Genomic DNA, 72,089 nt, shown 5'->3' on the forward strand with positions numbered 1-72,089 from the left:
AAGTTAGGATTGGAACATGCAGCTTGAGCCTGTTTGTCTAACAGGCTCAATAATAGAATATAATAATAATATAGTATTAATAATGAGAATATACCCTCAAGGCATAACAATATTCACCTGCCATACAGCGACTGCTTTAAGTTTTGCATTCATCAGACCAGGCCAACTTTTCAGTTGTGATGCTCACATGTTCGTCGGTGGGCAGTGGACACGGGCCGGCGTGGACATCCTGACCGGGACGGCGACGCGGTGCATATTCTGACATCTGTCCTTCAAAGCCAGCGTTAAATACTTTGGCAACCTGAGGTACAGAAGCTCATCGGTTTATCTGGACCACGGGGGCAAGCTCATGACCCTCTAAGACCGTTGGCGCTATTGGAAAACCATTTCTCCTGCTTCTTCATCAACTTTGAGGTCACAAATGGACCTAATATACCCGCCCCCCCCAACAGGTACCATGACAAAAAGATAATCTGGGTCATAATTGTATGGCTGATCTCATGCCTGATTGGTGTATATATTTTTGTAGAGATGTTATAAGCCGGTGAAGCTTAACACCTGAATGGGACTTCTAATCCAGTTTGTTTAAAGTAGTTAAACAGTTTTTTTAAAAAAAAGTTAATATACACATTTCATTCTGATGTTATTTGTCTATATTTTTATTGCCGTGTTTTTCGGTTGGGGCCAACTCCCCCCCTCCTGGAGGACCCTTGTAGTCACTTTGCCCTCATGTTGGGACCCAGATTTGTGCACTTCTTGTTTCTTTCCCCTGGCCATGTGCTTCCGGGGTGGTTCACTACAGCATTTAACCCCCCCTCCATCACTTTTATAACACTTCAGTTGGTGAGAAACTTTCTCCTTCACCCTCCGAAAAAAAAAAATGTGTCTAAACTGTCAGCTGCCCTCCAACCCAGATGCCATATTTAGGATACAAATGTGAAGAGATGACAGCGTTGTAAAATGGAGCCCGTGCTGAGATTATAATTAACATTTCCAACCTACATCACTCTCCCTCCCACTTCTCCTTTGCTCTCCTCTCCCCTATTCACTCACTCCTGTACGATAAATTGGGGGGGGGTGAATAGAAGAAGAAAGGAGAGAAGGCGAGAAAGAAAAGAAAGGGAGGAGGAGGAGAGAGTGAGAGAGAGCAGAGGGTGACCAAACGGAGGGAGGGAGGGGGAAACGGCGTATGCTTGTATACAACCCTGATTTCCATTTTTTTCCCAACTCGTAATGTATTTAATTCAAGTGAAACGTAATCATGACGTGTCGTGTCATTAATCTCCTCGCCGCCTCTCCCGTAAGTACACTGAGTCTTTACTTTCAACCTATATCCTATATCTTCATTTATCTATTTTAGTTTTTCCCCACTACTGTGTTTACATAGCCCGTGCGTACACTTTTACACTCGGTGGCATGACACAGCGGGGATGAAACGTTTCCAAAAATGGAGAATTTAACTGCGACTCTTGTTGCCTTTTTTTCCCCCCTCTCTCTCTCTCTCGCGAGCGGGATAATGGTAGTTGTTGATGTGTTTTGTATCTCTCCGCTTCTTTCGTGCAGTTAGCTCGCGCGCGCACACAGGGGAGCGAAGAGCGCGCGCGCGCGTGTGTGTGTGTGTGTGTGTGCGGTAGCATGTGGAGCGATTGGCATTGAAGCACGTATGTATGGTATGTATGTAGGCGCGCGCTCGCTCGCTCCGGACACACTTTCCTCGGGTCATGTATGTGAAAAAGCCCGGTGTGATTTCGGCGCGCGCCCGGACGACCTGCGTTTTTAGCCTCGTCTCGTGTCCGTGACCGAAAAAACAGAAGGGAGAGAAAACCGCTGTTTTCACCGAAAAAAAAAATAAAATCCTCGGCGTAACAGTTTGAACAAGTCGACTCGGCAGGTCGGGGCGATTTTTAACGCCACTTGAACAGGGGGTCGCAAGTGCTCCGAAAGTCGCCCCGACTGTTAAAAGAGGAATCCGCTTTAAATTTGAGCAACTTAAAAGGAAGTTGGGAGCTCCTGACAGGAGGATATAGCAGGAGTGGATTTTGGCAGCTCAAGAGATAAAACAATGCGACGTTTTGAGTTTGAAAGTAAAGTAGAGTGGATACAAAATGACGATGTCAAAGCACGGCGTATTTGAAAAGTGTTTTTTTTTTTTAATGTATATTCAATTGGTAGTAAACGCGACTGGCTCGACTAATTGTCTTTGTTGGACGCACATTTAAAGACATTGTGTGGCTCGTTTGCAAGATAAGCGTCACTTTCGTTTGATCTTTGTGCAACAACAATTACAAAAAAAAAAAAAAAAAAACCGTCTCGACCGACGTTATTTCTTTTACCTTTTTTTCCCCACTACGGTGTTTACTATCAGGCGTTTAGCTGTCCTAACATCACCTCAGAAAGTAGCCTGTGAAAGTGTGGCAAGCAGGTTCGGGTCCTGCGAAGACTTTTAAGTTTGACGTTTAAAAATAAACTGGTTATCTTTTTCGGACGCCTAATTTGGCTTTTTTTTTTTTTTTTTTTTTTTTTGGTGGGGACGGATGTCGCTTGGAGATTGGCACGGGGTTAAAAATGAAATCCATGATGGCACTTTATTTTTTTATTTGTTCCTCCCCTCCTCCTTTCCATTCGCTGCTCGCTCACTCGCCTTTTTCTCCCCTCCCTTAATCTTTTGTATAGAAAATTTAGGAACAAAATGGAGCAGGGGAGAGAGCGATAGATAGGCTGACATGACACTCACACACGCCACCCCTCCGACTTGTTCTCCAAACTACCACCCCTCTCCCCTCCGCTGATGGCGTTGGATCGCATTCTTTTATTATTTTTTTTCTTCTTCTTCTTCTCTGGGATAGCTACAATCTGCAGGGCAGGGTTAATCTCGTTTTTTTTTTAGTCGGGCTGTTTATTAGTGCATTGTTTGTTGATGGTTATTTATTTCATTAATGTGCCTCTAATTGAGATGGCCGCGAGAGGAGGAGGAGGATAGAGAGAGAGAGAGAGAGGGGGAAAAAAAGAGCGTGCTGAAAATGGTTGCACGTTATTGACGCACATCACAGGGGCGAGGAGGAAATTCCTCTAGAGATAAGGCGCAGACGTGTCATCTGGCCTGACCAAAAGACACTCCCGTCGCCCTTTTTCTATATCCAAGGGAATATGTTTAGGGATCCTGAAATGGCCTATTTTTACATCCACCCAAAATGTCACACTCTTCAGAGCTCTGTGTGTGTGTGTGTGTGTGTGTCCACAGTGGAAGTAGGTTGACATTGCTGGCTTGTCCTATACTCGGATGTTTTTTTTTTCTAAGGATCTTTAAACTCTTTTTTTATACTAAGTTTCTTCCCCCGTTTTCTTAATTTCTCCTTGTCTGGTGTGAATCAGGTGAGAAAATCTAGAAGCAGGTTTCTACCCCACAGTTTATCTGATGACATCAACTAAGTTTGTCGGAATGCGTTTTTTTTTTATGCTCGTTTTCCTCATCATTTTTGATCAAATTCCTCTCTGAAGTGCGTCCCGCTCATATTCTCTTTGGCGGCAGCAAAAATGTCTTAGGGCCTGGATGTTGCTGCGCGGCCTGGATCTCAGGAAAGCCGGGGCCAACAATAAAATACATGGAATCAGTTTATGGAGACAAGCAGGGCAGGCTGGAGTGGCCAAATCAAGTTGTCATAAAAAAAACATATGGTCATTAAATTCCATTAAAATGATTTTCAAGTCCCAATTATTCTCCTGCAGACTTGATAAACCACCTACTATTTGTGCCAGGGTGTATCTCCAGGCAGACCAATGAGCTCATGGCAGGTCATACAAGTCACATGTTTTTTTCCAAAGATGCAAGGTCAAACCACTCGCAACTCCGATGTTTCAGAATCCTTATCGACATTTTTTTGTTTGCCTTGGATTTTTTTTTTATTTGCTATCTGATTTGGCTGATTCCTGTGCCTCATACGATGTCATCAACCCTTAATGCACACAAAGTGGAATTAGCGACTTTTGTGTGCCTTTTTAAATATCTGCTTTGTGAAATCCTGTGGTTGAGAGCTCTATTTTTCTTTACCCAGCTGTGGTTTTACTGTCGGTGTACATTTGTTAGTCATTGCACAGTGTCTTTTAAAATGAAACAACTTTGGAAAAAGTTGCCACAAAAATGAAAGCTGAAAAAGGACAAAAAAAAAAAGTACAAGAGATAAACAAAGCAGGAATTTGTTGCAGATTCCCGACCTTGAGATTTTGTAAAGTTTTAACCTGTGGGTACAGACCTTGGCCACAAAAGATCATACATGAATACACTTTTACTGCTAAGTTTAACCAATTGAAAATAACTGTCTATACACCATATTAGAAAGTTGGCCAATTAGCATGGCGGGCATTTCTGAAAACAGCGGCCTCTGTGTGTGTTCCCGCAGACTGGATTCATACTTTCCCTCTGGGATTTCGTAAGGTCTGCAAACATTTCCAAATCTAGCTTACATCACTAAAATATATATATGATATTAACTACCAATGTTTATTTCCATCTAGTTGCCTTTGGTGCCTGTGTTTTAGGAGGGGTAGGGGGTTGGTCATGTGATTTTTGTTCAGTCATGTGATTGTGACGCATCGCATTCCGGATTGTGGGATTGTTGATAAAAAGCAGTTAGTCTAGACTATGTGTATACAAACACACACAGGTAAATGTTATCGGACATAACAGCAATATTAATATCGGATATCAATATTGGCCCAAATTTTAATATCTGTGCATCCCTACTTATGAAAGTGTTCTATTAATTAGCTCTCTTATACTGTATACCTGTTCTTCCATTGACTTCATCATGATACACCGCACTGATTCTAATACAGGTAAAGAATAAACTTTTATCTTCTTCATTCTGTAACGGCGTCCACACTGAAGAGTGTCGCAAGGGAACAACTATATATATGCTAGGTTCAATAATCGGAACGGGATCGGATTTTTAGGTGTCTCTAAAAAGTAGAGAAAACTGTCTAGATGTGGCACATCTCTAAAAAGTATCATATGAAAAAAGCGCTTTTAGTCAGGATTTGAGTTCTTTACCAACATTATAATAATAATAAAAAAAAGCTAAAAAACCAGAAGCATTAAAAATGTTTTTCTTCAAGCTGATAATCGGCTTGCTCAGGTCAACAGCTAATTTATTAGGACATCTCTTGAAAAGCACAGATTGAAAAAAAAAACCTTGGATTTTTCTCAACAAAAACCCAAAACAGCGGCGTTGGAAGTTTTTCTTCTAATAAAACACAAAGAGTTCAAGTCGTTCCCTTCACCCCCACAGGTTGTCTGCTTTTTTTTTTTTTTGGTAACAGGAAGATGATTTCTTGTGAGACCCTTCGCAGGTACTCATCAGGATCCAGCTGCACTAATGAACATTAAACACTGGCCCAACATTAAAAAGGGTCTAATGGGTTTTGCTCATTCCGACCCCTATCTGCTTTTTGTGTTCAAGTAGTGTCCTCCTGCTCCTCCGCCACCATCAATGCCGCCTACTTACTATCTTTGTGCGTATAGTACCGCGCTGCACTTGAAGGGGCCACACACACACACACACATACACACGCGGTTCCACACACCATCCAATCCAGGTGGCTCCTGGGAACAAGATTGTATGCGAAGGAGAAAGAGATGGAGTAAAAGGGAAAGGAGTGTAGCACCAATCAAGCCTTCTGATTGATATAATTGGGTCATTAGTGCGCCGCGGGAGAGGCACCTGCTTGCCCTCAGTTAGGGAGAATCTACTGCATTGTGACATTTGAGACTGTTGAGAGTTCTGCCTGCTGCTCGGGATTACTGTGAATTTAGAGCATTAGGGCTTTACTTATATAGCGTGACACTTTGGCCGCTCGCGCTGAGTTTGACGATTACTTTCCAAACGTTCTAGCAGCCGAAGTAGATAGTTCACGCTCCCTCCTGTGTATGAATGGGTATTGGAAGTCGTAATTTTGGAAAACACAGCAAACGGAAAAGCTCAGGAGACGCCTGCTGTGATTTCAAACGGGGGGGTGAGGGGGGAGTCAGACGGCAGAAGCCTGGTGTTCTAATGAAACCGACACTCAACTTTTAATAGTCATTGATCAGCTGTCTGGTTGGAGACTACAGGAACTTTTTAGCTCATTACTAAAAATGTATCCTGCCAAAATTCATTTTCACCATAATGAATAACACTGTTGAGTTTTTGTGTTAAAGGGTATTTTACTCAACTGCTCAGCGTCTTCTACCATAAGCTGTGCTTTCCAATTCACAAGCATGTCCAGGCTGCCTCTGGGAGTATCTTGGGGTTCAGTTTCTTGCTTGAGGGCTCGCATTAGTGGACATTTACCCTCTGAGCCACATAATTACTTCAGGTTCATAGGAAATCTTGTCTTTAACATCACTGGCACAACTGATTTCCAACTTTTATGTAAACTGTTAAAGAAACACCATTGAGAAATTTCATAGTGGCTGAATTCACTTCCTTCCTTTTCTAGAAAATTTAGACTAAAATGTGGAAGACGTTTCCCTGATTTGACGCACATCACTGTTGACACGGTGGTCCGACCTAGGATCCGAACTTGATTTTAGTTTTCTTTTCTCCACGCTAGGACAATGACAAGACCTGTACCAAAGTTAGGCTTTTTTACACTGAACCTTTGAAAGTTTACAGGAATGTCTGACCCATTCATTTGACCCATTCCTTTTGCGTGGTGGAATGATTATAAAACATTCAGTGATTTTCGAAAGCTAGACTTAAATGCACAAGCCTGGATTTGTTGTAGACTTTCTTCTATCCTCAATCGGTCCAAATTATGTGCACTGGCTCAAATATATACATACACCAGAGCTGCTCGATTATTGCAAAAAAAATGAGATCTCAAGTATTTAACAAGATTTTTCATCCACTTTAATAACACGTGTTTATTGAATATAAACAATGGTTGTTAAACAATGTTTTCCTTAGGATTTCAAACAGGACAAATAAAGATGTTGGTGGCTCCCGGGAGTGACCAACAACAGTGACTAATGGTTTTCTTCCCCACAACTCACGGGATGCGACAGAAGCATCTCAAATTGCGCTCGTTTCCCAAAAATTCTATTGTAGGGCTTTTGGTATTTTCAGAACAGTCTGTGACCTTCAAGGATTAAGAGTCAGAAGATTTTGCTGGATTTTGTTGAAATCTTGCTTTTATGTCTTCTCTACAGAAGAAAAACACCCCTGGGTTCATCCTATATAAGAGACAAGGAATCAGCATAGAGAATACCATCTTTTTAAGGGCGCACCTCACAGTTGATCCAGGTAAATGGGTGAAGTGCCATGTGACGGCGACAAAGGTTGAGCATGGTTCAATGTTCTTGTGTCGCGTCGCAAGTCCATGTGCACGTCAACGTGTACGAGCTTGAAATTTCACGCGCACAAATTTTTTCCGTTCCCTTGGCTGTAGGAGGGCAGGCGACTGTCGCCTCATGGCGTAAGTTTCATAGGAAATGAACGGCGATACAGCGACGTTGCTCCCCGTGTGTGGAGCCCACTCTGCGCTGCAGCTAGCATAGCATAGCATGGTTTGCACACTATTGCTACTTGTTTGACGTCTGCTTCTGTGTATCCATAGTGTTTCCACAGCACTGAAGTCATTTTATCCCTCTTTTCTACCAACGGCTCTTTTTTCTGGCCATTATCCTGATGTCTTTAGCCTTCCTCAACTTTTCAGTCTCAGTCCTGAAGAGTTTTTAACTCGCACTGAAGGAAATGAAACCGGTTGGGGCCGTTGGAGGGTCTGCAGAATAGTGGCAAGCAGGCAGCAGTGCTGGATTCACAACACATAACAGCACGAGAGTCAAGATCAATGTCCAATTAATCGCCCAGCCCTAACATACACCCCCAATGATATTTGATTAGGTGACCCATAAAAAACTAGATCATTACCACAATATTTTATAGCCATCAACAAGGCCCTGACCTAATTTTGCGTGGATATTTTATAGGGCTGTGTTAAAAAAAAAAAATTTCCAATTATGAATCAATTCTCATGTTAATTCCTAAAAAAACGATTCATATAACCAAAGATCAATTTTGGAAAAATTAATGTTTCACTGTGAACTTAAATGTGTGAGCCGGCATTACTTGCACAGACATGAGTGCGTGGAGTCCGCACTGAGAGGCATGCACAGAGCTCAATTTTTACGACTGCGTACACGGTCTCAAGCTATAAGCTGTTTGGCGGCAAGACGTCTTCACATTGAATTGTTTTAAATGTGACACTGAGCTTGATACAGTGAGCTGCTCCAACCAGGTGGCCTCCAGGACACGCGCCATCATAGTCTCTGTGCGCACTGACCGATGTGCGGTGGGTGCCTGCTGGAAAAGAAACAGCTCTACATGCTCAACTAGCTAAGCTAATCAAACATTTAACTCTCCCTTCCCCCACTTCGTCCCGCTGGGAAAAAGTGTGGGAATTGTACTTTGTCACAAGAAATGTAGACAATGGGTACGCTTGACTATGGAGGTAAAATATTCGGTGGAGAGTCCACGTGGCTCACAGTATGCGCACAGCACACCCAAGTATGTGGAAGATATAGTATTGTGTTTTTATCAGTGAAGCGCACCGAGAGCCGACTTTAGTTTAACAACTGTTTTAGTCTTTTTATTAGTTCTTCTTCTTCTCTGAGACGTCAGCAGGACAAAAACAAAACAAAGCGCCAAGCTCCACCTAGTGGTCGGAAGCTTGGACGTAACATACATCGCAGGAGCCTTCACACTCCAATCCATAGGTGAATGTCATATTCTTAATAAAATTCAGGTAACAGCTGTTTTTAATACCAGCAATCCAATTTGAGATTGGATTGAATCCAATCAAATTGAATTGAAAAATAATCGAATCCAAATCTTGAGAATTGGAATCAAATCAATTGTTGAAATTTTAATCGATACCCAGCCCTAATATTTTAACACAGTTTTTTGGGGGGCAAAATTGGTAATTTGAACTCCACACTTAAACTCAATCCATAATTTAAGAGTTTAGATCAGGGCCATTCCTGAAGCATGCTTAGTCTGCTTTATCCACTCCTTAATAATTTTTTCCTTGTTGAAGCACCCAACTGTGTTCACGTTTCAAGAATCTACCTGATGGGGTAAGGGGAAGTTGGAAGAATGTGCAGGTGTTACTCTTTCAGTATTCCATATTGAGCAGTGCATCTGTACCATGGATAGTCAAAACCCCCCCCCCCCCCCCCCCACGCATGATGCTGCTGCCACCAGGCTTAACAGGAAGTACAATGCTCTGAGGTTTGAAAGCCTCACCTTCATTTCTTCATCCATGCATCGTAAATGTGGCCACATAGTTCAGCCTTTGTCTTGCCTGACCTTAAAAGATTTCTCGTGAATGCATTTGGCTTGTCCATGTGGGAAAACGCCACAAATTTCAGTTATGTCCATGTCGTAGCAGAGACATATTTAATGGTCTGCATCCTCATTCCACTGCAAAGTGGAATGAGAGGAAGTAGAACCGGTTTCACTCTGAAGACTGAATTTCCATAGCCTTTTTCAGGTTCATTATAGATTTGAGCCTTGGTGGTTCCTGGGTTGTTCTGGAATGTCCTAAGCTGTATCCACTGATATTAGGGAGACTGTTCGGGTTGTATGATTAAAACTAGGGTTGCACAACACATTGACATTGAGATTGGTTCTTGACACATTGTCGGTCTGATAAGTAAAAATGGAGCGATATTACTAACCAATGTTTATTTGCATCTTATTGCTGTTTGTGCATGTATTTCAGGAGGGGGAGGGGGCTGGCCATGTGGTATTTGTTTGCTCATGTGACAGAATAGTGGTGCGGTGCAGGATTGTGAGTGTTAAACTGAACCAGACAAGGAATGTCAGCGGTGTGGTTGTTTTTTCATGGCGTTGAAGGGGTAGGCATATAAATATAATATTGGTAAAATCTAATTGCAGATATTGATATCAGAACTAATTTTTACATTGATTTTCGAATTGGGTGTTCCAATATGAAAGTGATCCCAAACACATCTCCAAACTAGTTTTGGAATGGAAAATCAGTCTTTGGGAAAGGTCCTTCCCAAAACCCTAACCTCAAGTCCATTGGGTTTAAAAACCCTCTGTGGGCATGTTGGGCATTTGTTTTTGTGGGAATTGTTCAATACACGAAAGCTCCTTTGCTAACTCAACTGTTGATGCAGAGATCTAATGCAAAATCTTTGTTTAAACTTTTGAAACATTGTGTGAAACACAGTTGGATGGATGGATGGATGGATGAACACATTTTTCCACACCACTGTTCACATAAATCCCATTAAACAGCTGACATTAAATATCTACACAAACAAATCCACAGTGATCTATTTATCATTTAAGTTTTTTTGTTCTTTTTTTAGATGCATCAATCTGGGTTTTACTGGCTGATACCAATTTTCTGTTCTTCTTTGAGTCTGACGTGCCGATTATGTACTGCATACTAAAACATACTTTGTTTTAGTTAACAGATAAATGTAACAGACTTTATAAGAAGAAGAAAAATCTTCAGGGTAAGCGATATGTGGCTGGTGTCGCTCTGGCATTTTGGAAAGCTTTGACCTGTCTATACATTTTAGACAGTTCCAAAAATGTCATTAAAATTTTAGTAACAGCCTTCTAAACATCCCTCTAGCCTTACTGCTGAGTGTGGTAGTTAATTGTTTTAAATTAAAACAACAGGCGACGTCACAGTGTGTGCGAGAGAGAGATTAGTCATGATAAAATGATAAAAATAAAATTATTTGGAATTGTTTAAAGCTTTTTTTTTAGCATCTTGCATTAGCCTCAAGCACATAAACATGCCAAAGGTAGTTAGCATTACTAATTACCAATCACAGTCTCTATTCTAAAGAGATTGTGGATCCTTACATGAACTCAATTTTCCAAAAAGCTGCCAACATTTTCAAATCCAGCAAAGTTCCATGTCGACAAAGGTTGAAAGTGCACCAGCAACTATTCTTGAGTACAGCATAGATCACCCTTCCTGGTACCTTCTGGACCTGGCTCTGGGTCAGTTCGTCTCTTAGCCAGTTTGACTGAACTAAATGGGTATAAATTGATGTCCTCTGGCTGATAGCCTCCTTCTGTACCTGGAAAAGTCAGGTCTAACTGACTCACGGTTAGGCTAAATTAGCAGCACCGTCCGTAGTTTATCAGTTGTAGTAGCCCCCTCGGACAGTTGATATGACTCCGTAGACAGTAACCTTCCATTTTAAATGGCTCCCTACATCTTCCTCTTACACTTTGTTCTTGCAGTAAGAACTTCCACATAGAACCATAGAACTTACAGGTCCAATTACAGCTAACTTACTATAAATGCATAACATCTATCTATCTATCTATCTATCTATCTATCTATCTATCTATCTATCTATCTATCTATCTATCTATCTATCTATCTATCTATCTATCTATCTATCTATCTATCTATCTGTGTGTGTGTGTGTATATATATATATATACCCATTCAGAGTGAATTGCAGCAAAAATATGCAATTTAAGGATGCATAAATAATTTTTATTTGGGGGGGAGGGTATTTTTCAGTTGTGAAGCAAGCATCGTGTTTTACCCGCCAATCACTGGTCAGAGCCAACCTGAGGAACCAGGCTCAGTTGTCAATCACCACCCATTAGATTGATCGGTGTCTCACTAAAATGTTCAGCAGAAGATGAAAAAACAAATTCTGGCCTGCCAACATCAGCTTATCTTTGTTTGGAGTGGAGACATTCTCATCAAAGACCTTGTTCTTGGTAAAAAAAAAAAAAAAAAGAATAATTGTAGTTTAAAAATAAACGTATTACATAACTGTTTCTGTCAAAGGATCTAAAACATATATATAGCATAATGTAGTGCGCTTCAAGCAAAGTGTCACTTAGAAAGAGAACACAGCCTTAGTAAATTTCCCCAGAGTGAATGGAGAATCAACTCATTATTACTCTCCAGTTACTATTTTTTTTCTGTTGTAAGGATCCCTGTTCGCGTTCACATTTCTGGTGGTGGTACACATACTCCACAAGGAGGTCACGGTGTAGGGTCGGCATGCTCGGGGCTGTCGTTGCTCAAGAGCTCTGAAGACGAGGAAGGGAAGTATTGGGGAGTGCCTCAGAATGTTCTCGGGCTGATTGACAGTTCTCAGAATCAACTTGGATATGCAATTAGGGAGGACGGCTCATCAGGTAGTTGTTGGTTTTATCTGCAAAGGTTGCCGTGCCCTCTTTCGCTTTACTTCTCTTCTGTCGAGCCCAGCAGGTGATCTTCATCGCAAGGACCTTCAGTGAAAACACACCACCAGTTATTTCCTTGAATTCTCCGTTCTGCAAAAGGCTTCGGTCTTAAAATGCCAAATCAGGCGAGGCGAGTCAGTCAGCACTTCCCACTCAGCGGTTCAGACGCAGCGTGGCCCTGTGTGACTCGGAGCCACGGTCTTGTTTTTTTTTCTGCTGAGGCGCTGTGATGTTTTCAACATTCAGATATGCTTGCTCAGATCTGGCACTGTCGTGATGCTCCCAGAACGGGGCACCGAAGCTGCGAGTGAGTGTCAGCTCGTGTTCCCCGCCGGAGGAGGAATTCATTGAGAAACAAGAGGAAGCAAAGGCTTGCGAGGATGTAAAGAGGTGGGGAACGCGGAATGAAGTTGTAAGGGTAAAAACGAGGAATCAAACCAGGACAAGAGAGGCTTACTCTGTGTTTCCGTCAGACTTTGGCTATGTTGCTGACCTTAGCATGAAGAAAGATGAGCCTAGAACAGACAGAACGTTTTACCGTGTTCTAACAGATCTCCAAAAGGCGATCACCTGTTCCAGTCTTCGGTAATTTACAAAAAAGACTGAACAAATTTCTTCCGTTCTTACACCAAGATGGTTCAAAGAACATTTTCTGTGCAAGAAAGCTTCCTGGCACATCTTTAAAAAGTTAGCGTTGGAGACACTTTGGGATACTCTCATCCTTATCTCTGTTGAAGGATGGGGGGGGAGGGGGGAGGGCGCGAGCCCGGCTAAGTTGAAGCGAAGCGCCAGGGGTTCAGGGAAAGGTGAAATAAAGGAAATGAATACCGTCTGCGGGGAAGTTTGCCACGTGACTGCACAAGACAGAAACAGGGCCAGATTGTACGGTACCTCACAGAGAACAGACGGCCTTCACTTCCTTTCTCCGTCCCTGTTCGTTTTCCTTTTGTACTCTTTCTTTGTGTGTGTGTGTGTGTGTGTGTGGTCCTTCTCTCACACCAGGAGTTATCCCCAGAGAATGCCTTACCTGATACACTCGTCCTCTCCGGAGATGATATCAAACAATGCAGCTGGAACAAAGGACTTGGAGGGATGAACCTAGAAGAAAATACAGGGCTGTGAACAAGCACTTTCCCCCCATGCAGATTTCTCTCCAGCCCGAGGAAACACAAAAAAAGGAGGCGTTAACTGACGAGTTCTCTTATTAGGGGAAACCTACTGTCCAAACCAACAGGCAACAATGTGAAAAATTGCCGCCTAATCTAATAACCTGTTTTGCCACCTTTAGCGGCAACAGTTGCCGTTCAGGTGTTTGCGAAAGCTTGGCAGAGTCTTTCACACCGCTGTGGAGGAATCTTGGCTCACTCTGAACAGGCAAAACAGTTTTTATTCAACGACATTGGAGGGTTTCCCAGCATAAGCAGCCTCTTTAAAGTCATACCAGAGCATCTCAATAGGATTTCATTGAACGTTGTGTTGCTGTTTGAGACCTTTAGCCTACTTCATGCTGTCATACAGGTTCTGTTTAAGTGAAAGGTATTAGGCCTTGGTGTGGCCCGTGGAATTAATCTTGGTTTTCGGAACAAAAGTGTTAAAAACCCAGGTAATTCACGATTTAATGGAGGCAATAACTTTTTTTGAGCATATGGACGGATTAGCATTTTTTTCTTTAATGAATGCAGCCTTTGACAGCGGTGTGTGTAATCTCTGTGCTCGGTCCTGTTTCTCCCTCTTTTTTTTTTTAAATGGCGCTTTGCATTAAAGCAGCAGGTCACAAACACAATTGCATAAACTGTTATTTCTCCATAAACGACAGATCAAATTTACCCAAACCCTCTCAATGTGACACACGTTCACAGTCATTAAAGGATAGCTGAGCTGATTTTGCACTACTGCCCACACACGTTGTCAAAAAAGCCCGAAGTGAAAGGCTCTATAACACCCTGATATTTACATTTACAGCGGCGCATCTGGCCGACATGCACCAACCCGCACGCGCTGGCTTCACTATAAACTGTTGGTATTTAGACAGTGTCATCAAAACCTCCCAAAAATAAACTTGCCTGAACATATTGCACTCGCGCTCTGCTTGGCAACTATTAACCAGCGATGTAACGGATGACTCAGCAACCTCCTCTCCTCTACACACAACTTTAAGTCAGGAGGGGTTATCAGTATATAAGCCATGCAAATGTGCTTTGATTTTTCAAACAAGGAAGGGGGGGCTGGAGTGGTGGTGGGCCATCAGTTACCTCATTGCCCACAAAGTTATGCTGCAATTACTGTAATGACAACGTCTCTGCGATGCTTAAACCAGCATCACCGGCGTTTTTAGGCTGTCATTACCTTGTGTCATTACACTCCCACATGAATGCTGGGAATTCCTCAGTGGAGAGAACGATCTGCAATGAGTGCAAGTGAATCTAGGGATTCATATCCAGTATAGTACCCTTCAAAAGTATCCCCACCCTCTGCACCTTTTCACCTATTGCCACCTTATAAGCGCAAACCTCGGTGTGTTTCTTTGGGGTTTTATGCGACGGGCCAAGCAAAAAGTGGCTCATAATGGGGAAGGCAAAGGAGAATAGAGCAAACAAAATAAAAGATCTGAGTGTGGTGTACACATGCATTCGGCCTGCTCCATTCCGATAGCCCTAAATTACGTTCAGTTGAACGAGTTGCATCCGCAGGGTTCTCGCCAGCACATTTCAGCGCAACTACGCTACGCTGAATGTTGTCAAAATTAGGCTGAAATTAGATCACTATGCTCAGGAGCGTAACAGTGCTACATGCTATGCTAACAGTACTGCACGGATGTTTGAGAGCAACGTAGGAAGGTCAGTAAAGCTTCCCGGAAAACATACTAACATACTGTAGCGCTAGGACGAGTGTTATTAGCTTGACGGACAGCCCAGTGCCAGGGTTTTGTCTGGGCTCCCCCTTTGAGCTAGCCTCGTGAGACCATCCTGATCTCGCGAGGTTTCAAGGTTTCACTCGCAGATCAGTCTGGATACTCTCCGTTAAAGAAAATTTGGAGCCGTTCACCAAACGAACGTCCAATCAGCGTTGGCTTTGAGGCGGGTTGAGGTGTGACGCAACGGGAAGCGCGTCAGTTCAGTCTAAACAACATGGCGGTTTCAGCCGATAAAACTAGCGTTAGCGTGGCTATCGAGCAAGTTTATCGGAATTACAGAGTATTTATTTGCTGAGCTAACGAGCCTTTACCTGCAGCAGCAAGAGTAGCTTGGCTTGTGGTTGTGTTTTCGTCGTCGCTCGTAACAGAGCGACGACGAATCTGATTGGTTCATTTGGCCCGTCTATCACCAACATAGGCCAATCAGCTAACCAGTATTTTCGCCCCTTCCCAAAATTACTTCAACGGAAGGTTTCCAGATGGATATGCGGAGCAAATCTATCTGGCGGAGTCAGGTAACCTTTGAGCTGCCACCACCCACCCAGTGGCCGGTGTCCCCCATTACGTTGGGGGGAAAAATGGTGGTTAGGACCATGAACTAACCATCAACATAGCCATTAAAGGCCAAAGGGCATGCGTTGGAAACAGTGAACATGATGAAGAGGGCATGTGCAAAGGCGCACCATACAAACAAAGATTTTTATTTGTGAAAAAACAAATATGGTCGTCTCGCTAGAAGTTACACCTCAGTCTCAAGTCTTTTCCAGCATCTCATGGCATAATGCTGCCACCACCATGATTTCTATAGATTGATATTCTGTGTTCATTTTTCCCCCATGCATTTTGCAGGACAAACTTTTTTTTTGGGGGGGGGGGGGTGTATCTGTTTAAATGGCGCTAAATATGAATACATGCTATACTTTTTTGATTTGTATATGATAAGAAAAAATATGAGCGGGTGCACACGGGGGTAGAATTGTTTCTATGCAGCAAGAAGGTTCTAGGTTCAAGTCCTATCCTTGCCTTGAGTCTTTGTGCATGGAGTTTGCATGTTCTCCCTGTGCATGCGTGGGTTCTCTCTGGGTACTCGGGCTTCCTCCCACAGTCTTAAAACATGACTGTTGGGTTAATTGGTCTCTCTAAATTGTCCTTAGGTGTGAGTGTGTGCGTGAATGGTTGTTTGTCTCTGTGTTGCCCTGCGATGGACTGGCGACCTGTCCAGGGTGTACCCCGCCTCTCTCCCATTGACAGCTGGAGATAGGCACCAGCAACCCCTCGCGACCCCAATAGGGATAGGCGTGTTAGAAAATGGATGGATGGAAGAAAAAAAATGGTTAGTGTTTTCCTTCAACTAACAATGTATGCGCCACTTTAAAAGAAAAGAATGAAATTAAAGTTTGTTGTTGAAAGCAGAAAATAAAAAGTCCATTTATGTGAAGACTTTAATCACCATATCAACACAAAAGGGCATTAGTGACACTGCTGCCTTGCACCAAAAATGTCCTGGCACGGAATTAGCGTGTTCTCCTCGTGCATGCGCGGCTTCTCTCATGGTACTCCGGCCTAAAAACTGTTAAGTTAATCGGTCTCTCTGCATTGGACTTAAAAATGTGTGTGCGTGCATGGTTGCCCTGTGATGGATGGATGGATGGTTGCCCTGTGATGGATGGATGGATGGATGGATGGATGGATGGATGGATGGATGGATGGATGGATGGATGGGTCAACACATCCTGCCACCCCACTGTTCACACAAAGCCCATTAATTTGCTGACATAAAACATGCAGCACGCTGCTTAAATCTGATTAGCCCTGGATCCCTCTGTGTTCCCTTACAACTACCTGGGCTTTCAGAGCGCAGCCTCCAGGTTGAGAGTGTATTACATATACTGATTATTTGAACAAATGTGCCTCTTGACCATGTCTTGAGGGGTTATAGTCCCCCGGTTCCTTCCGTGCATTCCGTGGTTCATTTGCACCTTTGTTGTTTCCGTCTCTGCTCCACCCGATTCCAATCTGATTTCTGCCCCTCTGCCGGCCCTCCCCTCCCCATTCCCTCCCCTTCCCGTCCCCCCTCCCCTTCCCCTGAATCCTTTGCTGCACCTTATCGCCCTCTCTCCATCTATCCAAATTTTCTTCATTGGCATGACAGGGACCGGTGGCTGGCGACAGCCGCCGTCACGGTGGAACAATGCGAGTGCGAGGCTGATCCTCACATGATAATAGCGGCCGACTTAAAACCGCGGAGACATCCGCACATCCAGGCTTATTTCGCTTTCCGTCATCCTTCTGCCCGTTTATTTTTTTACCCGTGCGATTGCCGTGTTTATTTTTCAAAAGACTGTAGCACCTCTTCGTATTATTGTGCCACTTTCTGCTAACCTCTGTTCCAACACGCCTGTCTTTTTTAAGCACCCCACCCCCCCCTGACACCATGTTGACAATCAAATTAAATCATTTCCATTCCCATGGCCTCTGACAACGTTGTTCTGAAGCTGCCCTGTTTGTGACAGCGCTGTATATTTCTCTCCGTCTGCCTCTTCTCTTTCTCTGTGTCTGCCTCCTTTCTCATTTTTTTTCTCTTCTCCCCCCCCCTTGCTCTTCGCCATGTTGGCAGGGCCCAATCTACCAGCTGATATCAGCATTCCCTGGCACTCTGCCAACTGGCAACACTGCAGGAGAGAGAAAAAAAGAAATAGGGAGAGAGGGAGCGAATGAAAGAAAATTAGTGAATAATAGACGGCGGGAGGGTGCGAGAGGATGAGAGGGGGATGGGAGAAGTATGAATCAGGGAGAGAAAGAAAAGACAGACAAGAGGTGGGGGGGGGAAAGGAAGACGGGGAGAGAAAGAACAATAATGGTGGATTAAGAAAGGGCTGTGTGTGAGTGTTCATGTGATTGATACGGGGTGATATCCCTGTGAGTCATAGCTGAGCTAAAATGTCAACTGGCTACATGAGAATCTCTTTGTCATCCAGCCCGGGCGACACACACACACACACACACAGGGAAAACACACGCTCATCGTCCCGCAAACACATACATGATCCCGCCGCCACGCGAACGCCAACAGATCTGCCACACCTGCGAGCACAGATGTTCCATTGTTTTGCCACATTGATTTATGACCTTTTGTTTTGTTGCAATCGCCGCTCCTCAACTCAACGGCGAAAACGATGGTGGGGGTGGGTGGGGGGGAGAGAAAAACGCAGCCTGAACGTGCATAAATAAGTCAAACTGCTGTGCACTCCAAAATATTTTTGGCCTGTGTGTGTGTGTGTGTGTGAGTGAGTGAGCCAAAAAAAAAGAAAAAAGGCTCAATATGCTGTACATCACACTTGACGTTTTAGCTGATGGTGTTAAGTCGGGTGACAGTCGCAGTGCAGTCGACACACTGGTAAAAACGCTTACATCTGTAAAACACCTGAACAAGTCGCCATGACTAAGCAAAGCGCGGGTGAGTGCAGCCCCCGTCCGAGCGAAGGGAGTTAAGAAATAGCGTATTGTTGCGTCGCAATGCGTGTACGCTCTGTGTCCCCCCGATTTAAGCGCAAACGGCTGCTACTGTATGTGTGTACAGGAAGGGTGTGTGGGGAAGTCAAAACACTGCGCGCCCATCCTGTTTGGGACAGTCCATGTCCTGCGGTGGTGGCCTTAACTCCTACACACACACACACATCACTCGCACACCGGTGCGCAGCCACACTTCCGGCTAATCGTCCCATATGTGCTGACAGTATGCGAGAGAGTCCCGCGAACACATGTAGGAGGAAGAACAGGTGCACACCTGTTAAACACTGAAAAGTGCACGCGCGTGCCCACGCAGCCTGAGGAGTAAATGAAGATCAAGTGACGAGCTCCTTTTTATGTGCATACGTCGAAACGCGTTTAAACCAGCGAGAACGCGTGTCGTTCGTTTTGTCGTTGGGAAATGGTGATGGAACGTGTTCAAAGTGCCTTCAATGCAAATTGCCTTTAATCCTGTTCAGCAAAAAAAAGACAAAAACAAAAAAATCTGGCGCCTCCAGTTTGATGCTCTGTATTTCAAACCTTTGCCTCTTACACTTGTGCAGTTTTACACACAGCCTCTAATTAGATGATCACTAAAGTATGAGACTGTGTGTAGTTTTTCAGATGAACAAGAATTTTAAAAATCTAAAATGTTTTGTGTTTTTTTAAGTTGGCATCGGGATATTTGTGTTAAATATTCCTGCCCGCTGATTAGGTTTATTTGCTTATGTTGTCCCCAGGAAACTAGAGAAAGAGGCTGCCTCAGAAGTGTATCCACCCTTGGCCGGGACACTAAAGAATGGCATAAAATCACACACACTGCTGGTAAGTTTCTACTCCTGCTTTATAGACTGGATGTAGAAGCATATACTCACATACCGGAATACATTCTGAATGTGATCTGTAAGTAGAAAAGTGCCTGTAGTCAGGATTGATTTACAGTTGGGGGGGGTGGGGGGATCCATTTCGAAGAATTTTCTAACCAATCTTTGTGCTTGTCTTTGTCTTTTCATTGGTAGAGGATGGATTCTCCACCAGAGTGTGTGTTGTCTCTTACTTGTGAGCAGCCCCAGTCTCCCCAGACGCTGCCGTCTCTCGACCACAGCCCTCAAGCTTCCTCTCCACTACCGGACAGCCCGGTTGTCCTGCCCATCCCCAGCCCCGAACCATCCCCGCACAGTCCTGACACCACGCCGTATTTCCCCCTCTCTCCCTTCCCCCTTCAAGAGGTCAACAATAACGACTGCCTTGATCTCGACGGAGAAGATTGCGAAGAAGAGCTGGATGGAATTCCTCCGTCCCCGACGCCAGCAGTAGCTTTGTTTCCTGGAGGAAGCACTCAAGATGCGGGATGCGAGCCCGGTTTGGATTCCTCCCCACCAGACACTCCGTCGGCTCCCTTCCTCGGGTACGGTGCCCTCGAGTTGGCCCTCTCTTCAGGACACGGTGGAAACTGCAGCGATGAGCTGGATCTCCAACTGTTCCAGAAGGAAACTGTCACCAGGGCCACACCAGGACCTGGAGGGGCCTCGCCTGGGCCTGCGCTCAAGTTTCCCTGTCATGTGTGTGGGAAGAGGTTTCGGTTCCAAAGCATCTTGTCCCTTCACGCTCGAGCACATAGTTTGGACCGAGACCGAAGAGCTTCATCTCTGTACCGCACTAGACCCCCCTCATCTTCCCTGAAGCAGCACCTCAAAGTCCATCAGAACCACAAAGACTTGCTCTCCAATCACAGAAGTAGCTCAAATCAGTGTTTACTGCCAAAAACTCTCATCCAGCATCTCACGGAGGAGGAGGGTGTCAATGGAGAGGATAAAGGTTTAAATTATGATCTAAAGACGGACCAGAACCCAAACTTTCTACTGGATGACAGCACACCCCTGACCCCTCCGCTCACAGAGGACCCTGTATCTGTAACCTCCCCTTATTCCTCTACTGGCGAGGGCTCGTCTGTTGCCACGGTGCCCACGTTTCGCTGCCATGCCTGCAAGGGAAAATTCCGCACAGCTTCTGAACTGGCGCGTCATGTCCGCATCCTCCACAACCCGTACAAATGCACCCTTTGTCCTTTCTCTGCCAGCCAAGAAGAGAATCTGGCGTCTCACTTACAGGAGTGCCACCCCTCCCCTGAGGTGTCGGCCTTGACACCAGCCTTCAACTGCAGGACGATCATTGACACGCCAGTGCCCACCCCAACCCACACCCCGGCCCCGACCCCTAGTAACCCTCAGATTACATCGGCCGCTGGAGCCTCTGCTCCCTCCTCGGTGCCAGCATTTCGCTGTGACACTTGTGGCCAGAGGTTTACCCAGTCCTGGTTCCTGAAGGGACACATGCGAAAACACAAGGACTCCTTAGACCATAAGTGCCAGGTATGTGGCCGTGGCTTCAAGGAGCCTTGGTTCCTCAAGAACCACATGAAAGTTCATCTTAACAAGCTCGGCCTCAAAGCTGGACTAGGAACCCATGGTATTCTCGGGAGTGCTGAGCAGCAGTCCAAAGGCTCTGCTAGTACCCACACCCTCAACTCTCTCTACTCAAGCCTGCTTATGGCCCAGCGAGGGGGTGGAGCCAGAGGTGGACAAGGAAGAGCGGACAGAGAAACTGGGGGCAGGATTGACATGAGCTTAAGCAAGTCCGCCATCCTGGGATATCTTGGCTTGCCCAGTGATGGCAGTGGTGCCAGTTGCATGGAGAGACTTCAGGCAGCAGCTCAGGTGGCAGAGATGGGAAACAGTGGCGGAGGCATCAGTGGAGGCGGCGACCCTGGCAGAGGAGGGGGAACATCCAGAGGCACAGGTGAAACCACGTCAGCTATTTCAGAAGGAGGGGACCAGGCAAACTGGTGGCAACTGGTCGCTCGCAGCCTGGCCGTGGCTCAGCACCAGCAGAGGCCACAGCAACGAGGGCAGCAGCAAGGCCAGCGAGCTCCGGGGCGCAGTTCAGTGATCACAGAAGCTGACCAAATCAGGGCCTACCGATCAGGCCTGGATGCCAGAGGAGAGACTGGAGGAACTGGGGGGCCTTGGGAATGCCCGGACTGTGGAAAGTTGTTCCGCAGCCTGCAGCAGATGGTGGTGCACGCTCGCGTCCACGCTCAGAGGCCGCAGAACCGTGGCGCCGGCGAAGACGAGGGGACTAGCAATCGAAGAGGAGTGGGGCTAGGAAGAGGAGGCGGCAGTGAAGTGAGATCGGAATCCCAGCTGCACAGCGGTGGATCCCAGCAAATGGGAGAGTTAAGACAGGAATCAAAGCTGAACAGCGGTGGATCTCAGCAAACCGGAGCAGTCACAGGGTTTCACTCTGTTATTTCAAACTATAAAGGTATTGCATATGCTGTCTTTGGTTTGTTTATTTCTATTATTTTTTTTTTTTGCTTGGTTACATGTAATGGTATTTGTTGCGTAAAGCTTTTATCTTATATGTTTCCTCTTGTAAATAGTGCCTTTTTCTCCGGCACCGACTGTTCTGTTTACATTTCTCTCCACTTGCAGGAGAGAACGGCTTCGCTGCAGTCTCCTCCATGCCCTCAGTTCCCACCAGGGAGCGAGTGCGTGGCAGAGGGATAAAAGACTGCCCCTACTGTGGCAAAGCCTTCCGCTCTTCCCACCATCTCAAAGTGCACCTGAGAGTTCACACAGGTGAGACGCTGCTGTGGGTTTAATAAGCCTCGTTTCTCTTCTCTCTTTTTTTTCTCTCCCTCTAGGAATCCCTGGAAAGGTTTTCTAAGTGTTGTCTCTTTTTCAGAACTACTTCTTTTAGTTTTCTACACACTGACTCCAGAGAGCTGACCGCTGCTAATCATAGATCTCGACTGCAGGCAGGTGAGCGGCTCCTCTGGAGCAGCTCCTGCACAAGAGTAGAGCTCAGGCACATATTAACAGTAGCTGTTGAAGAGAAAATTAAATGGCGCTGGGGATTTAAAACCGAGAAGGAGCCCACTTATGGAAGACCAATTGTATCATAATTAAGGATGAATTTATTAATAAATAAATAAATAACTTAATAAATAAATTACTGGCCCAATAAACGCTTTAACAGATAAATGAATCTACTGTTAAATGTGACGCAATAATTATTCCCTAACTTTACAAATAATAATTTTATTAATAATATCTGTTTTAATAATTGATCTTTTGTGCCATTATTCGTTTATTTTTTTATTTTTAAGGTCTATATTTTAATTAATTGTTGACATGTGTGAAAATATAATTTTATCATCTTCCCTAGCCCTTTACTTTTTTTCATACTTCCCCCCTCACAATGATGTTTTACTTAATATATCTTCATTTTTATTTTTTACTTTTCTTTTGGTCTTTTTAATTCTTAAACGTGGATGTTTTGTCTGTCCTAAGGTATCCCTGTTGTATATATTTTTTTCTCCAACAGTTTCCCCAGAGCCCCTTTGTTACCAACTTTCACTTTGCCATTCCTTGGTCACTGTTTTGTCTTTTCCATCTCAACATTCACCTGGAAAAAGTCAAAACAGGGGGTGGGACAGAGTCCGAGGGGGGCGGTCTCCTCGCCGTCGCTTCTCGACTATTGGCCGAGGTCAAGCCTTAGGAAAGGAGGTGCTGGCCCTCATTATGCCTGCCATATGTTGAGAAAAAACTCATAGGAATGGCTAACGTCTTTCATGTTGCTAAAGAAATTACACTCTATTTGTTTTTAGAGAGAGCTGTTAGTCGGAAGATTTCACTGTATCCTGTTACCTCTGAGAGATTTCTTCAGGAGTACCAAGCATTAAGGCAGTCACGTTTTCAAACCCGCTTTTAAAATGAAAGCATGACTCAGTGACAGTATGCTTTCCCAAGCTAACCAGAGGAAACATTTTAAGATCTTCAACAATGTTAAATTAGCGTTTTTAAATATTTCTGGTAATACTTCTGCAAAATATACAAGTATTTTCAGAAATATAGCTTGGGAAATATGGTCAATATTAAAAGCTACAATCTTTTTTAAGTAAACATTCATTCAAGGAGGATTTCTGTCCAGATAAAATGTTCTATATATGTTGCTCAGTTTGTTTTATTCATATTTCATGTGGAAGGACAAAATAAATTATTCCCAAAAAGTATTTTTTTTAAAGAAAATCATTTTTGTTTGTGAGGGAATAAATATGATAATATATTAATAAATTCACATCTGGCAAAAATATAACCAACTTTACAAGCAAAACAAGAGTAATCACACAGAGATAAATTATCTCTGTGGGCAAACAACAAATAATAGAAATTGAAATATATGTCTGATATTTTGATCAATTATTGACTAAATAGCTTCTTTTTAATTTGCTGCCTTGATTTCACATTTATTCCATTTCTAAAACCTTTGAGCAAGTAATTTATTTAGTAAGCAAGTAAGTAAGTGTGCACCTTTACCTCCACTGTCAGGTCCAAGGTGAACTTTCTCCGTATGGGCAAGTCTTTTGGTGACTCTCACAGCTTTTCCTCCAGGATTGTCCTATTTTTAGCTTTGTCTAAATGTCCATCAACTTCTCACCATTCTTTATGATCCTGCCGAAGAAAAGAATCCCCCCAGCATGATGCTGCCACTGCTGTGGTTCACTGAGATGAGAGTGTGTTCAGAGTGCTGTGCAGAGATAGTTTTCCACCAGAGATAGCTTTTTGCATTTAGGTCAAAAGGTTTGACTTTATTCACTGGATTTTGTTAAACATTTAAATGCGGGCCAATACTCAACAACTTCACAATTATGCAATACTTGAAACTAAAAAAAAAAAATTCAAATTTCTAATTGAAACTGTGAAAGAAATGACAAAAATCATGCCCCTTTTCTTTTAACTCACAGATTAAGCGCTGTGTTGTTCTTTGACACAAACCCTAGAAAAGTATGTTGAAACTTGTGCTTTCCACACGGCAATCTGGGAAAAAGCTAAAGGCATAAGAAAATATTGCGTAACTATCAGTCTCAGTTTAGACTTACCGTGTAGACAGTAATATCACGGTTATGCAAGGTGACAAACATTTATTCTAGATTTGTCGGGGCTAATGGCTTTTATTGAGAGTAATCAGGAAATAGAGAAAATGGAGCGACAGTTTCAAGGTGGCGAATCAAACCCCAGGTGGCTGCATCGAGGACTAACAGCCTCCATGTATGGGGATGACACCATGTGCCACCCCTCAACAGACCTGTTTTTTGTCAGAAAATTCACAACACCAAAAACATGTTTTTTTCATGAGTGTTATTGAGACAAAAAAAAAAGAGCCTGGCCTCACTGGCATAGTTAATGGATGATCCATATTCATGCCCACTATGACCATTTCGTATTGTTTTCCCCTGCCTGATATATCTCATTAAAACGAAAGACCATCTTGTCCATTTGTGAGATCTCCACCAATCCCCATCCACCGTTAGCTGGAGCGTGTCCAAGACCAAAGTGCACTTTGCGAGTTCTTCACAGTGTCCTCGTCGTCATTATTCACAACAACGTCCAGCAATGAGCTGACACTGTTTCTAACGTTGTGGATAAGATCTTTTACACTTTTCGTATGTTGTGGGCTTCCTGCTGTCAACGAGCAACACTGTGCTGTGCCCCAGCCAGCGGTGGTATTTTAACAGTAATGGAACACTGCCATCTTCCTTCAAACTGGATAACTACAGCTCCCACTGCGCACTAATAAAACAAGCACATATGTATGTGATCAGGCAGCGCGTAGCCTCGTACCAGCGGCTGTTAGATGCTGCGTTCTTTCAGATAGCTGCTCCTATTGTTTACCAGAACAGCCCTAACATTGGGCCTCCACCCGGTGAGGTCTTGTTCCTAAGTTAGCTTCGCTGCTAAATACAACGTCCTGCAAAAATGTTTACACACCTTGAACCTTTTCCATGTTTTGTTTTTCATTTCAACTATAAACTTCAATGTGTTTTATTAGAGTTTTCCGTGATCGGCCAACACAAAGCAGCACACTGTGAAGAGAAAGTATACGGTGGTTGGTTTTGCATTTTTATGAAAATAAAAATCAGAAAAATTCTACTTTCATTTGTATTGAGCCTCTTTAATTCTGAGGGCCTTAAGTAAAATCATGTGGAATGGTCCACCTGCGTGTAAATTAATCCCAGTTTTAATATGCCTTTCTGCGAAGGCCTCAGAGGTTAGGAAACATTTTAAAGCAGAGTCAGGTTATTAATAAATATCCCAAACTTTGAACATCCACAGCACGATCATCGTAAATTGCAAGCCAATTTTGACTTTCTTAAATATGGCCATCCACTTCAAATCACAAGCTGGATAAGGAGAGCATCAATCAAAAAATCAGACACTGTTACCAAGCCATTTAACTCTGGAGGAGCTGCAGAAATCCACAGCTCTGGTGGGATTGTTCAAACGGAACAAGCATTAGTCCTGCTCTTAACAAATCTGGGAGAAAACAAAACAAAGTTAGATTTTTCCTTCCACTTCACAACTCTGCACCACTTGTGTTGATGTATAATGCCTGTGAAATAAGTGGAAGCGTTAAAGTTTGTGGCTGTACTGTGGCAGAGTGTGGAAAACTTTAAAGAGTAGTAATACCTTTGGAAAGAACTATTCTGTGCTGTATGCTGAATCTTCTCTTTCCTCCACAGGTCAGGTATTTAAAAAGGCAAGCAGATCTTTTTTTTGATTGTTCAGGATCCTATTCTAAAGAAGCATAATGTCAGTACAAATGAGAAGGTTACAAAGTAGAAACCCTTGTTCTTCAACACCAGGCTTATCTTTTTTTGCACAATTATTTTTGTATTTTCTACCTCCATGTTCATTCAGTGACTGAGACCTGCCATCCATTTTACACATGTCCGGATGTATTCGGTTTGATTTTACTTATTTTTTTTGTTGCAGGTGAGAGACCCTACAAATGCCCACACTGTGACTATGCGGGCACCCAGTCCGGGTCACTAAAGTACCACCTCCAGCGGCACCACAGGGAGCAACGCAATGCCTTATCAGCTTCCTCCAATTCCTCTTCTGGCCACGCTTCCAGCATCCACACATCTGGAACCCCTGGACTGGTCAAGCAGCGTCGATCTCAACTCAACCACAGCCCGATCAACCGAGCCACAGCTGACACACCCACCTCGCGGTCCGGCCAGCAGTCCTGGCTCCTGGGCCTCCCAGACCAACGGGAGCACCGGAAGGCTCTGGCTGCTCTAAGGGATGTCGACTTGGAGACCCAGTACAGGTATCTGTCTGGGGTTATGGGGGCATTGTACCAAGGAGGAATGGAGGGAGGATGGATCAGGGGGTCCCCTCCACCAAAGACTACTAAAGTGTCCCGACGTAAGCCTCTCACTACTAGTCGAATGGTTCAGCCACAAAATGACAAGGATGAACCCGTGCCAACAACACAGCAGGGAGGGTTTGAACCTTTGGATCTTTCCCGTCGCACATCGCCCAGCCACGGGGGAATGGAGGAGATTGACAGCATCAGTGCAGTGGATGGAGGAGTTGTGTTTGGTGTGGAAGGTGGAAGGGATACCTCAGCAGGGGTCAAACTGAGCCAGTGCTTGTTCTGCCCTTTCCATACATCATCAGCAGAGCTGATGGCCATGCATATCCAGGTAAACCATACAAGTAAGTCCAGGCGCAAGAGGGTCGCCTCGACTCTCCAGGATGACGACAGAGCCCAAAGGGCCACCAAGCCACGGATAGATAACTCCGACCTCGATCCTCTGACAGTTTGGAGGCACACGAGTGGGGGAGAATCCCCGGGACCTGTGAGGCACTGGTCTTCAACTCAGCACCAGATCCCCAACGGCCACCCTGAGGATAGAGCAGATCATCTGGACGATGCTTCTCATCACCAAGACTCTATGGCTTCAGTTGCCAAAATTGGAAGAGAGGGCCCAATTGTCAAAGAAAATACGGAGGAGGAAAAAGAAGAACTCGATGAGGAATTTGAAGAGAACATGGAGAGCAGCAGTGTGGAGGATTTGCAGGATCGGGATTTGAGGATGTCCCTTGACCTTTCACCAGCTCTGAGCTCCAACCGCATGGCAGCAGAGGATACAGATTAAAGAAGAGAGATAAGTTCAGTTGTTTCAGCTGTGTATGTGTGTGAAAACAGGGGAATGTTGCAAAATGGCGTCCCTTCAAAGTTTAATTTATGAGAAAACAAAAAGAGTCTTGAAGATGACGTTTATGTAAAATGGAGGGGAAAAGTGCTGCTTTAACGGTCCCTCTGGTATGATTTGTCTACTTTCTTTGTGACTGTTTAATCCTCTACAAGATACACTAATATTCCTGTGATATCAAAAGGAGCATGGACGCAACTTTTCAGGATTTTTGTAGGCCACTTTTGTACCCCCCCAAGACTAACTCACTCCAAGTCAAAGCTTTTTGAGATGATATTCTGTTCGACAAACATCTGCTAAGGGTCTAGCATCATTCCAGAATCACAGACTTTAAGATACATTGCTATATGAGCAGTATATTCCTCACTAGTACACTGAGTGAGCTGAACAGGTATCTTTTCCGACTGACCACTGAACAGTTTGACGCTGTCAGCTTCAGCTTCCTCCCCAATCCACGGAAAGTGTAAAGCTATTTGGCATTAATTTAAGGCATGAGGTGACTGTTTCCTCGACTGTGTATCACTGCCTTGTTTTTTCAGTTAAGTGTTTATCAATTACTGTCCTAAAAAAACTTATCTGAAAAGAAAAGTTTGTATTTTTCTTTTGTTGTTGTTGTAATCAGTTAGTGCCTGTTCATGTATGTCGTCGAAAGAGTCTCTGGCGTCGCCCGAGTCTCACATAGGTCGCTCATTTTATCGGAATATACAGTTTCAAATGATTTAAATACGATATATTTGTTAAAAGTGGTTCTAGGGTGTTGTGAATAGTTGTAAAAGAAATGCTACGTGATAGCGTAATGTTCTCAACACAGACTGTAGCTGGTTTGTGGTTCTTTTCGAAATGAATAATAATAAAAAAAAAATGTAAGCGATGACAAAATGTTTAAAGACTACGAGATAGAAATGGCTCACAGTTTAGAATTCAGTGTTTACAATAATAGCGGCGCTGCGGTCCGTCGTAGTGAACAAACAATAAATCGAAGGTTTGTTCGAGGCCTGTAGGGGGTGAGATCAAGCCCTCTTCCACAATCAGTTGGCACGTTGTTTAAAGAAAAAAACGTGTCAAAAAGGGACACTTTTTCATTAAGATAGAGGGTAGAAAATGAGAAATAAATACAGTCGCTGCCAGACAGAACGAAATCTGAGGAATAAGCTGTACATTTGGGTTATGGTGTCTTTTAGACGTCTAGAGTCCTTCTTTTCTTTCTTTTCTGTAAAAAAAAAAAAGAAAAGACAATGGTAGAAGTAATTATTAAAACACTAACACATACTTAGTCATCCCAGTAGTATATGTGTAGCTTTTGTAAAGACAAGAAAAGAACAACCCACAGACTTTTGTTTATTTTCATTTCAAGATGCTTACAGAAAAAGGTTATCAATATAGGTATTATTGATTATAATGTTTGTGAGCTAAGACTAGTTGGAATGTCTATACAGAGCACTGTGCAAGGTTTGAGTTCCCAAAGTAGTTGTTTTTATGTTCACTCTATCGATAGACCAAACTTTTTGTTTCTCCAATGGCAGTTTTTGTTGTCATTTAAATGTGTACGTGTGTGGTTTGAGTAAATTGACCCCATCGATTAGCAAACAGTTGAGCAGTGTAATTAAGGCTCAAAGTAAACGTAACTAAGGCTATGAAATAAAAAAAAGAATATTTCAGAGATTTAAAGGTATAGCTAATGAAAGTTGGTGGCTCTAGTTTACACCAACTAATTATTTTGTTATTTGATGGGGTATATGGCTTATGGAGGGATATCAGAACAAATGTTAATGCTGTCAGTGTTATCATTAGTACACATCTAAGTGAAAATTAGAGTACCACTAAGCGGTATTTCTGGAGAATCTTCTAAATACATTTAACAGAAGACATTGTTAGGCATATCTCCGTTCTGTTTGGCAGATGTGTTTTGTGTGTAAGACATTGTGCTGTCTTACAGCGATGATGCTAATGCTAACACTAGTTTGCTTCCTCTCAGTGGGATCTTTGGTGAAACTTTTTACACATTTAAAATAAATGCTCAGAGTCAAATTATACATTTTTATATTTAGAAAAGAAGTAATTTTACCCACACAGTTTAAATCAGTTTAAAAACTGATTAGACATTAAAATGCAAGTAGTTTGGAGGCTAACGCTAGCTAGTTGCTTTCTCTTTGGGAAATCTTCAATGTGAATTATTACAGCATTTGGAATGAAAAAAGACAAGTAAATGCTAAACTTTTCAGTTTAGCTACACTTTTAAACACCGATACAACATTACAAATACATGAATTTAGGATGCTAACACTAGCTTGCTTTCTCTTAATGGAATCTTTGAAGAGACAATCTTAATATTTGACACAATTTACATTTCAGACAAACAATGGCTACAGTTTTACGTTAAAAACCAAAGAAGCCAGGCAATGGATAAACTATATTTTAGCTGCATTTTTTAACACATACAACATTAAATCTATGTATGTATGTGGGTCAATTTATTCTTTTGCCAATTTACAACATTATTTTATACCCATAGACTTAACCACTGTGTGTCAATGATTTACCTTTATAGTTTAACTTTTTGATTACTAATAGAGATAAGCAATCAGTAACCCAAATATGTTTTTTGCTATTTTTTCATGTGGATTTTATATTACACCCAGTCGTTCTCAGTTGTGGTTCAGATTGCTATCTGGGCCAACTAACATTTTGAATCAACATCACATAGCCACATTTGTTTACAGTTAAGAATTATCAATTTTTCGCTAAAAATTACTTTAAACCAATTGATAGCGATTTCTGTACGCAATACAGATACGAAAACATGCATAGTTGGTGCAAAACATACCGTAGCAAACAAATTAATTTCTTAACAAACATACTGGATTGTGGAACATCAAAAATTGCAAAAGTAAAGATGGCAAAGAGGCATTGTTTGACTACAGACATGAGGTTGTCTAATGGAAGGTAGTTGATCCACCTGTATATCAGCTGGATCCATATATCAAGAAATGTATAACGTTTAAAGTCTTCACCTGTATGGTACCACATTTTATAGATAAGCTTTTGCTGAGGTGTGGGCTGGCAAAAACATGGCACTTCAGGGTGTTTGATTGAATCTCTTTTATTTCAATACCCGTGTAACACTATTATATATCAGTCATGTGGTACTGCATATCCCAGGATGCCATGTGTTGTTTTTTATTGGACTTCCACTACCTTCATGCTGCAGTATCCACATGCAATGTATGTTGCCTGTGCACCAGTCCTACAAATTCAATTGCAACTCAAATACCACAGCAATCACTCAGTAGTATCATGCCTAATCTCATGCTATGCAACACAGATGTTTCAATCAGTTATCATCATGAATGCTTAAATGTGAAAGGGTCCTACTTTCTGATTAATTTATTTAGGTGGTATGTGTCGACTTTGGGGCACACATAGAACATTAGAATTTATTTCACATCCATAATATGAAGAGAAAGAAAGAACAAATGGTCATGGTAGAAGTAGTTTTGCCAGTCCTGACGCAGGAGAACACTGATTTCTACACCACTGATCCCAAAACACATGTATTCAGAACAGGAGCACACAAGAAGTAACAGAAATCCTTCAAAGATGTAATAGAACTTAGTATTCCGCAAATTCCCCCTCACTTTTTCACATTTTAGACCTTGTAACAAGTGCTTTCTTTTGAGAACAACTGATGTTGTCCTCGATATGTCAAGGGGATTTAGAATGTTCTCCAGTAATAGCTGGTGGCTCCACACTGACTATGTGTACTTAATGGTTCAGTTGAGGTTAACATTGGTTCTGACGGGAGCTACAAAAGCCCTTCTAGCATTACTGCTACCACACTTTAATGTGCATTACTGTGTTTGGAGTCTGTTGTTTTTTTTTAGAGCACCTTATGAGTTTTGTAGTGGAAAAAGTCTCTTAGTGGTGTCTCCTTTACAACTACTATCAATGCCACCGTGCCTTCTGTTTCAAGCACTTCCTGGTGTATTTTGTAAAACTCACCAAAAGCACTTAGCCTGTATCACACTTTCACTCCTCGCTTCTTGTTTTCTTTCCATTCGTTCATTTCCTCCTTTTATCTTTCCCCTCCCCCTTCATTACACTGGCTGGATTGCTCCTTCTTCTTGTCTCCCATGTCTTTGCTTCCTGACGGACCATTCTCTCGGTGGGGAATGGCGTTTTTGTCCTAGCTTCTCCTGCTCATCAGGCCTGTTGGGCCTTAAACAAGGCCACTAGGCCTAAGTTTTACCCAGACTCTAAAATAACGGACTACCTAAGCCCTAGGCAATTTAAAAATGACTGTAGCTGTAGGGTGAGGCTACCTGTAGTCATAATACTAATCCTTGGTAAACCAAAGCCCAAGTATTTGATTCTTGGATGGTGTTTTTAACATCATGTGGTGCCAAAACATGTCCAGTGTGACACTAAAGATAAAAAAGCTTGAGAAAGGAGAATAATTTACAGATTCTCTCTCCATTTCTGCTCCCTAATCTTTCCCTTTTTTTCCTTTTCCGTCCCCTGCTTGCTCTTCCTCCTTGTCCTTCTCTCATCCATAACTTGTCAGTCTCTAGCACCACTTGAAGGTGACGTGTACTATCTGGTATTGAGGCCTTTATTAGATTTTTTTTTTTCCTGTTTGTGTGGTGTTTGTTCGATGCCGTTGAGATGGAAAAATGCTCTTATAATGATAAGTATTATTGTTTTTGGCATTATGGTTAAAAAAAAAAAAAGAAATGTGATGTTGAATGTTGTACAGATAGCTCTAGAGATGTTGTGATTTTGTTTGTTTTGGTTTTTAAAGAGAGCACAAACTTGAGCGATGGCCCCTTCAGATCCTCCCACTGGCAGATGGGAATAAAATCGCCGGCCAATCATTGTACTGTAGACAATGGTCCTGTCACCATGACATATTGATGGAGGCAAATTGACGCTGCTGAAGTTTATTGCTCTGAAAGAACAATAAAAAAATCTCGTAAACTACATCTTTATGCTTTAAAAAAGGCAAAAAAGCTGAGTTTTGTGTGTGTGTATGTGTGTGCCAGACGCTAAATTGATAGAAGCACATGTTTTTAAGGTAAATAGTATTAAATCGTTATTCTTGGTTTGTGTGTGTTTAGTTCTGCACATCTTTAACATTCCTCATTAAGAAGTGCATGTTTCCATTTTCTAAGAACATTTCATGCAAAAAACAAATAACGCCATCTATTTAGAAAGAAAATGTAACATTTAAATGACTGGTTCAAGCAAGAAAATGATTTTAAAATCCTCAATTTCTGACAGTTTTCAAAGCTTCATCTCTCATCTCGTGGTTGTGTATTTTTTTTTTTTAATAATCAGTTTTTCATTCAAATGACAAATCTCCCATGAGGTGAAGGGGCCATGCTGGGTTTGGGCTCTTGTGTAGTTGACTGCCATTGCAGTGAGGGAAAACTGACCTAACATAGTAGTGACTAATATAACTTTGTGGACAAATGGAAAAAAAAAATAAGAAACACATTAGAAATAAAAACATTGAAAAAAAATCTGTCTTTTTTATGCATACCTACCTGGATTTTCTGTATATTCTCACTTCTAACACATGCAGGCAGTTACTAGGAGAAAAAAGACGGCCTTGAACTGGAAGTTTCTCACATTTTGTCAAGATGCTACCACAGATATTACTGTATTTTACTGGGATCTAATTACAGATAGATGTATGCATAACTGAAAAGCAGGGGTGTCCAAAGTTTGTCCCGGGGCCCATTTGCGGCCCCTGGGCTGATTTAGTAACTCCTGATTGTAAATCAAGAATGACACAAGTTTGTCCTGACAGCCCAGGTGGTTGGAGCAGACAGAGACGTTTTATTTTTAATTATTACCATCAAAGTATTCTTAGAATAGAATTACTTTTTTTCCATTCTCTTTAGTTTCTTAGTAAATACTAAAGTCTATTAAAAAGCAGACTTGGGTGCACCCAACATTTGGAAAGTGTGGCATCCATCTCTATTCAGTCCCCCTAAATCATTAGAACCAGCTTTTATAAAAAATTCAGCTTCAGCCGCTTTGGGATTTGTCTCAACCAGCTTTGTACAGCTAGAAGCTGATATATTTACCCAGTTTTCAGCAAAATCCCCCCAGCTCAGTCAATATGTATTGACTGAATTGAGAGTATTTTGTAGGCTAAGTTTTCAAATCTTACCACACATGATTTTTGGTATAGGCTTTACTAAGAGCAGGATTTTTTTCTGGATGGAATAACGCCTGACATTGTCTTGTAGTTGTTGGATGTGAACGTCGTACTTCCCCCATGGAAATGCTTTCATCTTAACCGTTCCATTGTAGAACAACTGTAGGTTTAGGCTTGTCCCTTCACAAATATGAACTTCTTTTGGTCCGTTTATCACAAACAATAACAACAATAAAATATATATAGAAATTTGAGGTTTTGAAGTGACAAAATGTCAAACATATTTTAGATGTATTTTTCATGTATTTTTAACTCATCCAGGAAGACGTGTTGGCTAATTCCGAGCCGTAGCATCAGTCCAGATGTTTATCCCTTTCCTTCCGCCCCCCTGTCTGGAACGCTTAAACTTGTTGGGGCAGGTGCCCTCATGTGGACATAAGCGGAATTGCAGCCTAATGTCAATGCCAGTATTTCTGCCGAGGTTGAACACATTAAATCATTAATTCTATTGTAATTTAATGTAGGCAACATGATTGAATGGGTTGCATGTGTTGCTGGAACGAAGAGGTCTTATTCTTGCTGCCGTCGCTCCTTTTTTCATTGCAGGTAGTTGCTGTGAGTAGGTGGAACCCAAAGGGAGCTTCCTTTGCTGCTCATCACCGTTTCCCTCTTCTAACCACCTGCACACCTGGACTTTGACTCTGCAAGGATGAAGAGAACTGAAATGTGTTTTTTTTTTATGGGATTGTTCACATTTTTTGGGGTGTACATAAGTGGATGAAAGATCCCAGTCTCACAAATCCCATTGAGTTTTATGCACAGAACATTCTAAGTTAACTAGGCAAACGTTGAGCCATAACAACGATTACCCTGTGTGCAGCATGTAGCCTCCTGTAAGTCTCCAAATCAAATCAATTTGGAGTAATTAAAATACCCCCACCCTGTACAGGTAATCCTGTCAGATCGTTTATAAAGCTTTAAAACTTACTTGGAGAGGGAAAAGTCCCAAATAAAAGCATTTCTATTTTTGTTCTGTTTTATTTTGACGTTTATTTTGTGATTCATGACTTCCTGTTTGCCTGGGGGATAACATTTATCACATCTCTCTTAGCTACTATTCAAACAGTTGAACGTAAATAGAACGTCTCATTCAAGCAAGATAGATGTATGTTGATCTTTATAAGTCAGGGAAGCGATGCAAGAAAATTAAAAAGTTTCCTTTCTCATTTAAATGTCAAGAGCAAGGAATAACATGATGAAAACAACAGGCAATAGAAAAACCCAATGGAACCACCAAGGCTCAATCCTGCCATGAACCAGAAACACCTGAAAGATCACCACACTGTCCGTAGTGAAGTCAGTCTCACATCCCCAAAAGGGGAGGTGCTTGGCTAGTCTGAGACTTGGAGCTACGTCCATGGAAGGCAGGTGTCTTGCATGCCTTCTGCTGGAAGATTGAAGGATCTGTTAAGACAAAAGCTATTTACCAACAATGACAAGAAGACTTTTGGGGAGGTCAAAGTGCAGCTTTCATACCTCAAGTAGGGCACCAACTGTCATGATGGTGGTGGTCAATGGTGCGTTGCTCTTAATTCTCTGACTTTAAGTCAAACTAACAGCCAAATGGAGGACACTTGAACAGAATTATGTGCTCTACAAAGACCCTGATCCCAAACATACAAATTTCTGCCTAACAGGACTTGTGCAGGTCTAGGGTCAGGAGAAGGGCCACCGACATTCTGCAGGGCCAACACCCTGGACACAAACTGTTTCGACTTTTACGTTCAGGTTGGTGCTGCAGAGAGCTATTTGCAAAAAGCAGCCGCCGCAGACAGCGTCTTCCACCAGGCTGTCCATCTGAACAACACTTAACAATCAGATTACCCAGATGCCTATGTGTACCACTCTAACTGTGTCTTTGTACAAACACGCACACACATGCACACCATTGTTTTAGATATTTACTGAGGACTTTGCCTTTACCTAACCCTTCCATTCATTTTCAACCATTTCTATTACCTAACCCTATACCTAACCATTACCAGTACATACCAAACCCTAACCTGAACCTAGTTAATACCTTAGTCCTAAACCCACCCTAACTTATATATATATATATATATATATATATATATCTATATATATATATATATATATATATATATATTTATATATATATAAATATATGCTGCCCGTATCATTACCAGAACCCCCTTTATCAGTCACATAACACCTGTCCTGCAGCAACTTCATTGGTTTCCTTTCAAATATTGCATAATTTATAAAATTCTTCTCCTTACATTTAAAGCTATCAATAATCTTGCCCCCAAGTACCTCACCGAGCTCCTTCATATCAAGATACCCACCCGCTCTCTCAGGTCCTCTTCTTCCATTCAGCTCCTCCTTTCACATGCCCCATGTCTTTGGAACTCTCTGCCCCACTACATTCAACACTCCACATCCACAACTACTTTTAAATCTCAATTAAAAACTTATCTTTTTAGACAGGCATACTCTTTATGACTTTTAAATTTAATTTGATTGTAAGGATCCCATCATTTCTCCTGTTCTTTTTGTTATTTAATTTTATTCCTGCTCTTTGTTTATTAAATGTTTATTGGATTGAGCGTTTTATTGTTGATTTTGTAAGGTGACCTTGAGTGTTTAGAAAGGCACCTATAAATAAAATGCATTGTATATCTATCTATCTATCTATCTATCTATCTATCTATCTATCTATCTATCTATCTATCTATCTATCTATCTATCTATCTATCTATCTATCTATCTATCTATCTATCTATCTATCTATCTATCTATCTATCTATCTATCTATCTATCTCTATATATATATATAAAGAGAGAGAGAGACAGGGAGACTATATCAGTTAGTCATCATAATTAAAAGACACACTTGAAATATATCACTCTTTGTGTTATAATGAACAATTTTCACTTTCTGAATGGAATTACAGAAAAAAAATCAACCTTTTCATAGTATTGTAATTATATGATCAGCACCTATATGTACACACACACGCACACGCACGCACACACACACACACACACACACACACACACACACACAATGAGTGTGTGTGTACATATATATATCTATATATATCTATATCTATGGAGACTTAGAGCTGTCATAGCAGTTTATGTATACAAACTTATTCTTTTATACAAAATTATGAAAGCGCTACAGCAGCATTCATTTGCTACACAATTGCAGTTTTGAATATCCAAACATAACCAGAAATGTGCATGTGTTTATCGTCTCAAAGTATAAGAAAAGCTGACTGCATTAAAATAATCCTTACATTAAAAGGTACCAATTAGGGAAAAAAATATGGGAAGGGTGGTATCAATGTATTGATCAATGTGTAATAATCCTTATTCTCTTTTTAAGGAATCGAGTCCCTTGTAAAGTGTGTCTTTGAAATTAAGACGATTCCAGTTAACCTATATGACTTTCCCAAACAAATTCTCCAGTTATGGACAATTATATTTCAACATAATTTCTCAACCCATGGATTAACTTTAGGGGATAATAGGGTGATTACAGTTGGCACAAAGTCATTATTTAGAAAAGATTGGTATGAAATAATACTTTTATAAAGCATCTTTTGAATTGTTATGGAAGTCTTTTGAATATCTCATCCTTTGTTAAAAAATCTCATTTTAGCTGTTATGAAGATTTTCAGAAATCAGAATCAGAAATACTTTAATAATCCCAGAAGGAAATTACAGTTTTAAGATGCGCAAAGCGATCGTTTTAGCATTGCTATAATTGATAAAAAGGGTAATTCTGCATTGAATAGTGACCTTTTCAATGCCCATATTCAAAGTGAATGGCTGTAACTTAGTTGACTTCAAGTGTAATAACAAGACCATCAATGATGGTATGGGGTAAAAGATTTACTACATCTATAATATAAATTCTTTCAAGAATCTTCCTAAAACAAAAGAGAAAACCATGACTTTTGCTCATTTCAAATGACCTGAATCTCCTAAAGTGAAGGAGACTCACTTCAAAATTATAAACAAGATATAGCCTGTGGCCATGTTTCTTGAAAGATGTAAATTTGATGCTGATTTATGCGCCCTTTGCAAATCAGAAGAGGAATCCGCGGAGCATTTCTTTTCCATGTCAATATTCACCAAGTTTTTGGATGGATATTAGGGACTCGGTTAATCTGAAACTTATCATTTCTTCTTTTGATGTTGATGTCATTTTCTTCTGTGAGGAAAACTCAAGTTCAGCTTTATCTGAGTCCACAAATGCAGTCGTTCTTTTTGCTAAATACCACAACTCGTTGTAGTAAGAGGAGGGGTAATAAGCCCTCCTTCCCCCGTTTCAGCAAAGAATTAGAAACATACTATTCATCATTAAAAAAGGAAAATTTCTACAATCATCTCACACCAGATCTCTAATCACTTTTTCTCATTCGCAAGGCTGTGCTCTTCTGTTGTGTATCTGTGCTATTCTTTTATTTCCATCCGTATTTCACACCCTGGCTTGTAATTTACAATTATTTCCTTCATGAGAGTCCCTACCCTGGTATTTCATGCATATTGTTCTATATTTTATGCCCGTTAACAACTTTAAAAAAAGAACTTGGAAACAAACATAAACATTACCAGAAATACAACAGCACCATCTAGTGGCGATACAGGTCATACGTTTGAAAAGAGTTGGGATTGGTTTTAGCCATCCATGCCCCTGTATGGATGGCTGGAGGGGCTGGTGCCCTTTGCAGGTGTGATTGGGTGAGAGGCCGAGTAGATCCGGAACAGGTTGCCACTCCATCACAGGGCAACGCACAGACACACTGTTACCTAAGGCAATTTAGAGTAACCACTTAACCTTACAATCAGGCTTTTGGGATGTGGAAGGAAGCTGAGTACCCCCACAAACTTACAAACTCCCTGAAAAAAGACCCGGGGCTTAGAATTGAACCCAGGACCTGCTTACAGCAAGGCAACCTTGCTACTAATTGTGCCCATATTTTTTAGGAGGCATGTTCCACTTGAATTCACTCTAGAGCATGCAGACAATTTGCTTTTTCTTCTCCCTCCAACTATGTACCTTGCAGAGATTCCATCAAGCATATTGTGCCACAAAGTTTATTTTATTATTTATTGGCACTTTGTGTGAACGTAGGCTGACAGGAAATGGGGTTGCGAGAGAGTGGAATGACATGTGGCAAAGTCAACAGGCCAGGACTTCAACGTGGGTTGGCCACGGTGAGGAGTGAAGCCTCCAAACACGGATCTTGTGCTCTACCTGTGTACAGGTGCCGCGCCCACACATTTTATTTTGAAATCTAATTTGGATAAATGGGGTGTCCTTTCTAGTTTGCTTGTCATTTTTTGTCATCCTGTTTTTTGTGTTGTGGTTTTGTAACCATCAGACACCAATCTGCGTCTCTTTGTCATTATGTCACACCTTCGCAAGACATATCTCTGTATTTTCCCTGTGCTGTGATTCTGTTCCCTCAGATAACAATTGTTATTTCAAATATTAACACCTTTATATCTGAGTAGAGGTCAACAAAACACAATTTAAAAATTGCCTATTTTGTCAAAAGAAGAAAACAAATTCACACCTAATTTATTCATGCTAAATATAATGTAAGGTCACTCATTGGTGAAGCAGGCTTAATCAGCATCTTTAATAAGAAGGATCTGGGTGTGAATCCTCACGTCGTCTGGTGTAAATACTGTCAAAGTTGTAATGACTTACTCTGGTGACCCCTCAATAAAGGAGAACTCGCCTCAAGGTTCCTCTGTGAATCTCCTCACCACTTCTCTGGCTATTCCCCTGGTTCACGCTGTCAGCACCGCTCAACATCCACGCACCATTGCTCAATTGACTGTCCACCCTCCAACGCTCCACCGCCTCCCACGTCTCCTCCTTGAATAAAGGATAAGGAAATCAGCACCATCTGCTGATCTCAGCCTATGTGGGTATTCTCACCTTTTCCCCTTGGAACACCATCATCTCTCCGACAGTAAGCCAACCGTCTTACCCATCATTTCCATCATGTCCTAATGTTTAATAATAGCTTGCCTCTTCTTCTCACTGCTGTTCTGGATTTCCCCTGTGAACCTGGAAGAACCAAACCTCCCTTGGTGTCCGTAACTGTTGCCTGCACGACGGTCTCAAACTAAACCAACAGGCCAGAACAATTTAGCCACCGAGACCCTGTGACACAATTATGGACCCCCCTCTCAGAAGAAGGTATTCTCCTCAGCCACCACAACTCCATGCAACAATTCTGAAGCTCAAGCTTTGGATACTCTCGCCTGCCAGATTTAAGAAACGACACCCCAGGAGCTCCGTGCTAATTCTAACCCACTTGCTTGCGCTTGCCACCGTTTCCTCAAGTTCTCCCTCCAATCCTTATTTCCAGGACAGCGTCTTCCTACCCCTCAATGAAAACACCATCCAGTTGTCCACCTACGAGGAGTTCCTTGAAACATGTCCTTCCTCGAACCAACGGTCGATGTGAGCACCTGAACCAAGGGTGGAAATTCCATTTCACTTTTGGAGGGACAATAAACAGAGATTTCCCAAAAGCTTTTTTTTTTTTTGGGGGGGTGGGGGGGGGGGGTTGCTAAAGGTCCAGATAAACATAATGTTGTGAAATATACAGACGGAACCTCATCAGTACTGGATATAATATACTGAATAATTGGTAATTAACCTGGTTGAAATGGCATGGCAAAATGTATTTCTTAATCATATCAATAGCAATATTGATTATTACATTTTGCCACTTGAGAATGCACACATTACTAGAGGGAAATTATTACCATCTGAAATAGAATTGGCCAATATCTGATCAAGTAATTCAGAGTAAGGATTTTTACATTTTGCTGTAATTTGCTGTTTTTCTCTTTTTCTTTCTCTATCTACTGTCACTTGCTCTGCTGTCTCTCTTATCTCCTCTCTGTCTTGCTCGCTAACACGGCCGTTTCCAGTGCTCAGCTCCTCCCTCCTGAATTTTAAACGTGGTCAGTCAAGCTTCAACTGAAGTAACGAGCTGAACAGGATCCGGTTTGTTTACAAATCTACATTTTTGTCCCAGATTGGAAGGGTCCTGACTCCCCAGACCTCCCTGGGATGTCCTCCTATGCATTAACCAGGACTTGGGAAACACACTCCCCATCTCCCTTGCTTTCAAAGTTCTCCTTACTGCTCCTCTGGTTGTTCCCATGGCTCATGCTGTCAGGACCTCTCAGCATCCACCCCTCATTAGTCACCTGTCCATTCCTCAACACTCTCATGTCTCTCACTGAAAGAAAGAATAAGGGAATCCTTATAATAAGTACCACCACTATCACCTGCTGATCACAGCCTCTGTTAACATACTCACCTTTTTCCCCTTGGAACACCATCATCTCTCCTACAATATGAAAGGAGGCGGATTTCTCCTGCATCTTCTCGTCCCTAACCCCTACGTTCTTCAAGCTTATAGTTCTGGATGACACTAACCACGTTGTTGCTCCAAAATCTAACCTGGATGCTGATTTCCTGAACCTTCTGGACTGTCTTCCCCTTACCCAGCGTGTAAATAGACCCACACATAAGCATGGACACACCCTCGGCCTTGCCCTCAAACGGGATGTCTCTGTTGCAAACACCCAGGTACTTGACCACTGCTTTTCCGACCATCATGTGGCGCTGTTGGACGTCATAATTCCTTCACCTGCCACTAGAACCAAGCGCTCAATAAACCTCCGTGACATCAAGGACATGGACGGTGACATGCTCTCATCAACAATCTCTTCTACTCTTTTTTTTATCTCGATCCTGCACTCTCACTGAAGGAACATGTCATTACAACAGTACTCTGCAGGCCACTTTGGATAGGTTTGCCCCCCTAACAATGTGGCTGGTAACTTTCCACCAGTCTGCCCCACGGTACACTGCTGGACTTAGAAAACTGAATATTGAATGCCTATTCAGACAGAGAGGACTAACTGTCCACCAGCTGGCGTTCAAACATCACCAGACAGCTTACTCAACACCACCGAGAGTTGCTACGTTCTCCTACTACTCTGCTCTTATCGAATCTGGCCACTAACAGCCAAAGCTCTTGTTCTCTACCATCAATCAGATGCTTAATCCCAAGGTCCCCACGGCTACTGATCCCTCCATTGACGATTGCAACCGCTTCACGGACTTCTTCAGAACCAAGATTGATACAGTCAGACAAAACATTGTTTTGACCCAATCAAAACCCCCCCACCCAGCACTTCTCCCTGTTCTCCCCGTTCTGGCCCAACCTTCAAAGTGTTTGCTGAGATTGCTCAATTTGAACTCATCTCCATCATTCAGAAGATCTACTCCTCTTCCAGCTCCCTTGACCCCCTTCCAGTGTCACTTCTAAAGATCCTCTTCATTATCCAGATAATTAATCAATCTCTATCCACTGGTGAAGTTCCATATCTATTTAAACTTGCAACTATTTTGCAGCAACTTAAACTCTGACACCCTGTCCAATTACTGTCCCATCTCAAAGCTGCCTTTTCTGGCGAAGGTTTTGGAAAAGGTTGTTGCCCACCGGTAGCACCAACACCTTCAGTCGCACCAGTCCTATGAGAAGTTCCAGTCTGGCTTTAGACCCTCCCACAGCGCAGATGCGGCCCTGGTCTGGGTTCTGAATGACCTGCTGACAGCGGCTGAGGCAGGTTCCCCCAGCCTACTGAGCCTGCTTGATCTAAGTGCTGCCTTTGACACAGTCAACCATCTCATACTGTGTTAGTGCCTCCAAGAGTTAGTGGGATGGCCCTCAGCTTTTTCCACTCCTATCTCTCGGGGAGGCGGGAATATGTTAAGCTGGGAAATCTCACCTCTACTGCCGGATTGGCTACCTCTGGTGTCCCCCAGGGGTTAGTCCTGGGCTCCCTGTTCTTTTAAACCTACAAGATATAACCCCCCTTGGTAATATCTTTCGAAGCCATGGCATCAGCTTCCACTCATGAGTGAGGACACAGAAATTTACCTCCAAACCTCCCCTGGCTCTCTCCCGAGCCACCAATTATTATTTATTTTATGATTTGTTATTGTAGAGTGTTTTCAACCTCATTTATTGTACAACTGTGAAGCACCTTGAGAAGTCAAAGATTTTAAAGTGTGCTGTACAAATAAAATGTATTATTATTAATTAATCAATTAATTAATTACAGTAAGCCAACTTTCCCATCCATCATTTTCATATTTTAACCATATCCTACTACTTTACTCTCCTCCTCAGTGCCGTCCTGGATTTCTCCAGTGTATCAATAAGCTGTTCAAACTTCTCCAAACCAACATGACATGACCGCAAAGAAGCGGGCTGAATGCTGAGCCTTGTTGCTCACCTGCAGTCTGTTTAAGAAAGCATGGGTTTCCTCTATTTATGAGATGCACATTTGCATTTCTCAGTTTAGTTTTGCTATTTTTGAAAACCGTTGCATAACATGTGAAAGGTCTTTTCTCAAAAAAACATTGCTCAAACTACTCCACGATGATCAACTCGTGGTCAGATTTGTTAAACAACTAGCATCCTAGAATAGAAACCAGCGGTTAGATAGATTACCATAAGCATGGATTTTACAATGATCTTGGGTCTTGTGGATTTAATTGATCAAGTTTTTTCCTCCTTAAGCAAACTACACCTCAATTACATATTTTCATAGCCATTATTGCCATGATTCTGACCAAGTTTGTGGCCCTGATTCAGCTTTTAACCATAGTCTACACGTTTTTAATAGGGTTTATCACATCAAAACTGGCTTTTGAGCTTTAGATTCCTTAAATGTTGCTATATGAGTATTCCAAACTAAAATTAGAACAATTCTCATGCATCCCTAAAGACCTAACATTGAGATCATTCCCATCCATGACCAGTGTAGGTACACTAGCACTCTAGGTCAGGGTTTCATAACTGCAGCCCGCAAGCGCTGGTGTCCCACAGCTTTTAGATGGTTAGCACATTTGAATTAAAATTAAGGGATCATTAAACTCCTGCAGAACTTGGAATGCCTCATTAGAGTTCGTATGGCCCTAGCTTTCTTCTAAACTGTACGCAGTGAAAGCCAACCACATGAGTCCATCAGCAAGGAGATCATGCTTCTGTTTGAAGAAGTACGTAAAGCTAAAAGGTGGAAAATTAAGTGTTGAAACGGTGGATTAGAATAAAAAAAAAGTGGAAAAAAACGTGAAGTAATCCCAATACGCTCTTGGTGTACTGTGGAGTTACGAAGGCAAAACGTGAGAATAGAGCATCTATTGAGGCTGTTTGATGAAGGCTTAAACTAGGTTGAATGATGTAGGCTAACCGTGCTTTTGTGCCCATAAACATCCGTGTCGGAGCGCATCAGGCTGCTCCCCGGTGACTGCTTCAGACTGAGTGGGCGACACCGCGAGACCGACGGAGCGAGCGAGCGCGAGAGAGAGAGAGAGAGAGAGCGAGAGAGAGAGAGAGAGAGCGAGAGAGAGAGAGAGAGAGAGAGAGAGAGAGAGATTCCGCGCTGCTGCTGTTGCACATAAACCTCGCCGCTCCACGCGCTACATCCTCCTTCTCTCTTTATCTTCACCGGAGAGCTGCAGTGCATCTGTCTGTCCTTCTGAGAGCCCGCAGCTTCTTCTTCACTCCGTGCCGGAGATTCTCGCAGCCGCCGGCAGTGTGTGTGTGTGTGTGTTTTTTTTTCCAACTGAGTGACAAGAATTTTTCCTGCGCTTTTTCAACGGCTCTGATAGCCCGAAGGGTCTGGAAGACACAACCGAAGTCCACTTCTGCTGCACAACTCGCCTCGCGCACACGCTTTCAACATGAGTGAGGTGAGTTGGTGGTGGTGTGGTGGTGGTGGTGAGGGGGGGGGCTTCCATTCAAATCTGCCGGCCGGGTCGGACCAGAGCGGGTACGCCTCACACAACAAGTGCAGACGGAGTTGAACGGTGCGCGCCGCAGTCCTGCGACTGTCACCCCGGTAACATGCGGCCAGGTCCCGTGTCAAAAAACAGCACCTGCCTACACTCACACATACACACACACACGCACGCGCGCGCACACATACACGCACACACACACACAGTTCTCCGCAGCCTGAAGGCGCGGCTCCAGATCCAGAACAGAATGTTTTAGCGCAGCGCTCCTGACTCCTGCTTGGCTCTGGTCCCGCGTCTGACAGAAACACTGCAATGAGCAGAGCCGCCGCTGACACCAGCTCCCAGCTCCCAGCGCCGCTGGGCACCTGGACATCTGCTGGGTTCTGCCTCACAGGGGCGTCTGACATGACATTTGAATTCAATCTTCATGGGGGGGGGGGAAAAAAGCCATTTACTCAACTTACTGAAGTGCTGTGTATTTTATGTAAAACGAGTGATTTGAAAAAAAGAAAGAAAAAAAAAACTGAGTCTTCTTTGAAGTTTGAAGCCAGACTTTTCTGTAAAAATGATCAAACTTACTTTGGATATAATTATTCATCTCCAGAATAACATGTGTTTGGATGTTTTGTTAAAAACCGTTATTGAACTGAGATATTCAAAAATAAGTTTACACACACACACACACACACACACACCCTCTGTTGACATCACATCAGGCTTTACACAAGTACTGTTACCAAGTGATGTCTTTAAAGCTGCATAGTCACACTCTTTTCTACCTTAGAATGTATACTGGCATACTGGGGGGGAAAAAAAGTCTGACATGGGTGTAAACATGAGAAAGTTTTCGTGAAACAGCAAGTGCTTTTCTTGTCTCTGAAGGATGTGTGTTGTGTGTGTGTTCTCCCATTCGCTATAGTGCACGTTTATTGGGATCAAGGGTGTTGGAAGTGTGTCATGGACGGATCCTGTGAAATTGTTTTGATTTATTTATTCAGATTTGAAGATCCACTCAACGTCTGGAAAAGGACTTTCAAAGATGTACACCCAAAAAAGAAAATAAAAGTCTTCTAGAAAGGGGATAATGTCAAATTTCTGGAGAAATCAAACAGGAAGTGGTTTTGTTTTGAAGAACTATTAGTATCACTGTAATAACTCAAATTGACCACTACAACAGAGCGCGCTATTTGGTGTTTAGAGACTTTTCCTTCTTCTTACTCTAAGTTGGAGAATTTGTAAAAGTACAGTGAAACTATACTCTAAATCTACATCTAAAAACTTTGTTATGTTCTCCACATCTTAAACATGTTCCAAGGCACATGGTAAATTAGAGAATAAAGTGCGAGGTGTCGCACAGCGAGTGAATGAAAGAGAAGTTCAGGTTTGTGAATAACCATTTCAATATGTCCTTTTATCTTGAAAATATATTATCATTATAGAGAATTAGATGTCAAAGATGAGTTAAACTATTTATGTTGTAACTGACCTCAAGTCGTTTGGTTTGAGAGAAACCCGTTCTGATTCTTGTTATTAAGTCACAGATAACATTAACTTATTGTTTTGAACCTTTAATATGAACGGCCCACAAACGCCACTGGCCAGTATATTTAATGAGTACTTTAATGGAGATTATGCATTGTCCTGTCCACATTGTGGCCTGTTGCTTACATACAGGTTTACTTTCACATCTAACTCCAAGGGTTTCATCTGTTTTCGGGTGCAATAAAAATACCAATTCTTTGTTTTCATAAATAAAAAACTGTGCTTTGAAGAGTCTGTAATGGAGAATGAGTCAGTCCAACTTTGACAAGTCCACACTTTCTTGGTTTTGTTCTTGTCTAATTTTGAGGTGATCCTAATACCAAAAAAAGCATTTTTCAACGATAAAATAAACGTTTCAAAAATTTTTACACTGAGTTTCATATAATCTTACATCAGCATATACATATCTTCTTCAGTTAAAGTGTTTTAGAGTACGAACTAGAGAGTATTAAATGCAAGAAACTGTCAACAAGTTAGCAGCTAACAGTTCGCTAATTTCATTCTCACAGAACTTACAAACAGTTGTTATCTTTTCCGTTTTTCAAATGCTGCCACATGGACAACTTAAAGAGTTGCAAGCTTCTCAATTCTTTTGTAACCAAATGTTGTCAGCTAGCCCCGATGGATGACCAGTCTTTATTAACTGACTCTGTCACTACAACAGGGAAACTGAAGAGATGTATGTCTCTTCTTACTTTAAAACAAGAGTCTCAAACACATCTGAGTGTCAAGTGTATCCAAGAGTCATAATCAGTTCAATTAAATTTTATTTATACAGCGCCAATTCACAACATGTCATCTCAAGGCACTTTACAAAAGTCAAATTCAATGAAATCCAGACAGATTGGTCAAAAGTTTCCTATCTATGGTTTGCATTGTCGACGGCCTTGTAGCAATCCCTCATACCAAGCATGCATGAAGCGACAGTGGAGAGGAAAACTTCCCTTTAACAAGAACAAACCTCCAGCAGAACCAGGCTCAGAATAAATGACCATGAGCTTAGAGAAGACAGAGCAGAGACACAAAAGAGTCTCTACTGGATCAAGTGCAGTTTGATTCAGGAATACTTTCTATGTTTGAGGATAATGGCAGCTGATCTGGCCCCCTGGATGGTGTCACAGCTAAACAGAACACCGGACCAGATGTAGCTACTATGAAAAGAAAAAAGACAGAGAACATAACGGTGGGAGAACTCAGCAGAGTGAGATGAATAGATATCCCTCCAGTAGTCTAAGCCTATAGCAGCATAACTATAGAGGTAGCTCAGGGTAACATAAGCCACTCTTACTATAAGCTTTGTCAAAAAGGAAAGTTTTAGGCTTAGTCTTAAAAGTAGACAGGGTGTCTGCCTCACGGACTAAACTGGGAGTTGGTTCCACAGGAGAGGAGCCTGATAGCTAAAGGATCTGCCTCCCATTCTACTTTTAGAGACTCTAGGAACCACCAGCAGACCTGCAGTCTGAGAGCGAAGTGCTCTGTTAGGAACATACGGGGTAATCAGAGCTCTGATATATGATGGAGCTTGATTATTAAGAGCTTTATACGCTAGAAGAAGAATTTTAAATTCTATTCTTGATTTAACAGAAAGCCAATGAAGGGAAGCTAAAAAAGGAGAAATATGATCCCTCTTGTGGATTTTCATCAGAACTCTTGCTGCAGCATGTTGGATCAGCTGAAGCTTAATTTCACAAGCTCTTGTTCTATGACGACAGTAGCGTGTTGGACGACGCCTGTCTAGTCACTCATCTGCCATAGTGTTTTTTAATGCCAGCTGATCAGTTTGACTCCTATTCCTCTTGTGATGTCATCAACTCGTATAGCAACCCGGGTTGTTTTTCTGCAGTACGCTGTTTAAAAACTGAGTTTTAGAAAACCTGCAACGGAGATCCATACTTCAGTACCTAGTTATGTTTCTACTGTCTGCGTACATGTTAATATAAAAAAAAAAATCACAAGATAGTATCTTCTAAAAAATGATGCATCATAAGAAGCTCTAATTTCTTGCAGCACCACAGCATAAAACAGTCCCAAACTCTCCACGCTGTGTTATTATGCATCCCTTTATCCTTGCATAATAAAGTGCTTAGTGAGGCTTGAATCACTGCAGGCATCAGAAGTATGTCTACTTTCTCTTATGCAATATGGGCCTATATGCAGCTTGTACACTTTATATTGCTTTATAGTTTTCTGTTGAGATGCCTCGCAAAGCTTTACATTCAGAAGTGGAGTGAAAACTAACACAATTTGAGTCTGATGTGCAGCTGGCTGTCCAAGCTAAGCCTCATTTCCACAAGGATGTAATCCTCTGGCTTTAACCACCCCTCAGACTTGGAAGTAGAAAAGGATGCATTACGGAATGTAAATAAGTTGCTAGGCTCTGTCACATTAACCTCTCTGGAGAAGGTAAAGCCTGACACATATTTAACTAATGCGAAAAGGCGTACTCTGCTTTTCACTGGCGGGAGCCCGGAGATGATAATCAGGCAGATTAAAGAGATAGCCGTGTTATGTAACTTACTAACTCATTCGGTGTGGTGTGTCGTATCAGGAGGTGCAGAGATGAATTGATCAATTCCACTCAGATAAAAATAGCAGCCCCGCTGAGTGATTATTTTCTTCCGCCACAGAAGTAGAGCATCACACCAGTGGGGAATGTCTGCTCTGTATGCAAACTGTATTTCTTACTGTATGGTCTCGCCATTCGCTCTCCAAAAGTGCACATGGTTGAATGTCTGGAACATAAACACAATGGTGGAGGCATCACTTGCTTGTGACCTTAGCTCACTCCAAAAATCTTGTTTTAAATTATGCTTCCTACAGGTGTGCTGAGTACCCAGTTTAAGAGAAATAAGGTAGGCATGTTGCTAATGTCTTCACTTTGACAGTGATACCTTCTTAAAAGAAGTATATCACCTTATCAAAGGTCTTTGGTCAAAGAAAACAAAGTAAGACCTTCAGCAAAGTCTTGCCCAACGTTGTTTAATCGCTGATTTTTTTGGACAGATGGGAAAATGTATGCGCGTCACAATTCAGAGACGCCTTATATACCGTCGCGTGCCACAGCCACAGCGTTTAGGGTAAGGCAAGTCAAATGTGATTTCATGCTAAGCTATGCAGGGACCGTCAGGAAGACTCATTGTCTTTGTCAGACTGAGTGCTTGGAGTGGCTCCGACTGACAGCAGCCCGACCAAGTTTCTGATTAATTCAGGTGATAATAATTTGAAAACTTAGGGGCACTCACCAGCTGTGGATCGGCCATCTTTCAAGATGGCCAGGCAGTCGTTAAGGATGGTAAAATATGAATAAAACAACAGGGTGGCGGGCCAAGCAATACGTAACATGCCTGGACTCATGTTGCAGAAAACTACGTGGCATATTTTTACACCAATTCCAATGCACTTTAGACCTGCATAACGCATGTGTTTGGATACACAAGCATGCATTGCATTATAAGAAAATTGGGGGGGGGGGGGGGATAACTAACATACAATTATTTTAAAAATACATGTTGTACCTACTGGCACCCAGCTTTGCTCTAACAACGTTTGGTCAGAAAAAAGGCTAAACCCGTGACCTCATGGTGCATTAGGCTGCAGCCGTTTTAAAAATCCCCGGATAAGCCACTAAGTAGTAGAGAGGCTCCATTATTGCCTCAAAAAAATTCACTGAGTTAAAAAACCCGAAAAGTTTAGAGTGCTCTGTCTGAAGAAAGCCGTACAATGCATGCAATATTTTGGTGTTTTACATTTAAGAAAAACACTAAATGGTAGATCAAGGACTCGAAGTACATTTTCCTGGAGGTTATCTGCACATGTTAATTATCTAGTTGTAATTTGTGTAGGAACGCAGGGCTATGTACCAGAGCACAGCAGTGCACCCTGCCTATCTCTAAGCCACACTCAGTTTTATTTGCTACGCAATGGGAATGTACCTAAAGCTGTACTGATAGATTTGCCTCCTCCGGCTGAATTCTAGTCATCCAATGCCTCATTTCCTTCTCTTTCTTTTCATGAACATCTATTCATCCCTCTGTCTCTCTCTCTGCTTTTCCCCCTATTAAAAAAGCTTGACTCTATTCTCCTTAGCAACAGCAAGGGGACTCAAGGCAGGGTGTTAACGCTAGTTTGTACACATCCGGTAGCCGGCATACGCGTGAAGAAGTTGAAAAGAGACGGGGGGGTGGGGTGGGGGAGCAAGCGGTGGATGGGAAGGGGGGTTTATTTTGTAGGAATATGAAGAGAATATGCAGGGATGGAAATGAGTTTAGGGATGTTATGTAATTCATGTTTGGCAGTAGTTCCACTTCTGACAGCTGTTTGCTGGATTTTCTTCTTATCCCCCTTTTGCTCTCCAAAGCAGGACAGCATTAGGAGAAAAAAAAAACATGTAGTCAGTTTTAATACTTTTAAAATAAAGTTCGTAATCCATTAGCGGCTTCAAGTACAGCAGGGAGCGCACACATGCTGTAAAAAAAAAAAAAAAAAAAAGGTGGGAGTAAGTCTCATTATGCTTACAAGCATCATTTAGCACACTCCCCATCCTTCACGAAAGCCACCCTGTTCCTAGTGAGCCGGCAGGGGGGAATCACAAGGCTCTGATGTGGTTTACAGGCCAATCTGAGACGAGTGAATTCAATCTACAAAAATGGCACTTCTTGTTTCTCCTTCTCCCCAACCAGGCTCTCTCCATCTGTCAGTTTTTTCCCTACATTTCACTGTATTTTCCTTCCCGCCCCCGTTCTGCCTCCAATTGAGGTTGTACAGCATTTGACGTGTCTGAAAATCACTGGCTTCCCCCCTACTCCTTCATGGAGGTATAATCCTTTTATTTCTGTCTATAAATACTTTTCTGCTGAGCTTTTAGGTGCTTTCTGCTGCCTCTTTTTCGTTTCCCCCCTTCGACAGCCTTTGCAGCAATAAGCCTTGTGTGTGTGTTTAGCTTAAGAAATGTACTGTCAATGTGATCGCGAAGAAAACACCATTTAGAGCTAAGCAGAGACGAGCTCAGGGGGGACAAAAAGGGAATGATGCGTTTTCCGCCATCCTTTGTTCGAGCATCCACCCAATCTGCTTCCAGTATCTCACTAATGGCTGAAATCTGAATGTCAATTTTAATGGCAGGGGCGCACAATATGTAGTTCATTTGCAAACTATTTCAAAAAGAGCAAGCATGCTGGATGATTTACTCTCCTTATAGTCAGACTTATCTATGTATTGTAGGAGCAGTTGCAAAAATTATTAGTACCTATGAAAACTATACAAATAATTTGTACTTATGAATTATGACTTGCGTGAATATCTTGCTATCTAGAAAAATACAATGTTCACTGTTTTGTGTTCAAAGTTTCTATAAAAAGAAACACGTCATTTGCTATTACAGAACATTATTACATTTGCCAAAGAGAGCTGCTTTTAACTCCCATTTAACTCTTATCAGTGTTAATTAATAATCAGTTCACACATGGTCTTTTTACTTCTATGTTTTGTTTATAAAGATAATTAAATAGCCCACCAACCATCCCACTAATATCTTACCAACAAACCTGACAATCAACCATGAAACCAGCCTACCAACTGGCTAGCAAATCAAGAAACCTATTAATAAAGCAAGCAAGCATCACAGGCAAGAAACAATTGTAGCAACTGACCCACCCATTAAATCAAGAGCAATCCAAGTCAACCAACTAACAACTAAACCGCAAAGCCAGTAACCAAATAACCAATAAACCTATCAATAAACCCACAAAACAACCAGCCAAACAATCAGCCTATTAACTAATTGACTAATTAACCAACAAAGCCACTTATCAACTAATGGGGCAACCAACCAGTTGGTGAATAAAACAACCAACCAAAACCACCAAATGACCAACTAACCAATAAAGCTAATCTACTGACTAACTGACTAGAAGAAGAAGAAGAAAACTTTATTTATCATTGCAATTGTACATTCCAATGACATCTTTCTTCTGCATTTAACCCATCCCTTAGGGAGAAGTGGACAGCTATTACAGCGCCCGCGGAGCAATCTGGGGCTAAGGGTCTTGCTTAGGGACCCACAGTGGCAGTCTGCGGGGATCAAACTGGGTACTTTCAACCTTCTCAGAGCCCAAGCACACTGTTCTAACCACTAGGCCACCACCCAACTAATTACACAAAAACAAACAAACAAACTGACTGACTGACTGTCTAAACGTAGGAATGTTATGGATAAGGTATCATAGAAAACAATCAATACCAAGTCTTAAGATGCTGTCACATTGGTGCCACAGTGTTGCAAATTTTGCTTGCTGTCACTCGTCTTATATTATCGCCGGCACAGCAGGCGAGAGCAATTTGCACTGCGGGCAACAAGCCAGAAATATAGTAGTACAATGGCGCTATCTAGTGACACTTTCACTTAACTGCCACTCCAGCCACCTCATCCACTTTTTGGCAGGCTTGGTCCTTTCTGATCTTGTCTCGGTAGTAATAATTGGTTGAGTCATACAACTCAGGCCAACCGCAGACCGCCACTATCTATTTCATTCTTCCATGTTGAATGAAAACAGGTTTGTCTCTGCCACAGTCCTTCACCCCACGTCACAGCCACGTTCAATTCCTGATTGGTTGTTGTGGCGAGAAAACACACAAAATTTCAACTTTGTCAACTTCGCATCCATCACAGGTGTCGCGTCGCTCTGGCTTCACTTTAATCGACACAAAACCAGGCGTTTTGTGTCGCTAGAATTGTGTCTGTGGCTTCTCGTGGCGTCTCTTTGCGTCACGTCGGTTCTGTGTTGCGCCTGTGCATAGGGTTATCATGTAAATCTGTCGCTCGGCCTGACACATTCGCGTTCAGTGTGAACGCACCTTCAGTTTCCTCTTCAACACTAGAAACCATTGCTTTAGCAATTCATCTTAATTTGCTGGAGAAACAAGAACAGAGAACGCTCTACCACAGAAGGCTGAAAACCAACTGACAACAACAGACATGTCCAGATGACATAAGTAAGCTTGAAAGATGAATACGATGTCACAAAACGTAGAAATAGAAAGGTCGTGTTCATATTTGTGGAAAAACAGATTATATTCGGTGACATTTCACAAACCGCCGGTAGACCTCTCAGGTTCAGCATATAAAACTCAAATGCTTACTTTAAGTGTTTTATTTTTGGAGATTTTTGTCACGGATCATCGACTAAGGTTCACCCTGTGTTCTTCACCGACTCTAATGGTTACACATTAGATTGAAAACGCTAATTTAAATGCTAACTGAACAAACCACATTTCAAAGGAAGCAAAAGTATTTTCACATAACGCCAACCTCCAGTTCCCATCAACCTCCAGGAGCCCCAGCTATTCCTGAGTCCCTCTCACATCACACAGACCCCCATCCGCTCACTTATATAAAGCCATTAACTGGCATTGTGCTATTTTTAGTGGGCAGGTACACTGGGCTCCAGCATGAGATGAGATTGTTATGGCGAGCTGAGCCGCAGATTTTAACAGGCTCTGCTCTTAAAACTCAAAATGGTCATGTAGTCAAAGGTAACATGTGGTGAGATGATTTTATTTTAAGCTTTACATGACACTATTCGCTTTTTGTCATATTCTGTCATTTTGATATATTACACTGGGCTTAACAGTCAGAAAAATATGTTATTTTATATACTGTAGATGTACACCCTAGACATGTTAGGCTGATAAAACAAAATGTTCCATAGTTTCGTGTCCAACATAGCATTTTGACACAATACATATGGGATGTAACCTTTCAAAGCCGCGCTGAGCCAGAGGCTACAGACATCAAACCAAATTCTATCTCGGAGCTCACCTGTAATCTGAATTATATTCAGCTGTAAATTTCATTTGAAGATGCAGCCCATCAGTTCGAATTATCACCAGTGTGCCCTAAAAGCAGTGGACAGAAGTCCTGAGGCGAGAGCCGTCTAATCCATTTAATGTACAGTAAGCGCAGGTATGAGGAGATGTTCAGTGTGCACCCTCCAGATCGCCACACATCTGGCTGGGTAGCCAAACACAGGCTGTTAGCAGATTGCATGCTGAGGAGGGATGGGGAGAGGGGCCCGATTAGTACAGTGAAGGGGAGTACAGTGGAGATGGGCTGGAAACAGCATCTGGGTGGGTAGAAAATTGGAGAGTAGAGTGCAGGCGAAGACAGAAGAAGGGATAATAATGGAGAAGAGCATGACTCTAACCCAGGCGGCAAACTTGAGGGCATCTGAACACACTAAGGTGGACAAAAAAGGCCAGCAAATAGCATATATTATGGAAGAGAAGAGGGAAGAGAGGCAGGGATCAGAGGGATGCATAATTACATGGTGAAAGCCCCAGATTTCCTGTTTTTATGGCAGAAATGTGATGAAAAAGAAGCGTTGCTCCTCTCTAAATAAATGTGTCGTCCCTCTGGAGCCAGTGGTAATGAATCTGGCGTGTCAGCTTATTTTGACATGTAATTATTGCATCCTCTGTGAGCTAGTTAAAACCTTTGTGGTGTTCATTTATCGTCAGCGCTGACTTTCCGAAACCGTTCTAATTCCATCGGTGTGCAGAGATAGAGCTATGTTTTTTTCTCGTTCGCCTCATCTTTATGCTTAACAAACTCCAAACCTCTTGACAGGTTACAGCAAAAGTAGATTAGGTAATCAATTGGCTGGGTTGAGCAGACCTAAACATATCATTGTTCCATCTATATTTAATATGTTTTTCCATATGAGGCCATGATGACTTCCGAGAAACCTACACTGCTTTTTGGAGTGCATCTGACTCACAGCATATACCCACAGAGCTTTTTAACTGTTGAGTCTACATGCAGTATTTATTTATACCTGCATATTCCTGTTGAAATCTTGGACAATTCTGAAATGAGTTTATGGTTGTGTTTGAAGACAACCTTTTGAAAAATGATCATCTATAATCGTCTAATCATCCATTGTCTTCTGCTTAGTCGAGATTAAGATGTATAATAGGGTCAGGAGTTTTAAAAAATCCAAATGCCTACAAAAGAATGGCCATCTTTTGCTCACTCTGGGCTATCCCATGGTGTTGTTCACATAGGGAATATCCTGTTTCTCCCTTACAATGATATTTTGGTCTGCTCTTGGGTCTCTATGCAAATAATCTCCCTTTTGTTTTGCTGATGAACCATATCGCACGATCATACCTGAGGGTTGAAACAAAGATGAACTGATATACGAAGATGGGTAGAGTAGCAAAAATTGTACTCATGTAAGAGTAGAACTACTTCAACATATTTTTACTCAAGTAAGAGTAAAAATGTAATCAGACCAACAAAAATATAAGGTTATGTGCCCATTCTGGTATTTTAAAGACAAAAGATGCACTAAAGGCATGAAAGATAAAATAAACTATTTCCTAAATCATTTTTTTCAACATTGAACTTGAAAGCAATACTTACAACAGTTAATGTATATACAGTATGTTAGAACAGTGTAAAGTACTTCCAATGACAAGATCCGCCGTTTACTGTTTGTTCATTTGACCTCCAAATGACTCAATGAGCTCAGCAAGTAGAAAATAACAATAAAACAACAAAGCTTGTGTGCAAATAAGCAGTCTCACTTTAATATAAACTCTAGGTTTTTGTCTCTCTGGTGTATGTTTGGTTAAAATAAGTATAATCTTTTGTTCATGAAGTTACTCAAAGTAGGTAGAGTAGCCAGAAATTTTATTCAAGTAAGAGTAGCGATACAGTGTAGTAAAAAGTAAATGTAACTGAGTTAATGTAACTAGTTACTATCCACCAATGCTGGTATCAATAGTTTTGCTCTTTTTAAACATCAATAGAGTGGATCATTCTATCTATCCAGCTCCAGCTCCAGCCTACCATCATTTATTAACAAGAATCCCAGATATATATCAACTCCCTGGCTTGAGGCAGAAACTGGCTCCTGAATATCTCAAACAGGAATTTCTGTGAATGCTCTGCACCTCGAGCAAAGCTATCAAATTCAAAAACACATTCTTCTCTTCCAAATTCTCTTGAGATGTCTGGCATGCAAATTTGAATTTGAGGTTTGTATGGACATGATCGTCTCTCTGCTGCTTTAGTCTGCTGCAGACTGTTAGAGTGCATACTGAAGGTCATGGTTTGAAAATGTCTACAGAACAACATCACCTGCAAAAAATCCAAAATGACAAAGGTTCCCAACAAGGCACCTTCTTTTTACAACTACGCCTTGAGATCGTCTCTATTAGCACCACAAACAGGATTAGTGACTTGGGGCGACCCTGACAGAATCCAACCTGCACCCTGAACCAGCTCGATTTTGTGATAAATGAGGAGCGCTTACCCATCCTGTGCACTCAATGCTTCCACCTCATTTCCACCTTCCACCTGTAAGTAATGGGCATTTTTGATTATCTGTGCCAGGCTCACATACCCTTTATGACCTTATAAGTGGAGCTATTTTGTGGATGTAGGGCAAACCATGTTCAGGAATTTTAATGTTATGTGCATGGATTTTCACCCAAAAATGTCCAGTTTTGACACCTCTCCGTGTAGTTTGACTTTCCAGGAATTATCATCAAGGAAGCAACCAACATATTCTTTCAAACATTTATATTTCTAAGCACCTGTACACAACTATACTAGGGTCCCACTTCCACTTATTGACTATTTCCTTAGTGTGTCTGAGAACAATAATCAGCTAATAGCTTAGTGGCTAGTACTGATTCTTTGCTGAACACCACCAATTTTCCACTTACAGCTAAATTGGATGTTACTCTAAGATAAAAGGTAAAAATACTGAAACTGTGCAACAAAGGTTTTAAACTGTAAAGGGGAAGCAGAGTCAGTCCCAGGTTGAATAGAAAGTGTCCATGTAAGTGAGAAGCAACCATGTTATGTATTCACTGGGAATACACTCCTGTATCTCATTGTGCCATGATTTCTTAGAGAGCACAGAGTCCTTGATCTAAAAAAGCAAAATGTTCTTCCTGGCAGAAAAGGTTTTCAGGTTATAAAGTTGTCTTTTGGATTGAGCTGTATGGACCAAATACAATGAAAGCAAAGATCACCAACTTCAGTTTCCAACAAAGTGGGGATAGCTTTGAGTCCATCTTATTTTTAAGAGCAGGGGTTATGTGAGTCTGGTGTAGAATCCTAGACTGAACTGATTTCGTCCTGTTACAGGCTGAGATCTTTGCAGCCCTGTCCCACACATCTGACCATTCCTGAGGCTCAATAGGAAAACCCATGTCCTTTTCCCAGAGGCCTGCTGTGCAGCCACAGAAGCAGAAGGAAAAATGGATTAATATATGATATGGATTAGCTAAATGAGAGTCAGTGAGTGCATTTAGAATTTGGGACCCATGAAGTCTTCCCTTAAAATTTTTATTCATGCTTTTATTTTTTGTGTATAAGCCTTTGTTCATTAGTTGATTTGTTCTCGAGAACAAGTTGTTACTTCTAAAGTTGAAGAAACCAAATCACCTAATGAACAAATGAAGGCAGTCAAGAGTTTTGGGGGGAAATACTTTCTGTTTGATTGTTCTTTCATTGGTAAAATTAATAATCTGCTGATTATGGACGTAAGTAGCATAAGAAATGTGATGAAATTATTTGCAAGCCAAGGCCCTGAAGCAAATGAACATGCAGATGATCCATAGTACTCCAAGAATGACCCAAATCTTCTGAAAAACAAAACAAGGCTTCGGTGTTAGGGTTGGGCATGCATATAAGACAGAAACTGTGGGCGGCTTCAGATTTTAATCATCTCTGACAATTGCAGCCATCTCTCTCGGACCTTATATAAGTAATTTAATATTTATTGTGTTTATTCCATGAAGGCATGGCTCTGAGATCAGTGGAGGATGGATAGGGGCCAGCTGGGGATGGGATAAAGAAATGTGACAGAAGAGTTAGGAAAACAGCTCAGAGAGGTGTATTCCCCAAAGGAGAAGCTCGCTGTGAACGAAGTGCGTCGTGCTGTGTGAGAGGAGGAGCGAGCCGGCAGAGGAAGGCAGGCTGCGGCGGATGTACGCGCGCTTCCACGTCTGTGTTTGTGTGGCGCACGGGCGTCTGCATGTGTGCGTCCATCTGGAGCGTTAGTGCCAGACGAGTTATCTCTGAATAGACGGTGTAGGTTCCAATTTTTCTCCCAGAGCTGGCACGCGGCTTCCTTTAACCACCCTCCTCGCCGCAATACATGTCTCTTTCTATTTTGCGTCCCTCTCCCTCCATATGTGTCTCTCTCTCCCTCTCTATCACCTCCAGCAGCTCCCCAGGGCAGCCTGTTAAATGCTGCAATCTGTCTCTGTCCCCCATCTCGCCCACCCCTTCCTGCTCCCTATCCCTTCCTCTCTGTCTTCGATTCATGAGCGGAGCCTTTCTCCGAGGCGCCGCTCATGAATCACTGCAGCAACTACTACATGGAAGGAAGGGAAATCCCTGAAAGCGGTAGGAAGAGGGTGCTGATAAGGACATACCTCAAGGGGGTGTTAGAGCCAGCTAGATGTAGAGGGGGCGGAGGGGTCAAAAGAATAATAATAATAATAATAATAGCTGGGATAAAAGGCTGGACAGATGACATGAGAGTCATTATCTAAGGATGTGAAGGGCAGAGGTTAATATTTAATTTGATTCCAGCCCCCTCATAGGCTCCATGTGTGACATCACGGGGCGAAGCGCAGTGAATTTTCTTTCTTAAGAGAAAGTGCTTTAAAGTCAAGCAGCTGTGCTGGCACTAATTTGTGTTGATACTGTTACTTTCCTACAGGAAGCTTCTCTGCACAGTAACATTATTCTTCCGTCGATCACAGGGTAGTTTCACTGAAGCAAAAGGGGGTTAAGTGGCTTTTGAAGCTAATGGCTGTAGTGGAGGGGAAAAGCATTTCGGGATTTCCCAATGGGTCGTGGACACGACTCAAGAACATTCCTTATACTTACCAAGCCTTTTTGTCAATCTATAAATATTCACTCTTTTTTTTTTGGTGGGGCTGGGGTGGGGGTGGGGGGTTCTCTTAGCCACCTCACATTTTAATTTACTCTAATCTGAATTATTATAGCTATTACAGCATGCGGTCAAATGGAAACCCTACTGTGGTTTATAATAAGCGGCTTATCTGGGCAGTCTTTGGTCAAGACAATGGACAGCCCTGTGGGGGGAGATAATGGACAAACAAAAAGGGATTTAAAGATCAGTGTTATTAGGACATCTGTGGAATTCAAATCTGAATATTCCAGTTGTAAGCTTCCAGATCTACCGCAGTGTTGTATTAGTAAAACAGGCCATGTAACCGACCAAAACCTGAACAGCAGTAAATAAGTCATGAAGGCTGATGGCCAGTAGGGTGTAAAGCAGCTGTCAAAAACACCAATGGACCAAATATTAATCTTTGAGGTACCCCATTAGAAAGTCTCTATTCCTTCACTGTTTGTCCAAACTATATTAGTTCAAATTAGAAGCTTAGATTTACTTCAACAGATCAAATCACCTGACAAAAGCAAAAGTAGAAGGCTTCGTAAAAAGACAGGATGCTCATCAAGAGCTGATTTTAGTCCTTATTACATAATGGCGCTCACTGATCTTAATAGATGGGGAATAACCCTTTATGTAATGAACTTTCCTTTCAAATTGCTAAGAAATGAATTCATCAATTCAATACTGAAATTATATACTGCATCAAAAGTATTGTTCAAAGATAGAAGATCGTTTCCTTTTCAAATTACACTGGGGGGGACCTTTTGTTCTCTGTAACACAATCTTGTGATGCTTTTCATTGTTTTTTTCTTATACAGCTCTGTAAAAGCCATCTCCCCTCTTGCAGTTTTCACATGTTTCTTATACGTTTTTTTCGTACCTGTGAGATGTTTCATGCTAATCTGTATATCATACACACCTGAATATATCAACCTGAGGAAATACAACAAGCACTTTAAAAAAAATATTTCACTACATGCAAACAGCTGCGACATTACCTGGAATAACTCCAGCGATTGGATTCAAAGAAGTTCTTTAAAATCTATTGACTTCACTTTTTGCTTATTTTAGAAAACTTAATAGTGTTCAACTAACTATTTTGTTTTCTACCCATTGGCACATTTCAAAGGAGATGTCTAACATGCTTTTGTTTATATGTACCATGTTAGAGAAAGAAGAGGGTAGTTAAAACTGGAGGGAAACAATCCAAAAGGCTTGGGTTTATATCGAAAGGAGGAAGTTCAACATAATTTATAGTAAACCGAGTTAGTTTAGCACAGGAGTCACATACATGGTGCCCGTGGGCACCAAGTAGCCCCAGAGGACCACACATGGTGCCTAAGAGCCTGTTCTAAAAAAAACACAGTCCACCAGTGAGCTCCATCTAAAACTTTATTTTATTCCATTACTCTTCTTGTTTAATCATATTTGCATTTATATAGATTTAAAAATGACAATATCTTATAACAAAGCATGAAAGATGTATTTATTTTACATAAAGTTAAGGTGAACTCGGATTCTTCTTGTTCAAAGGTCAGTACTGGTAGCTCTTTGTATAACACAACACCAATGAAGTACCCCTCAGTTTCAAAAAAGGTTGGTGACCCCTGGTTTAGCTTAAAATAGCAATGTCAGCTATAAAATTAGATGATTTTGAGGCCTCCACAAAGAAAATGGCGTTCGCTGTGTTTCCTGTAGGAGTCAGTTGTGAATCCTGTTGAGAGCACTTTGAATTGTCTTGATGCTGAAATGTGCTGTACGAATAAACTCGCCTCGTCTTGTGGAGCTAAACTGAAAACAGCACTGATGGCGCTGTGCTCTGTTCGTCCACAGAAGAGTACAGAACAAAAGAGGCTGAGTTTCCAAAGGAATAACCAGTTGTTGGCTATGTCGTACCTGCTAAGCTGCAGTTTTCTTCTACTAAAACCATCAATGGAACTAAACCTGCTGTGTTTAGACAGAGAGGGAACCAAACATTGAGAGAAAATGATGATGAGATCCTATGAATTAGAGATTAGAGATAGCGACATTTCTGTTTCTACGTTTACTGACTGGCTTCTGCTTGACAGATACCCTGTCTCTATTGGCTGTTTGAGTAGCACAGCACACAGCCGTTAAAGTTTAAATAAGTTTCTACTCTGACTTGTGCGCAGCTCAAGGTCCGCTAAGCAGATCGCACCTCAGCGGCGAGTTGGGAGCTGCGTTTCATGTGTTCTTCACTCAACGCAGAGCAGAGCTGTTTTTGCAAGGAGCAGCAATACAAATGAATGGATTTCAGGGTGCAGTGGAGCTGCTGCCGCATTCTGTGTGGAAGCCCCTGAATCAGCAATCAGCCTGTCGTTGGAGTCCAGATGGCTCTGAGCGTCTTTGCACACAGATTTACAACAACCTCGGAGAGGAAAATTTGTTTTAATGCTAAGATATTGACTTTCTTTAGATCTGAGCAGGATGTGTTTTTATGTTGGATCTTTTAATGCACTTTGTGTTGTCAGACGGGTTCTCTTTCGTTTCCTAATTCTGCCTGGGTGTGGCTAGACTAAAAAAACAAAAACAAAGTCAATGGAAAGGATTACAAACCATTTCTAAGGCTTTGTGACTCCACCTCACATAAGAGGTAGTGAGAGGTATCATTCACATATGGAGAAAATGGGTAGTAATTATGAACTTTTCCAGGAGGGTCTGGCCTACCAAAATTACTCCAAGAGAGCATCTATGATGTATTCAGGAGGCCTTAAAAGTACCCAAAACAACATCTAAGACACTGCACATTTCACTTTGCTCAGTCAAGATCAGAGTTCATAATGATGAAATAGCATCGGCTACATTGCATACCTCGTACCAAAAAGAACCCGTGTCACATTTCATCCCTGTAAAATGGGAAAATACGTATTATGTGGGCTTTCCAGACAAAAGTGGAACTTCTAGCAAGGTGTTTCCTATCTGACATTGACCTAAAGCAAGATTTAAGAAAAAGAGCATCACACCAACAGTCAGACAGGGTGGTGGCAGCATGGCATGTTGGGCTGCTTTGCTCTTTCAGAATCTGACTTACCATAATTGATGGAACCATGGATTGTTCCCTCTGGCAGAAAATTCGGAAGGATAATGTTCAGCCATCACTTTGTAACTTTAAGTTCAAGCATACGTAGGCTCTGCAGCAGGGCAATGATCCAAAGGGCCTTAAAGTGGCCTAATCAATGTCTGGACTGAACTCTCTTTGAGTTGCTGCAGCACATCAGGTGTCCATACTACTACACTATTCATATTTGTCTCAAAAACACTGCTCCTTATTAGCCATAATAAATGTAGAAACCTAATTTAAAAACTATCCATTTGCCCATTGGTGAACTCTGGTTCAGTAGTTTCTTATGTGACCAGCTAACCCTTTAAGAAAACCTCAGGTCAAGTCTAGAACCAGATACGTCTCACTTCTCTGTCTCTCCACCACGCTCCTGAAATCCAATGCCACTATCCTTTAGTGAGATGTCTGTTTACCCCGGTTGTTCCCCAGTCATTACCAGGTTACGGTGTTTGACAGTCACGAGATACACATATTGAGTATTCAGAAGGAAAACCAAGCCCTGAGAGCATAATGAAGAGAACTCAAGCTGAGGATGATGAGGCAAATTTGCTTTGAGCGCCTGTACAAAACACATCTCTTAACACTTCAATTGTGAGTCACAAAACCAATGTTATAATATCAGATGTTAAACTAAAATATATATTTTTTTAAATCCCCAAAAAACACTTAATAAAAAAAAGTTCAAACCGTTTAGTCACTCTCGCAGGTCATTTTATTGATTGCTTTTTCTGATTTAAGGTTTGTGTCTTCTCTCTTTTTTTTTAAACCATTACCTTTGATTTTCGTGCTCATCTTTGAGCCTACCAAACACTGTGGTGAGTGGGTCCTTTGTGAGTAAAAAGCCTCAGTGAAAGCGTCTGCACTTCTCACTGTGTGATGTACGCTAATGCTGAACATACAGTGTCTCCTTCACTGCAGTGCTTCCCCCCTCTCTCTGCAGACACCCTCACTCATACCTCTGCAGTCAGTCGCTCTGTCTCTCAGCATTGCAAATGTAACTCTTTTCTTTCATATTGTCGGTTGCCACGATGTTCAACCGTCACTGCAGTATGGGATCATTTAAGTGCAGCTTTTTAACCCACAAACGTGATCTAAACTGATACTAGTCTCTGTAATTTAATCCAGGCGTGTAAATTGTGTTTGTTCTGCCTTTTAAAACATATTTTAGGACCATGCATGGAATCAACGCCGTATCCGTATGTGCAGTGTTTTCTTTGCAAAGAATTGCTTCAATGCAAAATTTGAATGGATGCCATATTTCAAGTGTTACACATATCAATTCTGCCTGCCAGTAATATATTTGGACTGTTGATCGTACTCGGTGGTGTTGTCACCGCTAAGGAAAAAAAAGATGATGTAGGGATTTTTCACATTTATTCTTTGTCTCCAAAGCCAGATTATTTCAATCTGAAAAACTCACACAGAAAGAAAAGGCAATTAGATGAATTTTATTGATACAATATTTTAAGAGTTTGGCGCTCAGACCTCGGCAGGAAAAATTCACGCTGAATTATACTTCAATATGCATAAGCAGGCGTATGAGAATAGGGATGTTTCCCCCCAGGCCTGAAACTGGTGGTGGAGATAAATAAAGTTTGTTCAGTCCATATGATGATCTGTTTGAGCTAGATGTCCAACTTGGATAAACACAGGTTTGCATGAACTGTCCATGATGAGCAAGCATGAAGCGACTGTGGAGAGGAAAAACTCCCCTTTGGGAAGAAACTTCTGGCAGAACCAGGCTCAACATGGCGGTCTTCTGCCGGATCAATTTAAGGAGTGACAGGCAATTCCGTAAGAGTCCAGGAGGAATTACACTCTGATAGGGACGAGGTTGAAGGAGGACCGTAGAAAAGCCAGATGGTGGAGAAGGGGATGGAGGTGGGTTGAATCCGGTCATCAGAGTCCAAACCAGACACGCGCAGCCACCGCTTGCTCGCTGAGCAGAAGGCCGAGACAAGGATGTGGAGTTCTTTTAAGATGAACCCAGGATGCTGATTGGCTTCGAGGAGGAGCAGTTCAAAGCTGATTGGCTTGCGTCAGAGGCGTATGAGTCTCTCATTGATGGAGGTAGGCAATAGAGTTTCTTCAGTTTGAATTTTCGCTTAAGCTCCATGTCACTAGGAATTAGCACATCCAGGCTGCCACCCCTGTTTCGCTTTCCCCATGATCCAGGGCTCGATCACCTGGGCCCCCATCAGTGACTTCCCACCCAATGCCCCTAGATCTGGCTCCAGGATCATGCCCCAATCTCCCTATTCTAGCTGAAGTTTGCTTCTTCTCATGGGATGCCACTTCATGGAGATCATAGAATTGCTTACAGTCCAACCTGTTCTCTAAGCTCCATTTGTCATGCAAGATCCTACCAGCAGTAGGGTCAGGACAACGTTCCTCGTGGCATCACTCAGGTACTAAAACCCATCCACCTCTTTAAAGTAGCAATTCATTATAGGGAGCTCTGAAGAGCTCTGTGATCAGGAGAGACATCCTGGAATAAAGCTTCTGCTTGTTCAAATTAAAAGCAGTCAGCTAAGGTAGTGCCTAGGAGACATCTGATCTGGATAGCTCCTGGGTGGCTCCCTTTAGAGGTTTTATGGACCACTTAGCTGAACCACTGGCTAACCCCAAACTGACTCAAGTGAGGATATCCTCTCTGGGCTGGGTAATGCCTTAGGATCCTCCAGAATAAGTTTAAGAGTGGTGCCATGCAGAGGGTCTAGGCTTTACTTATTCTTCTGCCTTGTAAGCAGTTGCTTAATGCAATCTTGCATCAGCAGAAATCAAAGAATGGATGGAAATGTATATTTGACAGAATATAGCTGTAATGTTAAGGATAACGTTCAACAATGTCTTGTTAATAAACACATGATGGTTAATGCTATGCATGGGCAAGATTTTGATGCTATAATTTTAAACACAAGTACCACAGTTTCACTGCACCACAATATTTCAATAAAAAAAGCATGCAAAAAAAAAAGCATAACAAGCCATGACTTTTTTGCTGGGAGAACATAGTGCTAACACTATGTTCCCAATACTGCCTATGTTCCCATAAATATATCAGAAAAGCCACAATTGTAGTTTGCACATTGTTGCTTTCTGTCTCTCTCTCTCGAAGGAAAACACTACAGGGACCACTGCTCAGGGATTGTATAATTGTTGCACATCTTGTATGTAGTTGTATATGTACTGCTCAAATTAATTTTCTTTTTCAATAAATCATCTTTTCTTTGCTGTACAGTGGGACAGTTAGTAGCACTATTGCCTTGCAGCAAGAAGGTCTTGTCTTTAAATCCCAGCCTGGGGTTTTTCTGCACACACAGGTTCTTCTGGGATCTCCGTTTCCCCCCACAGCCAAAAGATATGACTGTGATGTTAATTGGCCTCTCTAAATTCCTTTAGGTGTATGTGAGTAGGGTAGTTTGTACCGTGTGTCTCTCTGCTGTCCTTTGATGGACCGGCAACCTTTTCAGATGGTCTGCTGCTTACCCAATCACTGCTGGAAATAGGCACCAGACCCCCCCCCCCTCCCTCCAAACCTGCACGGATAAGCGGGTATAGACAATGGATCGATGGATGGATCTTCTTCTGTGTGTACTTCTAGTTTCATGCCCGTCTTCCAACAGTGTAACTCCTTCTCTTATCCTCGCCTTTTTTCATCGGACACACTCTTTTACCTCTCAAAATCTTTGGATACTAGCTTCCCTTGTGACTGAACTTTGACCTGAGGTTGGCTTCTAACCCAATGGCCTGTTCACACAAATCTCATGCTCATTGTCCATATGAGCGCAGGCAACCTTCTACACAAATCAACATGCCAGCATAAACATGCACTCATGCATGCTTGCAGTCGCAGCACGCAGCATCGCGGGGAGCAAACTATTGGCAGGGTGAAGTGACGTGAAGCCTCTCTTCACCAACTCATTCGCGCTCTGCTGGAGAATTTGTCACGCATGGGCCGTTTGCCACATGCATTCTAAAGGGCGATAGGGCCAGAGTTAAGCCAGGATAGACGCATTCATCATGCGCCCACAGTCACACATGCTCGGACACATGTTGACTTCCTTCTTTTAGTGTACTGTCAAATGCCATATTGCATAATGTCAGGATTTCTCTCCTTGCCCGCTTCTGTCCCTGTTTTTCCTCTTTGCAGCGTCCCTCGCCCTCTTCCTCTGTCGTCATGGAGTCACATGCTAAGAGGGCTTTGCCATGTTGAACCTTTGACAAATAACTGCTCTACTGGTGGAAATTTACAAGAACATCTTTCCAAACACACAGTTATGATCAGACCAGGGTAATTTCTTCTTTAATTTTTTATACGGAAGGCTGTATAGTACAAAAGTATTTATATCTCTGGAACTCTGTCACACATTGTCAACTTAAAACCACATACGTCAGTTGATTTCAGTGGGATTTCTGGAACAGACCTACACTAAGTAGCCCATAGTTGAGGAGAATAGAGGAAATGATGTATGGTTTGGGGATTGACTTTACAAATTGGAAGTGTGACAATATATATTCAGCCCCCTGTATTCTGAAACCACTAAATAAAATCTGCTGCAACAACTTCCTTCAGGGGTTAATAGTGTCTAACATAATCCACACATGAAGTCCTCAGGGGTTTGTTAGAGAACATTAGTGAACAAACAGCATCATGAAGTCCAAGGAACACAGAAGACAGGTCAGGGAGAGCGTTGTGGAGAAGGTTATAAAACAATATTCCAAGATTTGAGCATCTCATCAAGCACGGTTCAATCCATCATCTGAACAGGGAAAGAATATGGCGCAACTGTAAACCTGGCAAAATATGACCCTCTGTGTAACCTGACAGGGTTGGGCAAGATAAGCATTCATGAAAGAGTATTCAAGAAGCCGATGGTAACTGTAGGAGCTGAAGAGATCCACCACTCAGGTAGGAGAATTTCCCAGGAAGACAACTATTAGTCATGCTCTTCATAAATCTGGCATTAATGGAAAAGTGACAAGAAGAAGTTTGGGCCAATTACTACAAGCTATCTATGGAATGCAGAAAACATGTGGAAGAAGGTCATCTGGTCAAATGAAACAGAACTGAGAAGTATGGCAAACAGACAAAGCACTATCATGCTGTAAGGATGGTTTAAGGACAGGGAAGCTGGTCAGAGTTGAGGAAAGACGAGTGGAGCGAAGTACAGGACAATTCCGGACAACAACCTCATATACACCGGAAAAGACGTGGGACTGGGGAGGATGTCCGCCTTCCAGTAGGACAATGATCCTAAACATACAATCAGACTTACACTGTAAGTCTGATTGTATTCATGTGTTAGAATGGCCCAGTCAAAGTCCAGAAATCTAATAGAGAGTCCAGAAATCTAATAGAGAATCTATGACGAAATTTGAAAAGTTATGTCTCCAGAAACTTTTTTTTACATTGCACTCAATACTTTTGTGATATTTATTAAGAGAGTTTGAAAACCATTTTCCATCCTGTTCATAAATATGCAATATTTTGTATTGGTTTGTTACATTAGGTTCCAATGAAATACACTGAGGTTTGTGTCTGTGAATGTAAAAAATAGTTTAGGGACTCTGGGTACATTGATAGGGTACTGTAAAGTAGCGCAACACCTCAGAAATACAGAAACCTTGTTGTTGTAAATTCCCTACCGTTACAGCATTGTACTTGCTAAAATTGTTTAGTGCTTAGGTCAGAGGTTTTTCTTTTTACATAGGCACCTTGTTGGACAGCTAAGAGGTCCTTTGGAATGTACTGAGTTGTTCACAGCAGTTACCAGAGGTATTGTTCTATTGCATTGATGTAAGTCTACATTTGCGATGAAGATACCAGACAGAAGGAGTCAATATAGACAAAAGAAAACAATTATAGTGTAAGGCCAACCTGTGAACAGCTAATGCATACAAAAGCAAGCTGTAAGGATGTAGGTGCGGGGCTACTCATTAAATATCTATGTGGATGAGGTGTTCCAGCGATTCCCCCTAACCGTCATATCATCTTAACTATTCCAAATTCTTGGAGAGAAAAAAAACTTAACCATGACAGAATGGCATCAATGGAAAATCTACCAAAAATAAAGGGACTGAGAATAGGAACATGGCTGGAACAGATTGGACTTGAGACATAACAGACAAAAGTGACAGATGTAGCGAGGTCAGAGGAGACATGTTCTATAATCTTCGATGGTGACGTAACACAACAGAAATGTGGTATATGAAGGTTTACAGGAACGCTGTGGAAAACCTCTGAGAGGATGCCTTGAGTCTCCTGCTTCTCATCTCAACCTGACAGGAAGTTTTTCTGGACATAACATCACAGTTCATCGCCTAGAGGTGTTCCACATTGTGCTACACTGTTATACTCACGTTGTTTGTTCAAGCTGCAGGAATTTTATGTGGACTGTTAGAATGGACTGAATAATTAGGAATTAGGCAAACAGAAATATGTGTAACAAATATTGTAAAACATTGTAAGTCCTACAGAGTTTTCTGCAGAGATTTCTTGCCGTTGCAGCACAGTGTGCTAAATGTTTCCTTTGCCTCCACAGCTGGCATCCAATAACTCGGACAACAGCAGCCAGACGACTGCAGCCGACAATAAAGGTACGATCTCATAAAAAGATCTAAATTAGATTATGTTTTATTCTACAGTATCTGCTGTTTCCTCTTCTTTGGATCTTGGGTCAGTGAAGGAACTTCAGTCACATTTTAGCGGTCAAGCTTGGCCTCTTAAATTAGCAGTACTGTCAAGTTAAGAACATTTTATGGTGATTTAGACAACACAGTGCAGTTTTATTCGTTAAATGCTATTGTCCAGTTATAAATGAAGTTGTCAATAGTTGATGCTAAAATATATATAAATAATATTGAGATTATTATGCTTCTCATGAAGCAAAAGAACTGAGAAATATTTGGTGTTAATAGTTTTACAGTATACAAACATTTTTTATTTTATTTTTTTACTTAATTTCTGAATTTTTTCAAATGTAATATTTACAGCCTCTCATGTTTCATGATATTAATACTTTGAGTGTGTGGGGTGCTATGATTTTTTCTGGACATATTTACTCCTTCCTCTTTTTGACTTTTTGTCTTTTGATCAAGTCAATTTATTTTCAGATAAACACGTTTTTAAATGACAAGTTCATTCATGAGAGTAAAAAAGATATCCAACAATAATAATTCTGATAACTGGTTGAGCCCTCCTTCGCAGCAACAACTGCCACTAAGCCTTTCTAAGCCTTAATGGAAGACTTGAAGGTATTTTTGGAGAAATCCTGTCATTTATCTCCTGTGGAGGGTTATCTTGTATAAACGCCATCATAAGGATCCACTACGTCGTCTCAGCCAGATTTACGTCCAAACTAAAACTAGGTCCTGAAGCTGCAAAGCAGTCCTAGACAATCACCACCACCATGTGGTAAGGTGTGTCTTATGATGTTTTTTTCTGAAATTATGTACTATTGTTATATCTTGATCCCTGACCTTACTTGAAGAACATAATGTCTGCAGTGCATTAGTTTTGAGGTTTTTTTGACCTACTGGTTGAGTCATTGATGTGGTCAGTAATTTTGGCAGAACAAGCACCTCTAGGAGGGTCACTACTGTTCCATTTTTTTCTCCATTTGTGGATAATGGCCTTCCCTTTGGTTCAATGGACTCCCAAAGCCTTAGAAATGGCTTTGTAAACTTGTTTCTTATCAATGTTGGAATCTTAGATCAGGTTTTTTTTTTTTACCCTACCAGACAGGTAATAACTGCTGAATGTGGTTTGTGACAGTAAAACAAGAAATGTGGTCAGCCAGCATTTTCTCATGACAGACAATTGTGTTTTTCTAAATAGGACTAGGATAGTTTGAAAAACATTTCTTACTCAGTGAATAACATTTAAATTTGTAAACTGTAGGTTTTATTTACTAAGGCTGACGTTGTCTGGTATAAAAAAATCTCCCCAGACCTGTAACAGATAAGTGTAACAAAAATGCAAACGCTAAATATATCTGTAGAGGGTAACTACTTGTTCACTGCATTGTATACTATGTTGTGAGAGGTATGAAATTAGAGATGTATAAATTTTTTATTCAGTGATTTGAGTCAGAGTTTTCAGATTATATCGGTAAGTAGGGATGGGCCGGTTACCGGTTTCACAGTACATCGCAATATAAAAACGTCCCGGAACCACTAAAAACCTCAGCCATAACGTTCCTGCTGTATAAGCATTTTTTAAATGTCTCGTCAGTGGAGGTCAACTCCCTCAGGTCGCATGAACCCGCATTATCGAGACGCCACCCCCCCTCCAGTACATCTTTGTATAGCAGCTCAGGTTTTATGATGGCTTAAGAAGGTAAGCATCCTAAAGATTACCCCGTCTAAAAGGATACTTTGAAGACGGATGACGGCGGCCTGGAGGAAGAAGGTTGCCCTATATGCAGAACCTGCTTGCAGACTGTGGCAGCCAGAGGAGGCAACAGACTTAACATGAAAGTGCATCTACGGGAGCACCGCCCATCGGTATTTACGAAGATAGGACAGAACCAGCCCTTGCCTATTAGAACGTCTTATTTCTGGGTTTCACTGAGCGAAGAACAGTATGTATGAAATAAGGAATCTTTAGCAAAAAAGACACAACACGAGATGGATTTATGTCTGCTGTTCGATTTTCTGCTCAATAGCATAAAGGCTGGGGTAGGGGGGTTCTATTAGTGTCAACTACCATTTTAAAAAAATGACATATTTAATGTATACCTGCAGCTCTCTATACATTGCCTATAATTTTCAATTAAAGAGAAAGATGTGCATAATGATTTGATGATGTAATGGTTATAATTATCAGGACCATTCTGCTGCACGTAGTTACATTTAAAGATGGATGATTGATGTAGTAACCACACAAGTAATGGGTCGATAGTCACTATTTAAATATAAAATTATTATGAAACGTATTGGTTTTGTTGGTTCACGTTCCTGTTCTTTAACCTAATTTTGATAAGATGCTAAATAGACTTCTGGAGTTATCACAGTTTTCTCTGGCCACATAATAGAGAATTGAGAACAAAAGAAATAACACAATCTAAATGGTCTTTTTTAAAGACATTATACTAGTACTGCTGCAAAAACATTATAGAATATATTATTATAGTTATAATGATTTCTATAACTGTTGCGTTTTTTAAGGAAATACATTTTTAAAATTTTTAACAATTCAAATTTTCAATTTCATCTCTTCAAACAGCTGCAAGCATTAAAAAAATTAAAAAACGAAAGGAAAAGCAAAGCAGAAGCATAGCTGGTTCTTCACAAGAATATACAGGAACTCCAGTAGATGGTAGCAAGCTGTCAATCTATACATCACTACATTTGTCCACTGATACATTTCTGCCACCTTTTTTTGGATGTCTTTCTTTAGTAAAATATTTTTCACTGTTTAGCTTTTTGCACATTTTCAGGCATCATGCACAGAAAAAAGGGAAATTAAAGATAGTATGCTTACCCTCTATCAGAAATATGTTCTAGTGTTTAAATATTTTCTGTAAGAATATGTTCATTCACATGTGGCATGTAGGCTGTAGCAGAGCATCGCCTGCTTTCACAAGTTTTGTAAAGATGGCTTTGAGCAAAGCGGGCAGAAGACAAGTCAAACGCAAGGCACATCATGCTTTGATATGAGGCTTAATAATCTCTTGAGTTTAAACATCAAAAATGTGTCAACATTAACAGATAACACAGATGCATTCATGATT

At 41.8% G+C, this 72,089-nt stretch overlaps 1 protein-coding gene across 2 annotated transcripts; it reads left to right on the forward strand.

Moving 5' to 3' along the window:
- Positions 1–1,116: 1,116 nt before the first annotated feature.
- On the forward strand, positions 1,117–29,381 carry znf219 (zinc finger protein 219). Of its 2 annotated transcripts, none has more exons than XM_036145997.1 (5): positions 1,117–1,300; positions 19,404–19,488; positions 19,683–21,987; positions 22,158–22,304; positions 26,502–29,381. In XM_036145997.1, exons 3-5 carry the CDS (start codon positions 19,686–19,688, stop codon positions 27,674–27,676), a joined length of 3,624 nt encoding a protein of 1,207 aa, XP_036001890.1. In that variant the 5' UTR covers positions 1,117–1,300; positions 19,404–19,488; positions 19,683–19,685; the 3' UTR covers positions 27,677–29,381. The 2 variants fall into 2 exon arrangements, with proteins under 2 accessions (XP_036001890.1, XP_021168430.2); XM_021312755.2 differs by lacking the exon at positions 1,117–1,300 and adding an exon at positions 1,593–1,670.
- The last annotated feature ends 42,708 nt before the right edge of the window (positions 29,382–72,089 follow it).

Source organism: Fundulus heteroclitus, chromosome 14 (assembly GCF_011125445.2).
Source record: "Fundulus heteroclitus isolate FHET01 chromosome 14, MU-UCD_Fhet_4.1, whole genome shotgun sequence".
NCBI classification, from domain to species: Eukaryota; Metazoa; Chordata; class Actinopteri; order Cyprinodontiformes; family Fundulidae; genus Fundulus; species Fundulus heteroclitus.

Coding starts and splice junctions, on each gene's coding strand:
- znf219 (XM_036145997.1), top strand. CDS start 19,686: ATGGATTCTCCACCAGAGTGTGTGTTGTCTCTTACTTGTGAGCAGCCC. Junction 21,988..22,157: donor TGTTATTTCAAACTATAAAG/GTATTGCATATG, acceptor CTCCACTTGCAG/GAGAGAACGGCTTCGCTGCA. Junction 22,305..26,501: donor GCACCTGAGAGTTCACACAG/GTGAGACGCTGC, acceptor TTTTTGTTGCAG/GTGAGAGACCCTACAAATGC.